At 51.6% G+C, this 64,923-nt stretch overlaps 8 protein-coding genes across 32 annotated transcripts; 5 read left to right on the top strand and 3 right to left on the bottom strand.

Annotated features, from left to right (window-relative positions):
* Nucleotides 1-5,734: 5,734 nt before the first annotated feature.
* On the top strand, nucleotides 5,735-7,623 carry AIF1 (allograft inflammatory factor 1; the record flags this gene model as incomplete). Its single annotated transcript, XM_084228450.1, has 6 exons — nucleotides 5,735-5,817; nucleotides 6,000-6,061; nucleotides 6,145-6,211; nucleotides 6,584-6,625; nucleotides 6,830-6,992; nucleotides 7,539-7,623. Exons 1-6 carry the CDS (start codon nucleotides 5,793-5,795, stop codon nucleotides 7,621-7,623), a joined length of 444 nt encoding a protein of 147 aa, XP_084084576.1. The 5' UTR covers nucleotides 5,735-5,792.
* Nucleotides 7,624-18,050: 10,427 nt separating this feature from the next.
* Nucleotides 18,051-31,486, top strand: PRRC2A (proline rich coiled-coil 2A; the record flags this gene model as incomplete). The annotated part of the gene is made up of 30 exons (XM_084257649.1): nucleotides 18,051-18,162; nucleotides 18,635-18,812; nucleotides 19,173-19,272; nucleotides 19,637-19,709; nucleotides 20,032-20,175; nucleotides 20,329-20,480; nucleotides 20,659-20,738; nucleotides 20,893-21,035; nucleotides 21,346-21,436; nucleotides 21,543-21,759; nucleotides 22,158-22,635; nucleotides 23,092-23,279; nucleotides 23,518-23,815; nucleotides 24,448-24,658; nucleotides 24,860-26,716; nucleotides 27,023-27,294; nucleotides 27,494-27,624; nucleotides 27,830-27,959; nucleotides 28,056-28,141; nucleotides 28,334-28,567; nucleotides 28,719-28,859; nucleotides 28,976-29,047; nucleotides 29,150-29,317; nucleotides 29,807-29,889; nucleotides 30,061-30,271; nucleotides 30,363-30,461; nucleotides 30,606-30,818; nucleotides 30,935-31,029; nucleotides 31,137-31,227; nucleotides 31,346-31,486. The coding sequence occupies 30 exons, from the start codon at nucleotides 18,051-18,053 to the stop codon at nucleotides 31,484-31,486; spliced, it is 6,489 nt and encodes a 2,162-aa protein (XP_084113775.1).
* Nucleotides 31,487-32,642: 1,156 nt separating this feature from the next.
* Nucleotides 32,643-43,027, bottom strand: BAG6 (BAG cochaperone 6; the record flags this gene model as incomplete). 25 transcript variants are annotated; one of them, XM_084228905.1, is made up of 25 exons in its annotated part: nucleotides 32,643-32,781; nucleotides 33,062-33,208; nucleotides 33,722-33,829; nucleotides 33,911-34,054; nucleotides 34,160-34,219; nucleotides 34,310-34,456; nucleotides 34,627-34,751; nucleotides 34,841-34,943; nucleotides 35,071-35,124; nucleotides 35,299-35,468; nucleotides 35,623-35,914; nucleotides 36,590-36,873; nucleotides 37,075-37,162; nucleotides 37,252-37,364; nucleotides 37,486-37,593; nucleotides 37,705-37,782; nucleotides 38,133-38,385; nucleotides 38,526-38,723; nucleotides 39,168-39,297; nucleotides 40,080-40,318; nucleotides 40,904-40,978; nucleotides 41,133-41,186; nucleotides 41,421-41,617; nucleotides 41,731-41,848; nucleotides 42,907-43,027. In XM_084228905.1, the coding sequence occupies 25 exons, from the start codon at nucleotides 43,012-43,014 to the stop codon at nucleotides 32,686-32,688; spliced, it is 3,489 nt and encodes a 1,162-aa protein (XP_084085031.1). The 25 variants fall into 25 exon arrangements, with proteins under 25 accessions (XP_084085031.1, XP_084085033.1, XP_084085016.1 ...); XM_084228907.1 differs by having other exon boundaries at nucleotides 37,075-37,159; XM_084228890.1 differs by having other exon boundaries at nucleotides 37,705-37,809; nucleotides 42,907-43,014.
* A 3,797-nt stretch (nucleotides 43,028-46,824) lies between these two features.
* APOM (apolipoprotein M) lies at nucleotides 46,825-48,470 on the top strand (the record flags this gene model as incomplete). The annotated part of the gene is made up of 6 exons (XM_084259366.1): nucleotides 46,825-46,938; nucleotides 47,313-47,467; nucleotides 47,784-47,857; nucleotides 47,952-48,050; nucleotides 48,220-48,318; nucleotides 48,445-48,470. The coding sequence occupies 6 exons, from the start codon at nucleotides 46,825-46,827 to the stop codon at nucleotides 48,468-48,470; spliced, it is 567 nt and encodes a 188-aa protein (XP_084115492.1).
* Nucleotides 48,471-49,707: 1,237 nt separating this feature from the next.
* On the bottom strand, nucleotides 49,708-50,586 carry LOC311167938 (uncharacterized protein C6orf47; the record flags this gene model as incomplete). Its single annotated transcript, XM_084229118.1, has 1 exon — nucleotides 49,708-50,586. The coding sequence occupies one exon, from the start codon at nucleotides 50,584-50,586 to the stop codon at nucleotides 49,708-49,710; it is 879 nt and encodes a 292-aa protein (XP_084085244.1).
* Nucleotides 50,587-53,108: 2,522 nt separating this feature from the next.
* Nucleotides 53,109-54,811, bottom strand: GPANK1 (G-patch domain and ankyrin repeats 1; the record flags this gene model as incomplete). The annotated part of the gene is made up of 2 exons (XM_084228449.1): nucleotides 53,109-53,669; nucleotides 54,186-54,811. 2 exons carry the CDS (start codon nucleotides 54,809-54,811, stop codon nucleotides 53,225-53,227), a joined length of 1,071 nt encoding a protein of 356 aa, XP_084084575.1. The 3' UTR covers nucleotides 53,109-53,224.
* A 2,139-nt stretch (nucleotides 54,812-56,950) lies between these two features.
* Nucleotides 56,951-61,189, top strand: CSNK2B (casein kinase 2 beta). Its single transcript, XM_084228257.1, has 7 exons — nucleotides 56,951-57,037; nucleotides 57,635-57,717; nucleotides 58,426-58,528; nucleotides 59,112-59,227; nucleotides 59,658-59,733; nucleotides 59,879-60,068; nucleotides 60,978-61,189. The coding sequence occupies exons 2-7, from the start codon at nucleotides 57,646-57,648 to the stop codon at nucleotides 61,066-61,068; spliced, it is 648 nt and encodes a 215-aa protein (XP_084084383.1). The 5' UTR covers nucleotides 56,951-57,037; nucleotides 57,635-57,645; the 3' UTR covers nucleotides 61,069-61,189.
* Nucleotides 61,190-62,028: 839 nt separating this feature from the next.
* Nucleotides 62,029-63,168, top strand: LY6G5B (lymphocyte antigen 6 family member G5B). Its single transcript, XM_084228080.1, has 3 exons — nucleotides 62,029-62,101; nucleotides 62,203-62,331; nucleotides 62,578-63,168. Exons 1-3 carry the CDS (start codon nucleotides 62,041-62,043, stop codon nucleotides 62,976-62,978), a joined length of 591 nt encoding a protein of 196 aa, XP_084084206.1. The 5' UTR covers nucleotides 62,029-62,040; the 3' UTR covers nucleotides 62,979-63,168.
* The last annotated feature ends 1,755 nt before the right edge of the window (nucleotides 63,169-64,923 follow it).

The raw sequence follows: 64,923 nt of genomic DNA, 5'->3' as shown, positions 1-64,923 counted from the left end.
TATGGGATTTATAGTCCTTGGTGTCCTGGCTCTCTTTGGTCTGTGGTGAGGGTGGAGTCGATAAAACCTGTGTTCGTGCAGTTGTTCAGGACAACCTTTTCTCCAACAGAACCTGGAACTTCCCCTTTCCCCAGGGACCACATTGTTATAAACACACTGCTAATAGCGCTTGAAGAGGTTGGTGCAAGGGTCCCTGTGTTGGCTCCTCAAGGCATTTCTCCAACAATTGAAGTACTGGTCATACCAGGACGCCTCCCCTGCACACTTCGTGGCCACAGTGGTGGCAGTGGCGTTTTAGGTGTTCATTGGTATGATTTCATGGATTATTTTGGGGGTCTGGGAATGCTCAAAAATGTTTCCATTTAGGGCCTCCCCGGTGGCACAGCGGTTGAGCACTGGGTTGCGAAGCTGCCCGCAGCCTCTGCAGTGCCGCTTCAATCCCTGGCTGCTCCCCCGGCCACGGGAGGAGCCTCCCACATGGCGCGCAGACCTCTCCTGCCGCCCGCTGCTCCCCTCAGCAGTGTACTTCGGTCCTTCTGCCTGCTCTGCTCCTTGCTCTGACTCTGGTGAATTCTCTCACCCTCCCACTGTTCTGACTGTACCCAGTGCTTGTATAAATAAATAAATAAATAAATCTTTAAAAAAAATGTTTCCATTTAAATTAATGTTAATTGGGCCTCCCTGGTGGTGCAAGGGGTTAAGTCTCAGCACTATGAAGCTGTCCACAGCCACTGCAGCACAAGTTCAATCCCCAGCCAGCGAGCCACCCACATGGCGTGACAGACCCCTCCTGTCTCACCTGCTGCTCCCCTCAGCAGTAGGAAGGCTCTACGTTTAGATAGTTGGGGAAACCTGTATTCTATCTGGTCAGTCAGTCCTGCCCGCAGCTTTCCTCTCTCCAAGGAGGTCTTTCCTTTCCTCCAGAATATCTGCTTTTTGCGCTGTCACAGGAATCCCCTCCCTCCCTGCCTTTCCCAGGGGCACTGCTGGGGGCTGCCTGCTCACCTTGGAATTTGAGTTGCACTTACATATAAATTGGAATTCATAGGTATTCCTTGTCTCCTTAGCTTCCCTAAAAATATGCTAAATGTGTGTGTGTGTGTGTGTGTGTGTGTTTCCAAGCTCTTTATTGCTTTACATGGTTACATGGTTTCCAGGAAACAAGAGGGAAATTTTAGAAATAAACTGCTCACCCAAAAGGCTTTCAAGGATGCTTTTTAGAACAGAAAATGCTATTTGCAAGGGCAAGGTAACTGAGTCAGTTACGGTTCTACAGGGCTGCACCCCAGAAGCTCCAAATCTTGACTTATTTCCCCACCTTGCCTCAGGGAGAACCTCTGGTTAATGCAGCCCCAGTGCCTGGTGCATACATCTGAATGCCCTTATGTTCATTTACAATAAGAAGTAAAACTGATACAGAGCAGCAAGGAGAACTAAAACTGGCCAAGGACAGTACCCAAATAGTTTACTGGTCACCATCTAAGTTCTTCTCCTACACACACAATTGCAGGACTACTCAGGTTCAGAGAACAACAATAATGGGATTTATTTAACAAACCAGGGAAAAACTAAGAGTTAGTGAGGCCAAAAATGGCTGTTTACCTCACCCGAAGCAATGTCCAGTGTTTTAAAATTCTAAACACAAACACTGCCAAGATGGCATCTTCCCACCACAAGGGCCTGGAGCACATAACAGCCAGACTATAGGCTGGGATCCAACTCACGAAGACAACAGAAAACACAAGAGGTGATGCTCCCCAGAGCTGATGAGACACCCCAGCACAGCACCAGACAAGCGACAATCAAAGTAACAACTACAGAAGCCGAACAACCAAACAAAGAGCCACACTCACGCAGCTCAGCAAGGCTCCTGGCTCCAGGTCCTCACCTTCCCTGCCAGACTGCAGCAGCAGCAAGACCAGAAACAGTTTCAGTCGCTCAGTTACCTGCAAAGCCTCCGAACTTTTTCTTAGGTTGGCTGCTAGAAGCCTCTCCACATCTTTCAGACGCCGCAACAGCCTTCTGGAAGATCAGCACGGTGGGGCCAGAAATACCTGACCCTGAATCGCTGAAGATGGAAAAACGGTGAAATCCTGAACACTCAAGCTCAAACGCTCAATCCTGAACACTGAATCTTGAAGACTGAATCCTGGGGGCTGCTTCTGCAGTCCCTTATATTTCTTACTGTAATTTCCAGCCCAAATGTGATATTTGTTTGAATTTTCCCTGGGGCTATCTGTCCTTACCAGCAACCCCCTCCAGGGGGTGCTCTAACAGCCTTTGGCTTCAGTCACTGGTTACAGATCTACAGATACCCATTTCTTCCTAGCCCCCCATTCTCCCTACATACACACATATGCACACTGTATCCACCAGGGTCCCAACAGGAAACAGAACCCTCAAATTAGGATAGCTTGAGAGATCATTTTTTGTAAAAGTGTGAGTGGGGTGTAGGGGAGCTGCAAGGGATATAGCCACTCCAGGCCCTATGGAATGAAGGGGGAGAGTCCTACTCATTTTGAGCCATGAATCTCTTTGGCATTCTAGTGAAGCATAATATAAATATAAATATATATATATAACAAAGTTATATTGAATGCCAGTGAGCAAAATATTAATAAATGTTGCAGTAGAATAAAGCATATACTTCTTTATTGTATTTATTATTTATTAAATAAAAGATGGGACATTTAAAATGCAGGAAAGCTGAAGCTAGATTGTAATAAATAAAAACATAGTGCAAACAATTCTGTAGCTTGACTTGAATAATTTTAACCCATGAACTGGTCTTTGACAATGCAACACAAATGTTGGGTGTAACAAAAGGAGATATATTTCCTCCTTTCCAGGTTCATAGGCCAACTGAAATCTATCCCCTGGAAGACTGTAGAGCAGGTGGCTCAGCAAGGAGTGCTGCCTGTCAGTGGGCGGAGGCTTGGCCAGCTGAGGTGACTTTGTGGGAAGGTAGCCAGAGGAATGAATACCCTCCACTTTGTCCTCTCTCCTGCCATTTTCCTGCCAGGCCTCCACCAGCCAAAACCAGCAGGAAGCCAGAGCTGCCCTTGATGTGGTCTGCACAGGGCAGGCTCCTGGGGCAGAGAGCAAAGTGGAAGAGGGCAAACAGAGGGACAAACAGAAGACACCCAGGCACACACAGGAGCTTTCTGGCCAGTGTCTTATCTTCCCATAGGAACACATCACGGGGCCTAATTCTAACAAGCAGTTCCCCTGGGAGCATAAAATCATAACAAGGGCCCTTAGCAACACGGTGCCCATTCCATAAGGGACTCCAATCTCATGGGGTTTGAGCAGGACATTTCTTGAGCCAGCTTAGCATTCTCTCCTTGACTGCTTGGCTCTCCCTGACTATGGCCTTGATCACTCCTTTTTTTCTGCCTTCCAGCTTGAGCCACCTCACTACTCTGCTTAAACTGTTGACACCTTCAGCCTGCAGGCTCAGGAGAGCCGCTCTATTTTTTCAGGCAGCGGCTGTCAAATTTGAGTGTGTATCAGCAGCATCTGAGACACTTGTTCAAAAATAATTGTTGGGTCCCACCCTCATGGTTTCTAACTCTGGGCTGAGGCCCAACCTTGTGCATTTCTAGCCTGTTTCCAGGTGATGCTGGTGGAAGGACCACTGGCCGCAGCTGCGAACTTTAAGGAGTTTCTGCATATCTTTACTCAGATCTAGATTTTGCAGCCTTACCGGAAGTTTACTATTTCCCTTATTTCCAAGTTCTCAGTGGATTCCTTGCTGTGGCCCCCTAGTGCACCCTAGAACTTCTCTGTTGAGAGGTCCCACCTCCCTTCAGTTGACTACTGTGGACAAGCCCTTTCTGTGGCCTAGGAGGCCAGGCCTTGAGCTTGAGTGCGAGAAGTCTTTTGTGAGTCTGTTCCCATAAGCTTTCCTGACCTCTCTGCTTAGGTGGAGTTTCTTTCTCCACTCACTTTCCCATCTGCTCATTCATCATTCATCTTCACTCTGGTCCCATGGTCAGAGCAACTGGCACTTTATCCCAGGAAGTTTCTCTGAGTATCTAAGTTCTATCTCACCATGGTAGTCTTCCAAGTTATCCTGATGGGAAGACCGCCTGGAAGGCAATCACATTTCCATAGAAGCTACAGTCTCCCAGTCGCCTAGCGACCCTCCCCTTCTCTTGCCTTGCTTCCCCTTACACACCCAGCTCCAGCTGTACAGGCTTTGCTGCCACTTCACAAATACTCCGTGTCCTCACCTTAGACCTTTGCACTGGTGTACCCCATGCCTGAAAAGCTCTGCTCCCGTATAACCACATGGCTTGGTCCCTCACCTCCTTGAAATATTTGCTCAACTACCACTTCCTCAGAGAAGCCTCCCTAATCATGCTATTTAAAACTGCAGTCTACGCACAGCACTTAATAAACTCTTCCCCTACTTTGCTTTTCTCCATAGACACCCCCCTACCTCTAATACACTTATTTCTTTTTACTGTCTGTTTTCCCAATGAGGCTGTCCCATGAGAAGAATTTACATTTGTTTGGTTCACTTGGGGTAGAAACATGCCTGGCATACAGCAAGTGCTCAATAAATATTTGCTGAATGAATGTTTGAATAAAGGAATGAATTCTCCCTGGAGGCACTGAGCACATTGGGAGTGTAGGGTTGCAGCTGTTGCTGCAGAAGAGGGAGCAGCAATAATAGGAAGTCAAGAAGTCAGGGTCCCTTTCAGTATCTCGCCCCACTTGCCTGGGTCAAGGAGAGGGCAGTGAGAAGTGAAAATTCTCAGTTGCAGAAGGGGAAATCGGTGGGGAGGGAGAGAAGAAAGGTGTCTACATCTTTTCGGAGGCCAGGGTGGATGGAGGTCTGGTCAGGGAGTCTGGATACGCGTGTGTCAGTGAGGGGTTATGCTGGCCTCACCTCCCCTAGAAGCAACTAGCCAAACAGAGCAGCAAAGAGAATAAAGACTATACTGAGGGATGTGGGGGGGTTCTATCAGAGGCTACTCACCCACCTACTCCACTATGCATGGGGGTGCACACACATACACACACATACTCATGTGAACTATAGGCCTCACTCCTGGCTTTTGTGTCTACCAGGCCTGTCTCTCTCAGGCACCACAAAGAATCCACTTAAATTCTCAAGTTCCTCAGCTCTGTGGATTTTACTAAAGATTTCAAAGGAGATAAGGTGGGAGTAACATGGCATAGGCAAAGCAAACAAATTCATAAGGTCCTTAGACATTTCCATATTTTCAAGTGCCTCTCTGGAACCACTGTAGGGTCGGGGTGAAGTTTCTCTCCTTTGCATACCCGGCGCCCATCCTACCACCCTCCCAGAGATGCCAGCAGACTTCAGATTCTTCTCCCATCCTCAGCACAGAAAAATTCAGCCAGCCCTTTCTCAGCTCCTTGCCCAAACCTGCAGGCCCAGACTCATGAACTACAGTGCACCTCTGAACCTGTTTGAAGACCATTTGTGCCTAAGAAGAGATGCCACTGTGATCTTTCTGCCTTTCCCCCACACATCCAGTGACTTCTCCAAACATTTCTTTCATGCACACATTGGGCTCTCTTTGAAAGGAATTTGGGAGAACGTTATTTTCCCATTTGCATTCTCTGGCCTCCCCTTTCTTCCTGGGGTGCTAGTGTCAGCAGAAGTTGATGGGGAAGTGGAGCCTGAGACGGAGAGGAGGGGGAATGAGAGGAAAAGGAAGTTTGTTGAGACGGGCCTCTAAAGAGTCTGGTGGGAAAGGAGTCGCCAGACAGAGAGACCTCCAGCTTGGCCAGTGTCCACCAGCGTCTGCTGAGCTATGAGCCAAACCAGGGATTTACAGGGTAGGGAAGGTGGAATAGGCAGAATTTTAAAATGGGAACAAGGAAATGGACAGCTGGGAGCTGGGAGTCCACTGTCAGTTGGCCTAGAAAGGCAGAACTATGGATGGCCCTGGGCTGGGTGTGGGGTGAGAAGGAAGGGGAGCAGGGGTGAGGAGGATACATTAACCTTTGTGCCCCCTCAGGAGGAAAAGCTTTTGGACTCCTGAAGGCCCAGCAGGAGGAGAGACTAGATGAAATCAACAAGGTAAAAGGAAGAAGGGAGAGGGACCTGGGGAAACGGAACCTTGGACCCCAGAGCCTACCCTGACTCTTACTTTCCCCCCACAGCAATTTCTGGATGATCCCAAATATAGCAGTGATGAGGATCTGCCTTCCAAACTGGAAGCCTCCAAGAGTGAGGGAAAACTGTGACTGAGACCCAGGGTGGGGTGGGGTGGGCTGGGGTTGGGAGGATTGGAGGGCTGTGGAGGGTTGGACTTTCCTAAAAACAGGAGACAGCAGACACAAAGTCCACTATTGTGGGAAGAAGAGAGGCTGTCTCTATTGCCCCCCACCCCCAGGTTGTAGTCCCCTTCTCTGGCCTGCCCCTCCCAGGTTTCCCTCTGGTTCCCCATCCCTTATCAGGACCCCTTAACTTCCCAACCCCCACTTCTTCTGCCTACCCCATCTTCCTCCTTCCACACCCTCCTCCTCCACTTAGCACTGGTCTACAACCTTCTCTCTGCCTGTGACCTCAGCCAGCAGTTACCTTCTCTTTCTCTCACAGAGAAATACATGGAATTTGACCTGGATGGAAACGGAGATATTGGTGAGAAAAGGGGTGTTTGGGAAAACCTGAGGAGCTAGCAAGAGGGAGCTCTCTCTTACAGTGCTCAGTTCCCCTATGGCTTGGCAATGGGCCTAATGGGCCCACCTACCAGCAGGAGGAATAGGGATAGGAATGTGGAGTTGGGAAGAGAAAGAATTGGGGAGAGGGGTGCCCTTTCTTCTCACTTCCATTTGTTGCCTCCAGATATCATGTCCCTGAAGCAAATGCTGGAGAAACTTGGGGTGCCCAAGACCCACCTGGAGTTAAAGAAATTAATCAGTGAGGTGTCCAGTGGCTCTGGAGACACTTTCAGCTACTCTGACTTTCTCAGGATGATGTTGGGCAAGAGATCAGCCATCCTGAAAATGTGAGGGTCCAGTTTTTTCCCTATCTCCATCCCCATCCCTGGGCTCACCTTCTCACATTACTTAGCATCCCTGTCCACCATCCTTTGAGTGACCCTTCCAAGGTCCTATACCCATCCATGATTCTGGTCCCCACAACCCTGCCCCTTCCTGTTCTTCCTCCCACCCTCCCAAACCCCATTCTCTCCTGGACATTAGTCCAAGATTTATTCTCTCTCTCTCTTTTTTTAAAGATTTATTTATTTATGCATACAAGAACTGGGTACAGGCCAGAGGTGTGGGGGGTGAGAGAATTCACCAGAGAGAGCGGGGAACAGAACAGGTGGATCAACTGAAATACACTGCTGAGGGGAGCAGAGGGCAAGTCAGGAGAGGTCTGCTGCACCATGTGGGCTGCTCCCTGGCCGGGGATCGAACTTGTGCCGCAGTGGCTGTGAACCGCCTCATAGGTTGAGTCTTAACCCCTTGTGCCACCAGGGAGGCCCCAAGATTTATTCCCTTGAGAGAACTAGCCCCCTGATCCTTGTGTCTTTTGCCATCTCAACCAGGATCCTGATGTATGAGGAGAAATCAAGAGAACAAGAGAAGCCCACAGGTCCTCCAGCCAAGAAAGCTATCTCTGAGTTGCCCTGATTTGTCAGGAGGAGGTGTGGTGGGAATGACGGGCTTTTAATGACCCCAACTTACACAGGGAAGAAACTGTTGTAAGCCAGAGTCAAACTAAATTAAATAAAGTATACTTCTCTTTGAGAAAGTCAGCTTGGTTTCTGTTGTTGACAATTTTTTTCCCCTGGGTTTAGGGGAAAATGAAGCATTTTTGAAGAAAGGGAAGCAAAGATTTGCCAGTATGAGCAATCCACCAACAATTTGATAGCGTGTCCGTTACAGCAAATGATATTGTATATAAAGAAGGATTCCAGATTCCAGAGAATAAATCTTGGACTAATGTCCAGGAGAGAATGGGGTTTGGGAGGGTGGGAGGAAGAACAAGAAGGGGCAGGGTTGTGGGGACCAGAATCATTGATGGGTATAGTACCTTGGAAGTGTCATTCAAAGGATGGTGGACATGGATGCTAAGTAATGTGAGAAGGAGAGCCTTAACTTCAAGGAATTAAAGTGGGGTGAAAGACCTGTAGAGACAAAAAAAAAAAATGTCACTCAGTTTCACGGTGAAGAGCAAGGATTACTTTGAACCAACATTCACCATCACTGTAAACCCACAACCTTAGCAAATCACTCAGCATCTCTGAGTCTTTCACTGGAAAATGGAGATAATAGGGCCTGACTTATCATAAGTCCTCATCAATGTCTAAAACTTGAACGAGTGGATATGTTGATAGTTGTATGGATAAAAGAACTGCTGTTGTTGGGTAAAGGCTTCACAAAACTGTGAAACCTGATAATCTCAGTGTTAAAAGAATCACCAAGGCCTTTTGGGGACAGCTACAGAAACTGAGTCTATCTAATGAAGGAAAATGTTCGTTCTAGGAAGATACCACTAAAATTCCTTGAGGGCAGATACAAAGATACAAGACAGTCTTTTTTTTTTTTATCTTTTTTTTTTTTAAGAGAGAGGCTTTATTTTTTTAAGATTTATTTTATTTATGCATTCAAAAGCTGAGGTATAGGGCAGAGGTGCAGGGGTGTGGGGTGAGAGGAGTCACCAGAGACAGAGTGGGGAGCAGAACAGGCAGATCTACTGAAATACACTGCTGAGAGGAGCAGCGGGCTAGGCAGAAGAGGTCTGCTGCGCCATGTGGGTTAGCTCCCTGGCCAGGGATTGAACTCGTGCTGCAGAGGCTGCAGATAGCTTCACAGTGCTGTGCTTAACCCCTTGCACCACCAGGGAGGCCCACAAGGTGGTTTCGGATCCCAGGAGACAGAAAGGGTTAAGCAGCCAAGCCCGGGAAGGCAAGAGCCTAAGAGCTCCCAGACCTTCACTGAGGCTATTCCTGGACTTTTCCACTGTGTGGCCCAGATGAGTGAACTTCAACTCCTCCCAGTTACCGGCCACTATTTCAGATTTCTACCTCCCTGGAAAGAGATAATCAAACTGGCCCTACTTGATACATGTACTAAGACAGACAAGGCCATGTTGGCCCTTCCCAAGGGTGATGCCAGGGAGGCACCCTGGTTAGCACCCTGTAGAGTACTACAGCAGCTGTATAGGACTTCAGAAGAGAGAAAAGTCACTGAGAGTTGAACAAAACATCTGAAAATAACAAAATTAATAACTAACCTTTATTGAGTACCCACTATATATTAGATGCCATTCTATTTTTTTTTTAATAGAGGCATGTTTTATTTATTTATTTGTTTGTTTGTTTGTTTTGTTTATACATGCACTGGGTACAGTCAGAAGTGCGGGAGGGTGAGAGAATTCACCAGAGCCAGAGTGGGGAGCAGAACAGGCAGAAGGACCGAAGCACACTGCTGAGGGGAGCAGCGGGCAGCAGGAGAGGTCTGCGCGCCATGTGGGACCCTCCTCCAGTGGCCGGGGAGCAGCCGGGGATCGAACCAGCGCTGCAGAGGCTGCGGGCAGCTTCGCAACCCAGCGCTCAATCGCTGCGCCACCGGGGAGGCCCAGATGCCATTCTAAATGCTTTCTGTATATTCATTTAATTTTTCACAACAATCCTGGTGACACCAAGGAGGATAGGATCTCGGGTTTAAATAATTGATTCATTCAGGATAAGTAAATTAGCTTACAGTTACACAATGAACTATTATATACTATTATATATAAACAGCAATGAGAATGAACAAACTGCAATTATGTGCAACAATGTAGTGATTTCATTAACATAACGTTGAGCAAAAGAAAGACACAAATGAACTCTTACTGTATGCTTCTATTTATACAAGGTACAGAATGGGTAAAATGAATATATGTTGTTCAATGGACTTCAGGATAAGTTAGCCTTGAGAGGGGTCAGTGACTAGAAGAGGGTCTGAGGGCCGCTTCTAGGGTGTCATTTTTAATTGTATGTTCAGTTCTCTTCAGTTCTTTAATTGTATGTTCTCTTCAGTTCATTTTTAATTGTATGTTCTCTTCAGTTCAGTTTTAAAAAAATTTAAAAAAAAGGGTTCACGTGAAAGAAACTGTCATGTCAAAGTTGCAAGTCTTTTTTTTTATTTAAGATTTATCTTATTTATTTACGCATACAAGAGCTGGAGTGTACATCAGAGGTGGGGGGCGGGTGAGAGGATTCACCAGAGACAGAGAGGGGAACAGAACAGGTGGATCTACTGAAAAACACTACTGAGGGGAGCAGTGGGTGAGATAGGAGAGATCTGCTGCGCCATGTGGGTATCTCTGGCCGGGGATTGAACTTGTGCTGCACTGCTATTGATAGCTTGATAGTGCTGAGACTTAACCCCTTGCACCACAAGAAAGGCCTGCAAGTCTTTTTGAAAACTCTTAGTAAATAAAAAGTACAAGTGAGAAAGAATTTTTCCTATGATAGATAAGACTTACATGGAATTTTTCTGGTTATAAAAACTAGCACATGAAAAATTACATAGAATGTAAAATACAGGGCCTCCCTGGTGGTGCAAGGGGTTAAGACACAACTATGAAGCTATCCACAGCCACTGCAGCACAAGTTTGATCCCTGCCCAGAGAGCTACCCACATGGCCAGGAGACCTCTCCTGTCTTGCCCTCTGCTCCCCTCAGCAGTGTATTTCAGTGGATCTGCCTGTCCTGCTCCCCACTCTGTCTCTGGTGAATCCTCTTACTCCCCACACCTCTGGCTGTACCCCAGTTCTTGTATGCATAAATAAATAAATCTTTAAAAAAATAATTTGTATCAGGGCCTCCCTGGTGGCACAATGGGTTAAGCACAGCACTGTGAAGCTATTGTAGCCTCTGCAGCATGAGTTCGATCCCCGGCCCACCATGGAGTAACCCACATGGCGAAGCAGACCTCTCTTGACTCGCTCGCTGCTCCCTTCAGCAGTGTATTTCAGTCAGTCTGCCTGATCTGTTCCCCACTCTGTCTCTGGTGAATCCTCTCACCCCCCACACCTCTGGCCTGTACCCCAGCTCTTGTATGCATAAATACATAAATCTTTAAAAAAAAAAGGATTCTTTAAAAAAAAAAAAACGCCGCTATTAAAAGATACATTATCACAAGCCATACAGAACTTTAAAATTCAGTTAAAAATGGGAAAAACCTGGAATTCCTTAACATAGCATTGGAGAGCATTGTAAACCCTAAGGTAAAAAGCATTTCAGCATTCAGGCATCATTGAGAGTTTCTAGTCTATAGAATCTCGCTAATATCCACAGTGCATTTCAGAAGACGGTGATGGCCAGAAAACTTCCAGAGGTGGGTTCTGTCATCACATTCAATCACACAGGCAGGTCAGTCTCTCTGGTAATTCATCCTGCTCAGCTGAGGCCACCATTCATGCCAATGGTTCAGCTCAGTGGCAGCTCCACATTATTCCTTACTATGTCTTAGTTAGTATATCATCATTTGTTAAGTGGGCAAAATTGTCTTCTTCACTTCCCTCAACTGCTAATCAGTGTTCAGTCAGAGGCCAGTCTCATTCGTCTTCCAGAGTGGCATTCGCATATCCACTTGGTTTGAGGAGTAGGGAGCAGCTGCTCATCATAGTCCCCTTGTTGTGTCCAGATGTCCAGCATCTCAACTGGTGCCCGAATTTGTCCATCAAGGCAGAGATCCTCTCCAGGTTCATGGCCTTCAGTGTCACATTCATTTACTTAGCCACAACAGCCATCAACTTGATCACTTTGCCCCATGTCACCAACATCTGAACTCACAGCCACCGAGTCAACCCTTATACACCACCACCTGGTGCTTCTCGCAGATGACATTTTTGGTGTGTGTCCTGGCAACTTCCATGTTGCCCTTCTGAATGGCATTTTGAAGTTTGACCTTTTCCCTTGTTGCATTTTTTGGCACTCCTGCTCAGTTCTTTGACTGCGAACTTCAGGTTGAACAGGTGTTTCTCCATGCTAGCCAGAGTTGGACACCTCCTTGGAGTTGGGTGTCAGGGTGCAATCAAATGATTTTTTTTTAAAGATTTATTTATTTATTTATATAAGCAGTGGGTACAGTCAGAAGCACGGGAGAATGAGAGAATTCACCAGAGCCAGAGCGGGGAGCAGAACAGGCAGACCAACGAAATACACTGCTGAGGGGAGCAGCTGGCGCAGCAGGAGAGGTCTGTGAGCCATGTGGGACCCTGCTGGGGGCCAAGGATGGAACCAGCGCTGCAGAGGCTGCGGGCAGCTTCGCAGCCCAGCGCTCAACTGCTGCGCCACCAGGGGAAGCCCGCAATCAAATAATTTTTAAAATCACTAATTGGGCAGCAATAATATGCCATTCCTGAGTCTATGTGCTTGGGTTGTAAGAGTGAAAAAAAAAAAATCCCTGCCTTTGTGAAGGTGACACTGCATTGTGGGAATTGGTGTGGGAGGACAGACAGTAGACAGTAAACATAATTTAAAATGGTGCCTCCCTGGTGGTGCAAAGGGTTAAGATGCAACCTATGAAGCAATCCACAGCTACTGCAGCATGAGTTTGATCTCTGGCCAGGGAGCTACCCACATGGTGCAGCAGACCTCTCCTGACTTACCTGCTGCTCCCCTCAGCAGTGTATTTCAGTCAATCCACCTGTTCTGTTTCCTACTCTGTCTCTGGTGAATCCTCTCTCCCCCACACCTCTGGCCTATTCCCCAGTTCTTTTATGCATAAATAAATAAATCTTTAAAAAAAAAACCCATAATTGGGTCTCCCCGGTGGCGCAGCGGTTGAGCACTGGGTTGTGGGGCTGCCCTCAGCCTCCGCAGCACCGGTTCGATCCCCGGCTGCTCCCCGGCCACGGGGGGAGGGTCCCACATGGCGCACAGACCTCTCCTGCCGCCCGCTGCTCCCCTCAGCAGTGTACTTCGGTCCTTCTGCCTGCTCTGCTCCCCACTCTGGCTCTGGTGAATTCTCTCACCCTCCCGCGCTTCTGACTGTACCCAGTGCTTGTATAAATAAATAAATAAATAAATAAATCTTTAAAAAAAAAAAAAACCCATAATTTAAAATGTATATGATCCCTTAGAAGAAGACAAGTATTATGAACAAAAAAAAAGTAGATTAGGGTAAAGGGTTAGTGATGCCAGGGTGTGCCAGGATGTGCTCGGATGCGGATGGGGAGGGAGTGAAGGAAGATTAAATTTTGAATGGGTAATCAGGTTAGGGCTCATTGAGATCAACATTGGGCAAAAACTTCGAGGAAGTAAAGGAATGAGTCATGTGGGTTTCTGGGAGAAGAGTCAACTCGGCAGAGGGAAAAGGACCCCAAGGTGAAACATGCCTGATGCAGGTAAGGGCAGTAATATAATCAGAGGGATAACTAAAGCCAGGTCATCTAGGGTCTTGCAGGCCACCATAAAGATGTGACTTTTACTTTGAGAAAAATGAAGAGGCATTATAGGTCTTGAGCAGAGTTGTCCTTGAGGCCTCCTTTGAGAAACAGTCCACTCTGGCTGCTGTATGGAGATAGACTGGGGGAACAGGAGTAAACTCAGGAAGACATTTTAGGAGGCTGTTGCTGTAACACAGGTAAGAGATGAAGGTGAGGACCTCCCCTGGTGGCGCAGTGGTTGCGAAGCTGCCTGCAGCCTTTGCAGCACCAGTTCGATCCCCGGCCACCAGCGAGGGTCCCACATGGCGCACTGACCCCTCCTGCCGCCTGCTGCGCCCCTCAGCAGTGTATTTCATCAGTCTGCCTGTTCTGCTCCCCGCTCTGGCTCTGGTGAATTCTCTCACCCTCCTGCACTTCTGACTGTACCCAGTGCTTGTATAAATAAAAAAATCTTAAAAAAAAAAAAAAAAGATGAAGGTGATTCATTTTAAGGTAGAAGCACTGGAAGTGAAGAGGTTGGATTCTGGACATTTTCTCCCAATAGATGCTACGTCTAGGTAGAGAGTGAGATAAAGAAAGGGTCAATGAGGATTCCAAAGTGTTTGGCTCAACTGGAATTTTTAAATTGCCACCAGCTGAGACAAGGTTTATGGACAGAGCAGGTTTTGAAAGGCTGGTGATCAAATGTTCAATTTTAGACATGTATTCACATGTAACAATCTGTTAAAAACCCAAGTGGAAATATCAAGTATATACTGTCTAAAAGTCTGGACTTTGGTGATGATGATATATTTCTGGGACTCATCAGCATATAAGTGCTATTTCAAGCCATGAAACTGATGTCCTTGATACACCCAGTTTTGGTAGAAAGCAGGGGTAGAGTGCCTTTAAGAAAGAAGTACCAGAGGAGAAAAACTGTAGGAACAAGGTTCAAGGCCAGAGTCAGGTTAAGCATAAGCCTAGGCCCAGGGCAAAGAGGTGCTCCCTGGAGGGTACCCACCTCTTCCTCCAAAAACCCAACAACTGGAGACAGTGAATACGGATAGTTCTTCCAAGAAGTTTTGCTCTGGTTATTGACCAGGAAGAGGGGACAAGAGAATCAGCTTGAAAACTTGAGAACTGAAGTCACTTTAACCAACTTAATGAGTCTCAGGATAAAACTCCTTTTCTGATTCTTCTTAAAATTTATGATCTCATTTTCCATGATGAATAAGTAGTCCCTTCACAGCCACACAAGCCTAGACATCCTGATGCCTTTGCTCTTCAGTTCGCTGGGACTGAGATGAGGACTAAACCCTAACTAGTTCTTTACGTCTCTTGATAAGTCACCTATTTCTAGAAGTATTTCTGAATCCCAGGCACAATCTGACTTTACTCTTCTACTTCTACAATATCCTATACATACCTCTGGTACCTTCAAAATGTTGAATGATTTGCTGACAGGGTACTAGGTCATTTTGGTATAGAGTAATTAGGAGAGTAACAGGAGACAAAGGGAGGGAAAGTGTTGCATTTCGTAGAATGAAGCCATTGAGAAGAGAATATAGACTGCCAATATCAGATATACAAATATATTCATAAAAAGTATAGGTATAAAATTAAATTCCGCCTCAGTCATTGGTCGCCTATCTTTTGACGAATAAGTAATTCCTACCCTATCTTTGTTCAAATACGTTGCATATATTATGCAAATAAATAGGATTACCCAAAGAATGCTAACGCTACCCAGAACCCACGATACTCCCCCTTAGGCCTTTGGATTGGCCTGTTGTATTCAGCTCATTTGCATGACGTGATTTAATAAATGGAAGGCCCCGCCCCTCTGGAGGCTTTCACCTCTCGCGGAGAGACGCGTGAGTTGGGACTCTTTCCTGGTTACGTAAGCTCCGCCCTCCGCAGCTAATCCCTTCCGCCCCGTCTTTTCGCTGTCTCCGCTGAAAGCACTACAGGCTCGCATCGTTTCCTTCCACTCTCGGCGTCCCTACGTCTCTCCGCTCCCATCTTTCCACAGGCGATTGACGCACGCTCCGCCTCTTTCTCGCCCCATTCGTCGTACAAATCCTGCGCCCCAACCGCCCGGCCGACCGGCGCCGCATTCCCGCCCCCTCTACACGTCTTAACGGCCGACGTCGGGGGCCCGCCTCTTCAGCCAACCGGCGTCTTAGCGCCAGTAAGTCCCTCCTCTTTATGCAAATAATCTATCCTTGCTCCGCACGCCTTGTCTTTTTTTTTTTTTTAAAATAAGTCCCTGGAAGTATAGAGGAATAGGGCAGGAAGCGCCCCGCCCTTTATGTAAATTAGGGGGCGTGCCTAGGCGCGGAGGGAGGCGGGAGTGGGGGGGGCGCTCCCGGGGGCGGCGGTTGCCCGGATGGGCCGTTAGTCGGAGCCCAGCCGCGGAGTGAGCGAGGGAGACGGGAGGAGCCGAACCCGGCGCCATCCGCCGCCATCCGCCCCCGCCCCACCGCCATCCCACCCCGGGGAGCCCCTAAGCCCCGGTCCCGGACCCCCGCGCACCCGGCCAGGTGAGTCTGGGCGAGCCGAGCGCTAATGCTCTTTTCCGGCGCGGGAGCGGTAGTGGCGGCGGCAGCGGCGGCAGCGGCGGGCCGGGCAGACGGGCGGGCGGGGGGGGGGAGGAGAAGCTGCCATTAGCCGCCGCCATTTTGTCCTCCTGCTGCCGGGGCCTACCTGCCCCTCCCCCTCTGGTACCCCCACCCTGGGACCGGCACCTCCTGCCCCACTCTGAGTCTAAGGCCTGCCCTTACCCACCCACCTTCCTGGCTTCATGGGACGACCCTGAGCCCGTAACTCCACCCGCCGCTGTGCTCCTGGCCTCTCCTAATCTATGGGCCCCCTTCCCCGCCGTCGCTGTGGGATGGGGCGCGCCCGACGGTTCTTTCGGACTGTCTCTTTTTTCCTCCTCCTGGACCCCCTCCCATCACCCAGCGCTAGATGGGGTTCCCTCTTCTTGACGCCCCTCTTCGCGTCGAGTCACTCCCACTCTGGAACCCTGCTTTTATCCCGCATCTTTGCTTTCTGCATTCCTCGGTCTCCCTTGTGGGTTTTTTCCCCCCGTTTTTCCTATTCCCTCCTTTTTGCCCCAAGCCCCCCCCCCCTTTTCTTCCTTGGGTTTTTTGACAGGGTCCCTTACTTTGCTCTACCATTCCAGCTTACCTGTGTTATTTTCCACCTGCTTTGGTATTCTCTTTTATTGGTGTTAGTTGCTTCGCCCTTTGATTTTTCCTCTTTTCCTTCGTATGTATTTTTTTCAGATTGACCTTAAACATCTACAAAGCACACCCCCCCCCCCAGTCCCCTCATCTAACCTGTTTTAAGTGTCCAGCTTTTACTTTTCATCCTGGTCCTGTATGGATTTCTCTGCTCTCTTCTACCACCTCTCATGTCTTCCTTTTCACCGCTCCCCCTTAATTCTTGAATACCTGGTCAGTCTGAACCAATTGATGATGGCACATTTGGCCTGCTTGGGGAACAGGGGGCATTAAGAGGAAGGAAAGACTGCTGAAGGGCATTTTTATTGAGGGTAGGAAAATGAAATTGGTTCTTGCCTTAGTCCCATGGTTACAGGGTGCTCTTCCTGTGGCTCCATAATGCTTTGTTTTTCTTACGTCTACATAGGGTAAACCAGAGCCCACCAGTATTTCATCTGGAGACAAGATTTTTTATCCAGGAGCTGAGATGGGGTATTCCAAATACTTGGGGTTCTATAGTTTGGGAATATGTTGAGCCCCAATTGTTCCATGAAGAATTCTCTGGCACCAGCCCCCAGTCTGGCTGAGCAAGCTCATAAAATCCGTAAACTCCCAGCATACCTTCTTCCAAACCTCCCCAAACGGGAGTGAGGTTGCTGGGAATGGAACCTGGGGCATAGGGCCCTGGGGCACAGTTAGCTGGTGTCTAATAAGTAGGGAGTCTAAAACATTGTTTCTTGCATGTTGGAGTTGAATGCCTCTGTCTGGTTTTCTCTGGGGCTTGGCAGTTGCCCTATTTTATTGTGGGTCTCTGAAAGGATTTTGGTAGAGGGAGAAGAGATTATTACTTTGTGGGGATGAAGAGGCTTCCATCCATTATAGATTTGCACAATGGGGACAGTGTTTATACTGGGAGGTTACTTGGTTTTTATTTGAATTTCCTCGGCAAGAGGTGTCTGGTGGAGAGAACATGGCATTTGGACTCTGGGACCCCTTCTGGTGAAGGGGACTGGGGAGTTTGACTAGGCTGGAGGAAAACATCAGAGGGTACATATCTTGGCCCCTCACCTGCGAACTGAAATAAGTGGTGGGGCAGGAGGATGGTGGGGCAGGGGCGGATGGATGCTAGAATGCCCTTCTGCCTGGGGTCTAGACAAGAGAGCCACCAAAAGCCAAAACTAAGGGCTATAGCAATACAATACCTATACAGTAGGGGGGCTATAGCTGATTAAAGGAAGTGCCCAATAGAGGACAGGTAGTCTGTGGGTTCTCACCCGTGCACACAGTTGCAAAGTAATTCAGGCTCTAGGAACAACAACCATGAGGTTGAAAGGGAGCTTCTAGGCTTCTCTTGGAGTCTGTAAAGGCAGCAGAGACTGAGATGCTTGGTATCTGGCCCACAGGCTCCGGCACGTTTTGGGGGAGGTGCCTGCAGGACCCAACATACTCAATGAGCTTCCAGCGCAATGTCCGATCGCTCGGGGCCGACTGCCAAGGGGAAGGATGGAAAGAAGTATTCCTCGCTCAACCTGTTTGATACCTATAAGGGCAAGTCCTTAGAGATCCAGAAACCCGCTGGTGAGGGTCCTGCAAAGGTGCTCCTAATTATTGGAGATGGGCATGAATGTTTTAGAACTCTTTGAAGGGTAACAGCTATAGTACAGATATAAAAAAAAATTAGAGGCTTCCCAGCTGTAACTTGGGTCCTGTAGAGGACACTGGCTTTGGGTGAACACCAGTTACCCTCCTACAAAGGCGTGTCTATGGTTCCCTGTCTTTGGACACGTAAGAATTGGAGGTAAAGAAATGTGGACTTGGAGAAGTCTGGGGCCAGCTTGCTCCTTGCAGGCTCAAGATCAACCATCCCACATAAGTATATGGAATATAGGGAACTTCAGTCTTCTTGATAAGCTACCAGAGATTATGAGGGCACAGAAAGGGCTGGTTTTAAGAGAGTTTTGGTGCAAAGGATGTCTAAGTGGACTCTAGGGTAGGAGGCTGTCATCTCTCTCGTGTGAGGCATTTTTCACCCTCTCCACCTTTTCTCTAGTTGCCCCTCGACATGGCCTGCAGAGTCTCGGGAAAGTTGCCATTGCCCGGCGTATGCCACCCCCAGCCAACCTTCCAAGCCTGAAAGCCGAGAACAAAGGCAATGATCCCAACGTCTCACTAGTGCCGAAAGACGGAACAGGATGGGCAAGCAAACAGGAGCAGTCCGACCCCAAGAGGTAGACAGACACTTCAGACATCTGGAGCAATGAGTATTTTAACTTTGACCTTAAGGATGAATTGAAACTTGGTCTAGCCCAGCCACATAAGAACCAGGGATAAAGAGGGAAGCCTCTCCTACCTATTCCAAGACTTCTGTTAGATGGCTGAGAAACAGTATCTTTAGTGTTCTGTCCAGTGGGGAGAGAAAGAACATGGAGAAACAGATGATACTCCGTGCTGGGTCACATGGTTACAGTATTTTGTTTTAATACATGTAGACAGTGAATAGGTCTGGGTTCAGTTCCTGTCCTCCACCAATTGAAGTAGGGAAAGCATCTCAGGCTCTCAATAACCTTCCTGTCCTACCATCCCCTTAGTTCCGATGCCTCAACCGCTCAGCCGCCGGAATCGCAGCCACTGCCGGCTTCACAGACGCCTGCCTCCAACCAACCGAAACGACCCCCAGCAGCCCCCGAGGTACCTAAAGGAGCTGAATGTTTTAAGTTTTATTTATGCATAGAAGAGCTGGGGCGTAGGCCAGAGGCCGGGGGCGGGGGTCTGAGAAGATTCACCAGAGACAGTGGGGAGCAGAACAGGCGGATTGACTGAAACATACTGCTGAGGGGAGCAGCAGGTGAGACAGGAGAGGTCTGCTGCACCATGTTGGTCAGCTCCCTGTCTGGGGCTCAAACTCGCACTGTAGTGGCTGCTGATAGCTTCATAGTGCTGAGACTTAACCCCTTGCACCACCAGGGAGGCCCCAAGAAACTGAATGCTAATGAAAAGGTGCGGTTCCTAGCTCCCCCACTCACACTACCTTTTATTATCTTTCCTTTCCCAGAACACTCCTTCGGTTCCAAGCGGGGTAAAGTCCTGGGCACAAGCCAGCGTCACCCATGGAGCACATGGAGATGGTGAGTGCAAGGCTATTTGGGCACCATGGTGGACAGGAGCACTGCCTTGTGCCTCTGGTGACATGTTTTCAGTCCTTCTGACTAAATTTTGGACCCCATAGTCACTTTCATTGAGCACTTGAGCGAGTTGGGATTACTCTTTAGTGAGGGTGAGGAGAATATCAGAACTCGCTTACTCTTTGGGGAAAGAGAATCTGAGATACAGGGTTGTGAGTTTGAAGGCAGAAACCTGGTAGTCTGATAACCTGTGAAAGCCTTCAGCTTTCATGTGATTTCTCAGTAAATGTATTCTGTCTCCTCTTTTGCATCCCAACCCCAACAGGTGGAAGGGCATCAAGCCTACTGTCACGATTCTCTCGAGAGGAATTTCCGACCCTTCAGGCGGCTGGCGACCAGGACAAGGCTGCCAAGGAAAGGGAGTCTGCCGAACAGTCGTCTGGGCCCGGACCAAGCCTCCGCCCCCAAAGTGAGTGGCCACCATTTGTGAGTGAGTGAGTGGGTGAGTGGTTACCTTTTGGCCAGGACATTATATTAGTCCAACTTCAAGCTTAAGTGCCAGCTTATTCACTTTTCTTTTTGTCTTTCTCAGCTGTAATACTCTGCTTTTTCCAAAATACAGATTCTACAACTTGGAGGGACGGAGGTGGGCGTGGCCCTGATGAGCTGGAGGGCCCGGACTCCAAACTTCATCATGGCCATGATCCCCGGGGCGGGCTGCAACCTTCAGGCCCACCCCAGTTCCCTCCCTACCGCGGAATGATGCCGCCCTTTGTAAGTTTGGATATCTTGTTTGGGAGTGGTAACCGGAAGCTCTGGAGTTATGAATTAGGGATTAATCTTTGGTGGAGACAGCTGCAAAGAAGTAATCTATAACATAGTGGGAGGGTGAGGAGGATGATACGTTTAGGGAGATGATTATCTGAGCAGCTACTGTTGGGGGTTTTTGCAGATGTACCCCCCATATCTCCCATTCCCTCCGCCCTATGGACCCCAGGGACCTTACCGATATCCCACTCCAGATGGGCCCAGGTGAGTCATTCAGACCTGGGTTGGTTGTAGTTGGGGGGTGAGGGGGGTTATTGTGGGAGGAGATGCTTTTGTAGCCAAGGAGGCTCAGTCTTGTATGTGGTTATACAGCATACCGTGTTTAATCATCTCTCCCATTTGCCATTTTCATACCCAGCCGTTTCCCTCGTGTGGCAGGCCCCCGGGGCTCAGGGCCACCAATGCGCCTTGTAGAGCCTGTGGGTCGCCCTTCTATTCTTAAAGAGGATAATCTCAAAGAATTTGACCAGTTGGACCAGGAAAATGATGATGGCTGGGCAGGTAAGTGGATATCAAGGATCAAGTATTTTGTTCTCAAAAGCAAAACTTAATGAGGAAAAACCTTGGGGGTGTTGTGTGGAGGAAAAGCAGAGGTTGAAGGGTTACACGGGGGGTTTGTGGAGGAAAACAAAGTCCTGGTAAAGAACTAAGAAGAGTGAGAATGGCAATGGTGGATCTGGACTTCAGAGGGACCGGTGTTGGCATGGGTAGTGCATCCTATTATGTTGTTCCAGACCACTTCCTGATTCCGGTAAAACACCAGTGTGGAGAACAGAGGGCTTGGGTTACTTCCCTTCCCTTTTCCCCTCAGGGGCCCATGAGGAGGTTGACTACACTGAAAAACTCAAATTCAGCGATGAAGAAGACGGGCGAGACTCTGATGAGGAGGGAGCTGAGGGCCAGTGAGTTTGGGGCCCTTTGGGGAGAGTTAGGAGGCTTAGTTTCTTTCATGATCTTTAAAAAGCTGGGTTGCAACTGATTTTAATTGTACTTTTGGTTTGCTTGCAGCAAGGAATCCCAATCAGCTGCTGGTGAGGAACGGCCCCCTGAAGCAGATGGCAAAAAGGGCAACTCCCCCGGCAGCGAACCGCCCCCTCCCAAGACGGCCTGGGCAGAGACCTCTCGGCCTCCAGAGACAGAGCCGGGGCCTCCTGCCCCAAAGCCTCCCCCACCCCCACCTCACCGGGGCCCCGCCGGGAACTGGGGCCCCCCTGGGGACTATCCAGTGAGTGTCTAAAATGAGGGTTGAGAGGGTCATTTGTGGGAGATTAGTGTCAACTGAATAGTTGAAGCAGTAGTAGAAAAAGCTGGAGGGAGGACCAGAAATGGGCTGCGGGAAGTGTAAATCTTTGAAGCATCTCTGGACATGCGAGGACATCCCTAGTGTTGGGGAGTCTGGGAGAAGAAAAAATTTAGGACGCTGAAGAGGACAAACAAGGAGGCCTTGGGTATTTGGTCTTGGAGAGGGAAAAAATCAAGAAATAAAAAGACAAGGATGATGAATTTATTCTTGCCTGGAGATTCCAAGGCCTGGTCTTTGCACCCACAGCTAGAATCAGTTGATCGATCTGAAAAAGAAACGTAACTGACACCCCTGGTCTTGCCGGGTCTGCTCATTGACAGGATCGTGTGGGCCCTCCCTGCAAACCCCCAGCACCTGAAGACGAGGATGAGGCATGGCGGCAGCGGCGGAAGCAGTCTTCATCAGAGATCTCCCTCGCTGTGGAGCGGGCCCGGCGACGTAGAGAAGAGGAGGAGCGACGCATGCAGGAGGAGCGCCGGGCAGCTTGTGCTGAGAAGCTCAAGCGACTTGATGAGAAGTTCGGGGCACCTGACAAGAGGCTCAAGGCAGAGCCTGCTGCCCCACCTGCTGCCCCACCTGCGCCAGCTCCTCCACCTGTAGTTCCCAAAGAACTCCCTGCACCTCCAGGTCCTCCACCAGTACCAACCCCAACACCAGAGAAAGAACCAGAAGAGCCAACACAGGCACCTCCTGCCCAGTCCACCCCCACTCCAGGTGTGGCTCCAGCTCCCACCCTGGTGAGTGGTGGTGGCGGCAGTACCAGTAGCACCAGCAGTGGCAGCTTCGAAGCCAGCCCAGGTATGGAGATGGAGATAAGTACTACCAGGTGTCAGCTCTCTTCTCTGCTTGGGTCTGGGGTGCCAGGTGGTAAGGATGGGAATCATTCAAGTAGAAGGTGGTAGTTTTGGTTTACTGAGTTATCCATGGCAGGGGTAGAAAGATGGCTTGGCGTGTTTTATATCGGAGTTGGGGAATGTTTTATTAGTTGAATTCCTGAATGGTGTCCTAAAATTACCTTTGCATTTGCATAGGCCTAAAGCGGAGTAAGGCTGAAGAAAGTGGCTTATTTTGGTGGTTTCATAGATGTTAACACCACCACAATCGACTCGAGAGGCCACAAATTATTCTCCTGGGTTTTGAATGGGAAGGAAGCGTTTTTATCTTCAGAGAGGGAGCTAGAGTGGAGGTAGAATTATGGGACTGTTTGTGAAATATCTGTCAGTGGGCACTCTGATTGTTTTGTCTTTAATGCAGTGGAACCTCAGCCCTCAAAGGAGGGTCCTGAACCACCAGAAGAGGTTCCTTCTCCTGCCACACCTCCAGCCCCAAAGGTGGAACCTAAGGGTGATGGGGTTGGTCCCGCTCGGCAGCCTCCCAACCAGGGCTTGGGCTACCCTAAGTATCAGAAGTCATTGCCCCCTCGGTTTCAGCGGCAGCAACAGGTGAGATGGAGTTACTTCTTGTGTTAAGGGCTGCAATTCTCCCTGGCTTCAATATTTACCGTAGTAGTTAGTAAGTTACTTTTTGGATATCTCAACTGGTTCTATCCTGTTAATTCATCCTAGGGTCCATCTAGTGGGGGGGCGGGGGGGGTGTGTACACACTTCACTTTGCTGGGTTTCCCCCCCACCCCCCCTTGGGATGGGGCTCTGATGCTTCTGCCATCCCCTTCTTCCCCAGGAGCAGCTCCTAAAGCAGCAGCAACAGCAGCAGTGGCAGCAGCATCAACAGGGCTCAGCCCCACCTGCTCCAGTGCCCCCATCACCACCACAACCTGTGACCATGGGGGCTGTGCCAGCTCCACAGGCTCCACCGCCGCCCCCCAAGGCTCTGTACCCAGGTGCTCTGGGCCGGCCGCCACCCATGCCTCCAATGAACTTTGATCCTCGTTGGATGATGATTCCTCCTTATGTGGATCCCCGGCTTCTCCAGGGACGGCCCCCTCTGGACTTCTACCCTCCTGGAGTGCACCCTTCTGGTAAGGGGACCATAGCAGGGATGGGACCATAGCAGGGATGGACGATCCCTCAGTACTGGGAAGTGGGTATTGGCATCTTATTGGGACTGAAGGGCCATAAATGAAGGCAGGAAGGGCATGTGCTTAACGCTGATTCTCTGGGGGCCTCCCTGGTGTGGCCTAGGGCTTAAGTTTCAGTGCTATCGCTTCTATGGCCTGAGTTCAGTCCCCGGCCAGGGAGCAGTCCTTTCCTTGTCTGCTGCTCCCCTTAGCAGTACATTTTAGTAAATCCACTGTTCTGCTCCCCACTTTGTCTCTGATGAATCGTCTACCCCCACCCCAAACTTTTGGCCTACACCCCAGTTCTACTCAGAAACACACATACACTGATTCTTCGTTGTAAGACTGAGCTTGGGGAAGAAATAGTCATTGGTCTAGGTTTGCTAGTGCAGGGCGGGGGTTTGGGGGATGGTTGCTTCATTTGTAGGGAAGCTGAGTAGATAACTTTGAGGAGAGCATGCGCAGTCCAGTCTCGGAATAAGAGAGCGAGAAGCTGTTGTTGAGCTAATAGGGAGGATTAGATTGCGGAGATTCTTTTTCGGTTGGAAGGTTTGTCACATAGAAAGGTTTTTTTTGTCATTTTGTTTTTGTAGGTTTAGTTTCCCGGGAGCGCTCCGACAGTGGGGGCTCAAGCTCAGAGCCATTTGAGCGCCATGCACCCCCACTCTTAAGGGATCGGGGCACCCCACCAGTAGATCCAAAGTTGGCCTGGGTAGGAGATGTCTTTACCACCACACCCACTGACCCCCGTCCGCTTACCTCACCCTTGCGCCAGGCTGCTGAAGAGGATGACAAGGGAATGAGGTGAGTCTGGGTTGTGAAAAGAGAACGAGCGCTGGTGAAAGGATCTTGATTAGGAGAGGAGGTACTTTTGGTCACTGGTGATGTAGTAGGGGTAAGCATGAGAACAGTGTCTGGGTCACAGTAAAATGTTCTCATCCCACTTCCTGCTTTCTTCACTCTGAGATACTTATTTCCATTCTTTTTTTTTGTTTTCCTCTTCAGGAGTGAGACCCCTCCAGTACCTCCCCCACCACCCTATCTGGCCAGTTATCCAGGCTTTCCAGAGAATGGAGCCCCTGGGCCCCCAATCCCTCGCTTCCCTTTGGAGGAGCCAGCTCCCCCAGGGCCCCGACCACTTCCCTGGCCCCCCGGCAATGATGAGGTGGCCAAGATACAAGCCCCACCTTCCAAGAAGGAAACTCCCAAAGAGGAGGCTCCACAGTTAACTGGGCAAGAAGCAGGCCGAAAGCCTGCCCGTGGAGTTGGTGGCCAAGGTCCCCCACCACCTCGCAGAGAGAGCCGCACTGAGACCCGCTGGGGTCCTCGCCCAGGCAGCAGTCGTCGTAGCATCCCTCCAGAGGAGCCCGGGGCCCCTCCCCGCCGGGCTGGACCTATAAAGAAACCACCGCCACCTACAAAAGTCGAGGAGCTGCCTCCTAAGCCCCTCGAACAGGGGGATGAAACCCCCAAGGTCCCAAAGCCAGACCCCCTCAAGACAACGAAGGGAAAGATAGGGGGCCCCAAGGAGACCCCACCCAGCGGGAATCTTTCCCCTGCCCCAAGGCTTCGGAGGGACTATTCCTACGAAAGAGTGGGTCCTACCTCTTGCCGGGGTCGAGGCCGAGGGGAATATTTTGCCAGAGGTAGAGGTTTTCGGGGGACTTACGGGGGGCGGGGAAGGGGAGCCCGAAGCCGAGAGTTCCGCAGTTACCGAGAGTTCCGAGGAGATGATGGGCGTGGGGGTGGTACTGGGGGACCAAACCATCCCCCTGCACCGCGAGGCCGCACTGCCAGTGAGACAAGAAGTGAGGGTTCAGAATATGAAGAAATTCCCAAGCGACGCCGTCAGCGAGGCTCGGAAACAGGCAGTGAGACCCATGAGAGTGATCTGGCTCCCTCGGACAAGGAGGCTCCTCCACCCAAGGAAGGAGTACTCACCCAGGTTCCTCTTGCTCCCCCGTCATCAGGAGCCCCACCTTCACCAGCCCCAGCCCGTTTTTCCACTGCCAGAGGTGGACGAGTCTTCACTCCCAGAGGGGTGCCATCACGTCGGGGCCGAGGTGGGGGGCGACCCCCTCCATCCATTTGCCCAGGCTGGAGCCCTCCAACCAAGTCTTTGGCTCCTAAAAAGCCTCCTACAGGTCCTTTGCCAACAAGTAAGGAGCCTTTGAAAGATAAGCTCATCACAGGGCCTCTGTCCCCCATGGCCCGGGGAGGCAGCAACATGGGCATGGGTGTGGAAGATGGGGAGCGCCCCCGAAGGAGGCGACATGGGAGGGCTCAGCAGCAGGACAAACCGCCTCGTTTTCGGAGGCTGAAACAAGAGCGGGAGAACGCTGCCAGAGGGGCAGAGGGCAAGCCCTCATCCCTAGCCCTGACGGTCTCTACTTCTGGACCCGAGGAAGCTGTCAACACGGTGACAGTGCCTCCACCACCTCGCCGTGCGGCCGCCAAGTCTCCTGATCTTTCAAATCAGAACTCAGACCAAGCCAATGAGGAATGGGAGACTGCATCAGAGAGCAGTGACTTTGCCAGTGAGCGTCGAGGGGATAAGGAGGCTCCCCCACCAGCACTGCTAACCCCCAAAGCTGTGGGAACTCCTGGGGGCAGTGGGGGTGGAGCTGGACCAGGCATTTCAACTATGTCACGTGGAGAGCTGAGCCAGAGAGCCAAGGATTTGAGCAAGCGGAGCTTCTCAAGTCAGCGGCCCGGCATGGAAAGGCAGAATCGGCGCCCAGGCCCAGGGGGCAAGGCTGGAAGCGGTGGTGGCGGCAGTGGAGGTGGCGGCGGGGGTCCTGGAGGGAGAACCGGCCCAGGCCGAGGGGACAAGAGGAGCTGGCCCTCTCCCAAGAACCGAAGGTGGGTTGGGACAGGCTGTTAAGTATGTTCTTAAGGTTGAATTGGGGGAGGGCGGGAACATGGGGTCAGACTGGATGCTGTGACGGACAGCTGAAGGCGCGTGGGCTTTAAAGGAAAGCACCAGGCTATCTGAGTCTAGAATGACAGAGAGGGATTCCTTTCCTCGCTTTGCTTTCTGCTGTACACACACAATTCCTTAGAAGGGTTCACAGAGATCTGGATTTCGGTGGGGAAGAGGACAGGTTAGAAGATAACTGACTTGTAGAGAAAAATAAGTTTAGTGAGCTGATGCGTTGTTCTCTTTAGCCGACCTCCGGAGGAACGTGCCCCAGGACTTCCTCTACCTCCCCCTCCCCCCAGCAGTTCAGCTGTCTTCCGCCTGGACCAAGTGATCCACAGCAACCCTGCTGGCATCCAACAGGCTCTGGCCCAGCTCAGCAGCCGCCAGGGGAGTGCAGCTGCACCAGGGGGCCATCCAAGGCCCAAGCCTGGGCCTCCCCAAACCCCTCAAGGCCCCTCCCCTCGGCCCCCAACCCGATATGACCCCCAGAGGGCCAACAGCAATGGAGTCAATTCTGGTAAGCTGGAGGGGCTAAGGGTGGGAATGTCTCCATGCCCAGAGAAATTCAGGTGCTAAGGGAGGAGAGCGGTTTGGGGGCCCTGATGCTGGTTGTCTACACCGAGCAAGGGAGGAAGGATTGGGTGTGAACAAAGGAGGGAAAGCTAGGGTCAGTGATAGAGCAAGGCAGATGCTGACAGATTGCCCCTTTTCCCCAGACCACCACTTCGAGGAGCCAGGGTCGATGGTGAGGGGGCTGGGCGGGGCTCCCCAGGACTCTGCTGGGGTTAATTCCTTCCCCCCCAAACGACGGGAGCGGCCTCCCAGAAAATCAGAGCTGCTACAGGAGGTGAGGGTGAGGGATGGGTCTGGGAATTGTGCTGCATAATAAAAGAGTCTGTGATTTTTACCAACTGTCCTGTCACCGTGTCCTCCACATCACCGGCATTAGTCACTGTTTCATATGTCTTTATTGTTCCCTCTTCAGTTTCCCACCATCTTACATTCTCCAGTTTCCACTTCGTTCATGGTTTCCTTCTCTTTCTCACCTTCAGGAACCCTTGCCACCTCCTCATAGTTCTGGATTCTTGGGCCCCAAACCTGAGGGCCCAGGCCCTCAGGGGGAGTCCAGAGATGCTGGACCAGAAGCCCTGACCCCTCACATCTGGAACCGTTTACATACTGGTGAGTAGACCTGAGGAAAAGACCTCCAGGGTTCTCTGCTAAGGGACTCAGAACTGACATTTACTTCCTGCCTGGTGGGTCCCCTGCCCTTCTCAGCCACTAGCCGAAAGAGTTACCGGCCTGGATCTATGGAGCCTTGGATGGAACCCCTGAGTCCCTTTGAGGATGTGGCTGGCACAGAGGTGAGTGAGGGTGAGAGGGACATGGTTGTCTGGGCCTGGATTTCATCAAGCACTGGTCATACTTCCCTGCCTGTTAGGGATTGCATTTTGGGCTGTTCCCGCATGTAGTCGTTTGTTTTTTCATGTACATCAGTCAGATATGGGGGTAGTTTCTACCTTGACTTAACTGAACTCCTTCTCCACTCCTCTCAGATGAGTCAGTCTGACAGTGGGGTGGACCTGAGTGGGGATTCTCAGGTGTCATCAGGTCCCTGCAGCCAACGAAGTTCCCCTGATGGAGGACTCAAGGGGGCAGCAGAGGGCCCCCCCAAGCGGCCTGGAGGCCCCTCACCCCTGAATGCTGTTCCTGGTGAGGGTCCACCTGGCTCTGAACCCTCTGAACCTCCTAGGAGACGACCACCTGTCCCTCATGATGGGGACAGAAAGGTAAAAGGCCAAGAAAGGATAAGAGGTGTGTTTTGGGGACTCTGACTTTGGCCCTAATTTTGTCTCCTCTTTCCTGCTTGTTGTTTTTTGGGGATTTCCTGATCGGTGTTTCCCATCCCCCGACCCCACTTTACTATGTTCTGTAATATAGGAGCTGCCCCAGGAGCAGCCTCTGCCCCCTGGTCCCATTGGCACAGAACGATTGCAGCGCACAGAGAGAGGCCCAGAGCCTGGCTCCCTCCGTCCATCCAATCGGCCTGGTCCTCCAGTCCAGTTTGGCACCAGTGACAAGGTCTGCATGGACTGGGTCTGGGTATCCTGGGTAGGGTAGAAAGAAGGGAAATACTGCAGGTGGGATATTGAAGGACACTGAATCATGGGACAATCTCCTCTACTTCGTGATCACAGGATTCAGATTTGCGGCTAGTGGTAGGAGACGGTTTGAAAACAGAGAAGGAGCTCACAGCGTCAGTCACTGAGGTAAGTGGAGGAGTGAAAGTTTGGTAGTGGAAGATGGGTGGGAATGATCCTGGGCATCCAGGATGCCATGAGATTCCTCTTGACTAGGTTTCTATTTGTTAGGCCATTCCCATATCCCGAGATTGGGAGCTGCTTCCCAGTGCTGCTTCCTCAGCTGAGCCACAATCCAAGAACCTGGGTTCTGTGCACTGTGGCCCAGAACCCAGCTCCTCAGGCCAGCGCTTGTACCCTGAGGTCTTTTATGGCAGCCCTGGGCCTCCCACTTCTCAGGTAGGTCGTACTTCCTATCCCATGGCCCCTTAGGTGAATGGGTAGTAGTCGTTCTTTTCTGCTAGTAGAACCTTAGAATCAAGAGTTTTCCAATTTGTGTATTTTGAAAACTTTTGTCATTTTTTTTTCCTCATTGTTAGTACACGGTGGGTAGGGTGGGTGGTTGGGTAGGCGTTTCTTTGTAGAAAAATGCCTCCGTGGTGGCGCTGGGGTCGTCTGAGCGCTGTCAAGCTTTCGGCAGCCACTGCTGCACTATGTATTCAATCCCCAGCAGACCTCTCCTGTCTTGCCCGCTGCTCCCCTCAGCAGTGTATCTCAATAGATCCGCCTGTTCCGCTCCCCACTCTGTCTCTGGTGAATCCTCTCACCCCTTCCCACCACACTTCTGGCCTTTCCCCTAGTTCTTGTATGCATAAATAAATAAAATAAAATCTTTAAAAAAAAAAAAAAACCAACATCTGGAGCTGTTCCAACCTTGCTTTGCTACAGGTCTCAGGGGCATCCATAGACTCTCAGTTACATCCCAGCAGTGGAGGCTTCCGCCCTGGGACACCCTCTCTGCACCCTTACCGGTAAGATCTTGCCTGTGGCTCTCAGAAGATGGAGCAGCAGTGTTGCAGGGGAGAGACTAGGGGAAGACTTACTGGGAGGGCACCAAAGGCTGGTGGGCTTGGAGCATCTCTCAGATGAGAGTCAATGACGTTGGCTTCCTGATACCTCTCCTCCCCCCAATTTCTTTTCAGATCACAGCCCCTATACCTCCCCCCGGGTCCAGCTCCCCCCTCTGCACTGCTCTCTGGGGTAGCGGTCAAGGGCCAGTTTCTGGATTTCTCTGCACTGCAAGCAACAGAACTGGGGAAGTTGCCAGCTGGAGGAGTTCTCTACCCTCCACCTTCCTTTCTCTACTCTCCAGCTTTTTGCCCCAGCCCTTTGCCTGACCCACCCTTGCTTCAGGTAAGAGGTGGGTGGCTGCTGGGCTTTGGGAGCTGGGGGTGGGGAAAAATGCTTTTGGGTAATAGACACAAATTCTTTTGATCATCATCAGGTGCGCCAGGATCTGCCATCCCCCTCGGATTTTTATTCTACTCCTCTGCAGCCTGGTGGCCAAAGTGGCTTCCTCCCCTCAGGGGCTCCTGCCCAGCAGGTATCTTTTTTACCTTTGCACTTCCCCTTCATTCTATTTCTCTCTCCAACCTCTAAGGGCTTTTTATTTTGTTTGTTTTGACCATCCTTGGCTTTCTGACATTCTAATCTGTCCCCAAACCCTACGCCTATATTTGTGTTACAGATGCTTCTTCCTATGGTGGATTCACAGCTGCCTGTGGTGAACTTTGGCTCCCTGCCGCCTGCACCGCCTCCTGCCCCACCCCCTCTTTCTCTGTTACCTGTGGGCCCTGCTCTGCAGCCCCCCAGCCTGGCTGTGCGGCCCCCACCTGCTCCTGCGACTCGGGTGCTGCCTTCACCTGCCAGGCCCTTTCCCCCGAGCTTGGGGCGAGCAGAGGTAAGTTACAGGAACTGAAACGTTAGGAAACCACCCCCAGAGTTAGGGGTAGGAGTTCAGTATCTCAAGATGAGAGGGCTTAGAGGCAGGAGGCTCATGCATTTTTTTTCCTTCAGCTGCACCCAGTGGAATTAAAGCCGTTCCAGGATTATCGAAAACTGAGCAGCAACCTTGGGGGACCCGGGTCGTCACGTACTCCCCCATCTGGAAGGCAAGAAGGAAATAGGGGTGCAGAGTCCCCATTCCCAATGACTGACTTATCTGGGAGACCCAGGGAATGGGTTTTATGTTTGTCTTAAAACACCTTTCTTCCTTTAGGTCTTTCTCTGGCCTCAATTCCCGTCTCAAGGCCCCGCCTTCCACCTATAGCGGAGTCTTCCGCACCCAGCGCATCGACCTCTACCAGCAGGTGAAGGAGAAACCCCTGTGGCCCCAAGTCTGATTTCAGCAGTTAACTTCCAAAGTTCTTGTCCTTCATTCCCGACCTCCCAGTATGACTTACTCTTCAACATGTACCTGTCTACCAGGCCTCTCCACCAGATGCTCTGCGCTGGATGCCGAAGCCTTGGGAGCGGACAGGGCAACCTTCTCGAGAAGGATCTTCGCGGCGGGCAGAGGAGCCTGGTTCCCGAGGGGACAAGGAGCCTGGGTTGCCCCCGCCCCGCTGAGGGAGTTCCCTTTGCCCCCCACCCCCCGGGGCTTGTATATAGATTATAAATATATAAGGGGGAAAGGGGTGGGTGGGGATGGGTTGTGGGGCTGGGGCCTCGCTTCCCCTCCTCCCCCTTCCCCTGATCCCCTATCCCTGGGGCCGTTTGTTAAAAAATAATAATAAAAGAATGAAAAAAATATTTCCAAAATGAATTGGGGGTGGGTTAGTGGTTTGCAATCTCTAGTAGTATAATGGTATGTAAGTGCAAAGTGGGGTCTTAAAACGGCCTCCTCATTGTATCTTCAAGATTTTATGAGCCAGGGATAGGAGCTGGGTTCCCCCCTGAGCAAATCTTGTACTAGAGGTGGGGATGGTTAGTAGTCTAACAGCTGACAGCTGGGCTGCTGCTGTAAGCTTTCTCGCAAATGAGTGGGACTCCTAGAACTCCAGGTCAGTCGGCATCTTGACATGGCAAGGTGTTCTCACGTCGTTGGGTGGGCCTCTCGTCCCGGATCCAGTGTTCCAAGAAATTTCAGTGAAGCTTATGACCTGCTCTTAGGCCTCAGAAATCTGCCACATTGTTGGTCCAGAACTAAGCTAAAGCAGACAGGAGGCACAGCTGCGTATCTCAATGAATGGCAAAGAATTCAGTCATGCTGGCCTTCAGTCCCACTGAGAAGTGCACTTCACAGCTGTCAGGTATTTAGTGGTGGGCTGACACCACTAACCTGGCAAACCAGTTCCACTCTTGTCAGACTTGGTTGAGTGGCACGTGGTACCACTGCATCATGCTAGTCTGTTGAGACTATATTTAGGCTTGCAGCTGCTGCTGCAGTCCAAATGGCGCTTTACTGTAACAGGCTTGAGAGCATTACCCTAACATGTGCTGGAACAATTCTCACTCTCTCTCTTCAGGTCACTCACTCATGCGCAAATTGCTTTTGCACAGAAGCGTTCCTTGAAAATGACCAAATGTCAAAGCAGGCTTATACATTCCAGCCTGTGGCTGCAGTAACAGACGTGACAATGACAATGCACATCTACGAAGGGGCAGTGTTAGAAGCTGTTCGGGAAAGTTCGCAAAGATCTACGGGTTAGACAATGAAGACAAGGTTGAGACAAAAGAGCCAGGAAAATCTGACTTTTATTTCTTAAATACTGTGAAGGAAGGGGGAAGAAATGGTCCCCAGATGAGGGAGGGCCACAGACAAAGAGCTAGGGGTCGTCAGCAAAGGCCCGGTGGGCATTAGGGAAGCGCTGGGGGCTGTAGTTGGGGTCTTCCTGCAGACGCTTTTGTATATCAGCCCGGAGCTAGAGAGAGAGAGAGAACGGAGTAGGTCGGTGGGGCACTGGCCAAGTGTGAAGGATCCCAGCAAGCACACAAAGCCACCCCTTGGGAGCTAACATGCTAACATTTCCCCACCAGCCGCACACTGTCGACAGCCCCAGGTGGCATTCCTGAGCCTTCCCAGATGCCACTACGGGGGAAAAACCAGACTGACCAGTTCATCTCTGAAGGAACTGGGGAAGAGGGGCCCTAGCCCAACCCCTCCCACTAGACCATCCCTATTCTGCTTCAAGGTGGGGGCACCTGCTGCCTGTAGCTCTCCTGAACCTCTGGTGCCTCCAGGTCCCGGCTCAGGCTCTCGGGGCTCGTCAGGGGCCTAGCTCCGGCTGCCTTAGCTGCCCGGCTCACAGCCTCTGAGAGAAGCAGCTGGGGGCCCTCACCCTGCATCGTCTGGCGGACAGGGGTTTGGGGAGGGAAAAGAGGATCAACGTCAGATCCAGTGCCACCACCCAGCTCACCCTTTCCATTAAGTCAACCACTGAGTCTCCTTGCTAGCGGAGAGAACGGAAATGGTCCACAGGTGGTTTTGACAGCAGGAATGCCTTCCTGATTCTGTTTGGCTCTGGCCAAGAACGGCATTGGAATTTCCTCTTCAAAATAACGGGCAGTGTGGCTCAAGCCACCTGGGACTCAGAGCTAGCTAGTCGGCAAGAGGAAGCCCACTGAGGAAAATGGGTGCTAATCACATGGGGATCAGGCAGCTGAAGGGTGACAGGGCTGCTGGCAAAAAGACTAACACAAAGATGTGGTTGTGCAACTGAAAACCTCAGTGAGTCCTAGAAGTTTCCTCATTAAATGAGGGGACTAAACAAGGAAGAATTTCTTCCAGCTTTAATTTGTTTGATTCTAAGCATGACAGGGGAATTTGAAAAAGAGGGATCCTCGGGGAAAAGGCACACTAACCTTGCGTCTCTTGGCAGGCATACCACTGAGGTAAGCGTCACTCAGGGGGGGCTGCGGTTTCACCTTTCGCTGGCTCTGAATGTCCTGCTGGATAATAGGAACCCACTCCTGGGGAGCAAAAGATTGGAAAGTAGTACTCCCCACAACTTCCAGCTGCCCTAACCCACTGGAACATCTCCTGACACTTACTGGGGGAACTGCTGCTGCCCAAGGTTCTGTCTCAGCTGAAGCTCCATCCTGTTCCTCTCGGGAGCCCCCCTCAGGAGCAGGAGGTGGACCTCGGGACATGGCCTCTTCTGCTGTTGTCCCAGGGGCTGGGGAAGCATTCTCCCGCTGTGATCAGGAAGATCAGAAAGGTTTTGTAATTCTCAGCCCCCAGCCTTGGTGCCCCCACCCTCCAATTCCACATTCTCTGGCCCCTCAACCTCTAGCTGGTACCTGAGGTTCAGGGGAAGTTCTCTCTGATCCCTGAACTTCCATTGGTTCCTCAGGAAGTGGCTGTGAAATTAGAGAACACCACAAAGGACAGGCTCAGATCTTTTCAGTTCCTGCAAGTTCCCTGACCCCACAGCTCGTCAGCTCCCTTACCTGAGGGGGATCACCAACCCTGCGAACGTATCTGAGGATGGCATCGGGGCCCACAGGCATGTGCTCCAGTACCACCTGAAGCCTCAGTCCCATTATAGTGGTCAGCCAGCTCACCAAGGACGGATTCACTCCACGAGACATGCGACGCTGAAGAGCAAAAAGTAGACTTGGAACACAATACCCTCAAATAGCGTTTGAGAGGAAGCAAATGGTAAAGGATGGCAATTCAGAGAAGAAAAAGGAAAACTGCCAAATACACAGAAAATGGGAACCTGAGAAAACAAAAGCCTAGGAATCGGGGGCTGGGAGGTGCTTACAATTCGGCCATTGATGACAGCAGCAAGCTCCATCTGCTGCCCCCCCAAGCAGTGCAGGTTCAGTGCCAGGCATTCAAATAGGCCCTGGTTACACAGCTCCAGCAAACGGGCCCCAAATCCACTGTCTATGGGGGCAAGACATAAGAAGGGAGTGCTGGCACCCAGCACTCCTGCGCATACGACAGCCCCCTCCCCTGGCCCTGCCGGCTCCTACCTGTGCAGTGAAGCACGTGAGCAGCAATGCTATTGAACTGCTCTTGGAGAAACTCCAGGTTTGTTCGGATGATGTCCACCCCAGGCTGAACCTGTACCAAAGACTGAGAGACAAGACACACAAAGACCCCAAAATCAGGACTCCCGAGGGACTGGGAGTGGAGGAGGCAGCGGAACAGCAGCTCTCCTGACCCAAGGAAGAAGGGAAAGGGGGAAGGAAGGGTTACTCACAAAACTCTCCCGCACGTATTCTTCTAGCCCCGTGATCAGTGTGTGGGTTGCCGTCTACAGGGGAAGCAGCACAGGTTTAGATCCAAGCCCTGGCCTTCAGGAGACCTGCCCCTCTACCCCCAACGAGTGCAGGGCTTGGGCTAGGGCAGTTGGAGCTTTAGGTGACAGGCAGTCAGGAGTAAGGAATGGATGGTGTGGAGAGCTCTGGGGCCTGGGGTCTTCATTTACCCGGATGTTACCAGGTGTGGGTTCCTGGCCACCCAGGTAGTGCTGGTGGAAGAAAGATCGCAGCTGGGGCTGGAGCCGCTGCAGCGGCTGGAAATGCCCATGGAGAAGCATCACCACATCCACCATGGAAAAGTTCTGGCACAGAAGAGAGAGCAGGGCCCCAAAGAATCCTGGGGACAGGAACACAAGTCAGCAGTGGCATGCCCACCCTCCACCACCCCATCAACCTAGCTTCCCCTTGGCAACACCCCTAACAAAGACCATCCCCTGGCTGCCCACTGCTGGAGTAGAATAAAGCACCACCCCTGCCATGTATTTGCTCACCAAGGGCCCCGTCAGCCCCAGGCTCAAAGATGTTGCTGGATCCACTGAGGCGCTGTATGAAAGCAGCAATACTTTCACTGCTGCCAGCCCGAGCCCCAAGGGAGCCCAGCAGGGAGCTCAGCACGCCCTGCACCACCGAGGTATAAAACTCCAGTGGCAGGCTCTCAGGACCCAGGCCTCCAGGACTCCCTGCGCCACCAGAAGGGGATCCTGGTGTGGGCATGGTCTGCTGCTCTGGGGCAGGGGGTGGGGGTGGGGGTGGTGGAGGGGGTGGAGGGGCCGTCTGTGTTGCCTGGCAAACAGAGAAAGAATAAAGAGCAAAAGATGATGTGAGAATGGGGACAAAGAGGATGCACACCAACAGCGGTCTAAAAGATGGGGCGCTCTAGGCTGGTCTTCACTCCCTTCAAGCAGAATAAGCTGGACTGTTACTCAATAGCAGTGTTAAGCCTCACCTCTGTCCCTCTGAATGGGTGAGGCCAGAAAACAGTGATACTCATTACGCACACTTTTTCTGAGCCTCATTTCCCACATCTCTAAAATGGTGGGGTCAGGCTTCCCTGGTGGCGCAAAGGGTTAAGTCTCAGCACTCTCAAGCTATCTGCAGCCACTGCAGCACAAGTTCAATCCCCAGCCAGGGAGCTGGCCCACATGGCACAGACCTCTGTTGTCTTTCCCGCTGCTCCTCTCAGCAATGTATTCCAGTCGATCCACCTGTTCTGCTCCCCACTGTCTCTGGTAAATGCTCTCACCACCCCATACCTCTGGGCTACAACCCAGCTCTCTCTCATATGCAAAAATAAATCTTTAAAAAAATAAATATAATAAAATGGAACTCCTAGGATTCTTTCTCACAGACATGCCACCAGGGACTGTAGCCCAGCGACAAATAATGGCCACAAGGCACTACTGCCTGACTGGGCAGCGGGAGAGGAAAGCTGAGGTGAAGAACAAGTCAGCCACTCACCTGCAAGAAGTCAGTCATGCCCTGGAGAAAGGCAGGGACACCAGGCATCGCCACAGTGATGGTGGGAGAAGCCATACCAGGCCCTCCAGCCCCTGGCCCTGCAGGCCCCAGCAGGTTCCCCAGAAGCTGAGAAAACTGAAGATCAGCGGCGGAGGGTTGAGGGGGTGGAGGCTGGGCAGGGCCCCCAGGGGCAGGGCCAGCTGTGGTAGCTGTGTTGGTGGTGCCAGCACTGGCTGAAGCAGTGGCAGGGGCTGGAGGTGGAACCATTCCTGGAGCCCCCTGAGCTGTAGGGACCAAGTGAAAAGTTGAAATCTGAAGACAAAACAGACATCACGGCATCTCCACTCCATCTCTCCAATAAGAGCAGAAACAAAGTAAATATGGGCATTACTGGGAAGCACTAGGGAGGAACCAGGAAGGGAGTGTGGGCCTTTCCGGTCATGAGAAATCTCTCACATTTCAGTGGTGAAAGAACAAGGACTCACCCACAAGGACAGGCTGCATAAGGAGCTGCCCCACAAGGCCGCTCACCATCTGGGCCAGAGAGGCGTTGGTACCTATCCCAGCACCCTGCTGGGGAGAAGAGGCGGCTTTCAGTTCTACTTATTCCATGCCTCTCTCCGCAGATTCTTCCCTGCTCTAACTACCCCACCCTTACTCACCAGTGTCCCCGAGACTGGGGGTCCCCCAGGATGGGAAGGCCGAGCCTGTGGAGGGGTGGGCCGGGCAATTACCACCCGGGTAGGAGCTGTTGGGAAGCCTGGCACCTGCTGTCCTGTGGGTGGCAGAGGGAGAGACCGAAGAGGGCTGAGGGCTGCGCCCCTGCCTGCCAACCAGCAGCACCCACCATCATGGACCATAGCCCACCTCCCAGGCCTCCCCTTCCACGTCATTACCTGCGGCCGCGGAGGCAACAGCTGCCACCATGGCCTGATGAGTGATCTGGTGGGCGACGGCGTGCATGAACTCAGGGGGCAGGGAGGGCAGCTGGATGAGGGTGGAGCCTGGGGGGCGGGTCTGATGTAACCTTGAACCTGGACCCCTTCAACCCACCCACTCGGCCCTACCCCTTTCTCTACCCAGAGCTCAGCCTGCTCTGATGCCCTCACTCTTACCCAGGGTCTGGCCATGACCAGGGGGTCCTAGGGGGCCAGTGGGAGCACTCGGAACTCCACCGGGCTGTGTGCCAGAATCTGGGCAGGGAGACAGAGAGAGTGGCCCTGAGACAGGTGGGGCCAAGGCCTAACTGTATCCTTCTGAGATCGGCGTCCTTCGGGCTCCACCCCTCCCCCCCAGCAGAAAGCGTGCCTTTCCCTCCGCTTAAACAGGGAGAAGATGCTCCCTTCACCACACAGACAAAGCTCCAAGGACAAAACAGTCCTTTCTGTTCTTCCCCACATACGCCGACTAAAACTTTTGCTCTGGTCCCTCTGCTGCCGTCGTCAGTCATGGCCTCCCTTCCCCACCCTCTCACACAAACAGCTCAGCATTGACCCTCCCTCATCGCGCTGCTCACCTCTGCCACCAGCTGATCACAACTCACCTTGGATGTTCATATGCATCATGACTACAGGTTCCACACTCTGGTGGGAAATCCGGATGACCCTGGGGTGGCTGGCGGTTGGCGGGGGAGCTGGCCCCGGGGGAGGAGCCCCCTCAGTTGAGGACTCAACAGTGGTAGAAGAGGGAGCCAAGGATGAGGCCTGCCCAGGACCAGAGGGAGATGCCTCTGCACTAGGAGTTGGGGGGGGCCGTGTCCCATTCCCTGTCATGGTCACAGTGGTCCCCACATTGATCTGGAGGAGACAGACAGGAGGAGGCAGAGGTGAAAAAAACACAAGGTGCCCAACCACCTCCTTCAAGCCCGACAGCTATCTGGGGTCATTCCACCAAGAGCACTCCATTTTCCCTCCGGCCAGGGTCCCTCTTCACCCACCTGGATGGGAATGGCTGCCTGCTGGAGCACCATGGGGGTGGTGTAGTGAGACATGGGCCGGACCACATGCAGGTGTCGTGGGGGTGCACAGGCCAGATTGCAGCGCAGGTCAGACAGCGCCACAAAGGTGTTGCCCAGCAGCCGCAGGCTCTCCCCCACCAAGTTGATCAAGCGCTGATCCTCTTCACGGCTCTCTTGCTATACCCCCAGGCCAAATACAGAAAGGCAAAAACATGAGGCTGCAATCCACCCTGCCAGCAAAGACAACGCCTCCTGAGAACACGGCATCCTCTAAACCTTTACATATGTGCTGGAAAGTTCCTGCACAGGCCAAGTATCTTTGTTGTGAGTTCCACTTTATACACATAAAGAGTTTCCCATTAAGACAAGTTCTGCAGAGAATCTAAAGCCACCACCCAAGAAAGTCCTTTATATTATAAACTTCCTAACTCAGGGGACTGTGGGGCCCAAAGACAGTGGGAATCACAAAGACTATCATCTTCCCTGTAAGGAAGAGAGAGATGACTTACAAGTCTAGAGGATTTTGTTGGAGACAATGCAGATGCGGGCGGGGAGAAGGAAAGGGTTATTTCAACCTATTCCAATGCTGTTTTGGGGGGTGAAGGGTGGGGCAGGGCTCACATTGTTGTTGTAATCTGTCGTAGCAGCAGCACCTAGAACCTCATAATAGCGCTGCAGGAAGGGCTGGAGGCGGCTCTCAAGCCGCTGTAGCTCCTGAAGTACCTCCACGTACTCTGCAGGCGAAGGATGGCTGTGGGAAAGCCCAACAGGCAGTGAGCTAAGGCTTTCCTCAAATTCCCTACCGGACATCTGCCCTGCCTCTCCCTGGCTGCCCAAACCTGTGGCCCAATCCCTTCCAGGACTAGCAGAGCTTCTGTTTGTTTCCCCACTCACAAGATGACAAGAGAAAAACAAATCGCTTCCACCTCCCCCACCAAACAGCTTAGTAACTACAGTGGCAAGAAAGAAAATCTAAAAAGTCAAAGTTAGGGCCTCCCTGGTGGCGCAGGTGGTTGAGTGCAGCTCTGTGAAGCTGACTGCAGCCTCTGCAGTGCCGGTTCGATCCCCGCTGGCCACAGATACTCCCACATGGCGTGACAGACCTCTCCTGTCTCACCCGCTGCTCCCCTCAGCAGTGTGTTTCCGTCTGTCTGCCTGTTTTGTTCCCCGCTCTTTCTCTGATGAATCCTCTCACCCTCCCGCACATCTGGCTTGTACCCCAGCTCTTGTATAAAAATAAATCATTTTAAAAATAAATAAATAAAAATTCAGTGTCTGTGTAAACTCAGGGGAGAGGATCTTGACCAGGCCAAGGAAGCACCAGTCAGATTTCCCTGTGCCAGAGAACACAGTGCCTCTGGATCAGCTGCCAGTCCTACCCTCAGTTCCCTACTTATAGCCTCTGCCTGCCTCTCAACACTGACCCTACAAGACCTTGAGACAATCCTTCCACTCCTAGTGTATTTTTCCTGGAGCCTCATACTCCACTCAAGATTCCTGAACCCCTTCCCACAAGTCCCCGCCAGCTCTCACTTGGGCGCATTTGTCTCTGGTACAGGTGTTGGGCCCACTGGGGCTGGGCCAGAAGGTGTGAGTTCTGGGCTCTGGGCTGGGGCACGCTCCTCTACTTCTTCCGCCTCCATGGGCTCCCGAGGAGGCACTTCACTTTCCACTGGTTCTGATGTTCGAGAGCTCAAGGCTACTGGCTCTGGAGCCACAGCTGGCGTCTGTGGGGGTGGCTGACTGTGCTGTGCTTGGGTCCCCCCTCGACACTGAAGGTGGAGGAGAATCAGGACACCAAAGGCAAGAGGCAGAGGATTACATGGGTTAAAGAAGAGTAAATGAAGACTACTGTCCTAACTAGGTTCCCTGAAGGCAGGAACGTGTACCTTTGACTCCCTTAGCAAGCAACGTAAGATTAACACCAGTTATGTGTGCAAGTAACATCTGTAATACTTGTGAAGAGACTACTAACCAAGCGCAGGGATTAGTTTCTTAGTCTCCACAGGGAGAAAAAAAAGAGCCATAGATTGCAGCTCCAATACCAACCAATGAAATAAAAAAATGCTAGTATCAAATGTAACAATGAAGTTAAAAAGCACAGAATTCTTTAATTCAGAAGACATGTCATGAGTTATACAACTAGTATGAAACAAACTTCCCAGACACCAGGCACCAAGAGGACTGGCAAGGACAAGATAACCTCACAGAGATACTTTTTCTGCCCAGAAGAATAAAGATTAGAAAGAAGAGACCAGATTAGGAAGGCAAAATCCAGGGGATGTAGCCAGTCATGCTCTCACCCCCAGGCTGAAGGAACAGGGGCAGGGAGGATAGAGAGAAAAATAAAGACTCACCTCCATCCGGGACAATAAGGTCTGTATATCCCTGATCATGTGCTGAGCCATCACCAGACGTACTCGGGGCTCACTCTAAAATAAGAGAGGGAAGATCAGAGTGGGTTTAAGATGAAGCCATAAACTCCACCATCTACTAAACCAGTCATCTCCTCAGTCAAGTCCACCCCCACCTCATGGCCTCCTTCTCCCAGATCCCCTTCCCTGACCCTCCCAGGCCCCGTGATACCTGAATTGGGGCCTGTTCCATGTTGATGTGAACATCCACAGCAGAGCCGTCACTCTGGGGAAAGGGTAAGGGAAGTTGCTCTGGGAGAAGTCAAATGCTAAGGTCCCCACGCTTCCAACTTATTCTCTAGAGCCCCAGCCCTTTTCTCCTCAAAGACTGCGGCCATTATCAGTCCACAGGGTACTCCAAACCCAATCTAAAGACTGAGACACCTATTTTGTGAGCTCTCTCAACCAAACCTAGCATTCCCCCAGAAAGACCCTCCCATAACGTGGAACACAAGCTTACAGGAAGATTGAAGGTTCCAACCATGACATAGCTGTTGGCATTCCGGTCATGAACAGAGGGCCCAGGTCCCCGAGTACCAGGTGAGGGTCCCCCACCATGAGTGGCCGAAGCAGACCCTGTCCCAGAAGATGCCCCAGAAGGGAGTTGAGTCTGAGGAGGAGCCCGTTCCACCAGGTGGATGACCTTTCCTCCAACATCTGCAGGAAAAAGAAGATACATACCAAAACATTTTATCTGGTAAACCCATAGCCTCAGCGCATCCCTCCTGAGAACAGCCTCAACCTCTGAACTGCCTCCCACACTCCCTTACTGTATTCCTGGAGCTTCTTATCATCCTGCAGAACTCGTCCCTGGTAGATGAGCCGTTGTTTCTCAGAGGGAATGCTGACAGAGGCAGCAATGTGTTCCTTAAACTCCTTTACATTCATCTGCAAGAAGGAAAAATAACAGAACCAATCAATACCTCAAACTTATATAATGTCATAACGCAATGTTACTACAGTAAAAATCGGGAAATGGAGAAAAGACGAAGAACAGAAGATAAACAAATGGCTTGCCAGAGTGAGAGGGTAAAAAGCACACCGTCATAAAAGCACTACTCATTTATCTTGGTTGTGAGGTAATTATCAGGCAAAACCCTGAACTAAAACAATACCTGCCAAAATACAGACAACAGTCATAATAAAGTTCAGTCTATCAGCCTACAAAAAAATTACATGACTGGAAAAAAAAGGAAACCTACCGATATTCCCTCTTTCCTTCTCTGCCTGGCTCCCAAGAGAGTGTGTCTAAAGATATCAGTGGCACCTCCCCAAACTCAAAATGACCCAAATCTATAATCTCAAAGATAAAGGTAATGGCAAAGAAGATTGGGTCAAAATTCCATTAAGAAAAGACTCAACCAAGAAAAGAGCAAAAAGGATTGTTCCTAAGGAGACAACTGTTTACATACATCTAGTCACAAAAGCCCAACTGGTTTTCTTAAACACATGGTTTAAAGACCAAAGACCAACCCCCTCAGGATGACATAGATAGCTGTGTCTATGGCATTAAACTAAAAAAAAACAATCAAATAATGCCACAAACAGTAATGCCACTCAACAATCTTTATTAGGGCTCTACCTGAACTATGGGGCTTTGACTTCTAGTCTTGAAATTGTGGCAAAGATCTGGCCAATTTTGGGGTCAGTGTGTTCGGTTTCCCTTTTGAAAGGCAGCAGCCAAGCCTGTCCTTTTAGGCTGGAGTTCACTCATAATGATGGCATACAGAGTGGTCCTTCCTCCCTGAGGTTGAGGAGGCAAAATAAAACCTCAATAGGAACCATACTTTTCACTCAACAAGAAACTCCAGAAAATGCTCGCTAAAAAACACTAACAAAGAAGTTAATAAAAGGAAATCTGAAACAAAAAAATAAAGATCTTTCAGATGAAAGGACCTATAAGAAGAAGAGTTCAGGGATGTGTTCCAGAAGTACTGGAGTCTCACCTGGGCTCCCACAATAAAGGTCCGAGTCTGTGAATCCAGGGTCTTCACCAACACTTCCAAGCTGTCAGGCTCCTCCATAGTGGTACTGGTACTATCACTGGGCTCCATGGTTGACGGCTCTCTAAGGAAGAATGGAGGGAGGCCCGCTGTCGCCCAGAGCAGACTTTATACACCCGGAAGCCTCCCGGCCTCAGTCTCCGCCCCAATACCTAAAGAGCTGCTCCCACTCAAGCACACACACTCACGCCCGCCCCCATCCCCCTTCTGATTCCGGGGCACAGGGAGAGAAACACAAAGGGCAGGAGATCGACGGCTTAGGGAGCTGGAGGGCGGGGAGGTGGGAGGAGCTCCACGATGCCAATCACAAACAAGGGAGGGCCAGTAGGGCTAGGAAGCAGGGAGAGACGCTCGAGACCAGGATCATCACCGGTCGCGATAGGACAAGGGCCCCAGAGGTCGGCAAACCCTGGAACAACGCGAGAGTTGGGGCAGCGCCAGACTCTGCGGAGAAAGGGGTTTCGCGCACGCGCGCCATGCCACACCTATCGAGCCCTCTAAATCACGGCCGACCTAAGATGACGGACACTCACAGGGGGCCAGACCGGCTAGCTGACTGCCCCCCTCTTCCGTCTTCCCTCGCTGCTCCAGCACAGCGGCGCAACCCACACACACCAAACACAAGACACACCGCCACCCCGCAGCTCCGCCCCCTTCTTCCCCACGGTACCGTCACTTCCGGTCTCCCCCAACCTACAACCGATGGCCACTTCCGTTTCCCCGATAGTATTTGGGGATTCCGAGGCGGTACTTCCGGCTCCCCCCAGGTTCCTAAGCTTTACTTTTGCGGGACACGACGAGAAAGTCCGAAGCCCCAAACAATGCGTTGCTGGGGCCTAGACGGGCCGGGGCCGGCCTAGGTGGGATGGAGCCGAGCACCCCGAAGAGCCGCCGCCGCCGTCGCCCGGGGGACCGTACTGCGCCTGCGTGCGTCGCACCACGCATGCGTACGCATTCAAGCCCCGCCCCACCCCCCGCTGGAGCTGTTCGTTTCTCCTGAGCGCGCGCTTGAGCAATTGAAGATTGAGGTGGCCCTTGTAAACGCCTGATTAAAAATTACCAGATGGGACGCTCCAACTCCTTCCAGAGAGGCTTTGGATGGTTGTTTGGATGTTAGAGTCTATCGATTGGGGGAAGAGTCTCGTTGGTCTATGTTAAAGTCTTGGAATCCGGAGATTTTGCGGGAGGCGCTGTCCTGGCCACCTAAAATTCTGTCCTCTCTAGCGCCCTCGCCGCTCCATCCTTTCGGTGCCTCGGGAGTCAGCCTTTCCGCAGGCGGTTGGAGGTGGTTCGCGAGCTGTGTTGTGTGCGGTCGCGTCGTTTGGGCCTGATCTCGGTCCAGCTTTAGGGTTTTCGGTACTGCGGAGCGTGGGCGCCATGTTCCTGGCCAGCTGTGCGCGGCCGAGGGGACACACCAGGTTTTGGAGGCGCTAAGGATTCACTACCTTTCAGGGCTTTCTGTCCCTAAGAAAAAGTGCCTCAGGGTTTGGGAATTAGGGGCAAATAAAGCAAGTTGGACCAAATCACAAGATTCTGACCCTGGGAAATTGAAGGGGCCACCAGGGTGCTTTCCTAGGCCGAGGGGGGGGGGTTACCCCTATCTGCCCTACTCCCTCGGGCGGCGCTGCAACTTCAACTAGACGCTGGTGCCCAGCTTTTCTAGGATTCCTAGATTATAACCAGGTCGTGCTACGTTTTAGTTTAGCGTTCTGATAAGCAAATCGAGAGCTTAATTTGCACCAACCAGTTTGCTAAGGGTTTTAGGTACCGTCACATTCAGAAGTCTTCGGACGTCTGAGATAGTTACTTACATCTTATAGGTGAGTACACCGAGGCTAAGTTAGGGCAGAACTGACAGAACCACGTCTGCCAGACTCTGCCTCAAGCACTTGTATTTTAAGTGCCCCAATTAATATTGTATTTTAGTTTATTATAAAAAAAAATGTCAACCAGGGCGTCCCTGGTGGCGCAAGGGGTTAAATGTCAGCACTTGTGAAGCTATCTACAACTGCGGCAGCACAAGTTCGATCCCCGGCCAGGTAGGAGACCCACATGGTACTGCAGACCTCTCCTGTCTCACCCGCTGCCCCCCTCAGCAGTGAATTTCAGTCAGTCTGCCTGTCCTGCTCCCCACTCTGTCTCTTCTGAATCCTCTCGCCCCCTGCACCTCTGGCCTGTACCCCAGCTCTTATATGCATAAGTAAATAAATCTTAAAAAAAAAAAAGTGTCAGGGCCTCCCTGGTGGCGCAAGGGGTTAAGCACGGCACTATGAAGCAATCCGAAGCCTCTGCAGCATGAGTTCCATCCTGGGCCAGCCAGAGAGAAATCCACATGGCAAAGCAGACCTCCTGTCTCATCCGTTGCTCCCCTCAGCAGTATATTTCGGTTAGTCTGCCTGTTCTGTTCCCCACTCTCTGGTGAATCCTCTCACCCCCCACACCTCTGGCCTGTACCCCAGCTCTTATATGCATAAATAAATAAATCTTTAAAAAGAAAGTGTCAAACATTACCCAAAGATAGATTAGTACGATGAGCCTTCATATAACCACCACCCAAATTTTGTTCTTTTAACTAAATTGTAAGACAAATTGGGGCGGGGGGAGTGTGTGGGTTATAGGCAATCTATTAAAGAGGCCCCACCTTTCATTACATTAATTGCACCACCCATTTGGCATTATTCCAGTGACTGCCTCTTGATACTTCATTCCTTACATTTTGAGAACTTTTACCCACCAGAAATTGAGTAAGTGCTTTAGGAACATTACTATTAATTACAAAGAATGTTTACTTTGTACTTACCACATGCAGACCTTTGCCAAGATCTTTGTGTGCATTATCTCACTTAATCCTATGAGATTAATGATTTGCTCATTTTACAGATGAGAAAACAGTTATAGAGAGCAATACAGCTGTCCAAGATCTAATAAGTAATAGAATTAGGATTTGGACTTATTCTGCCTAATACCAATGTCTAGCCTATTTAACCAGTAGATCCTGTAGCCTCTTGTAGTGATAAATGTTGAGTAAATGAACTCACCTATGTGTCAATGAACTTCTGGGGTATACATACTGTTTCCTCAATTATACACTTTGGAGAGGAAGCCTTCCACCCACCATGCCCCGGCATCTGGTTCAGACCTGTTCTAAAGCACATAATCAGGTTGCACTGCAATTATTTGTTTACACAGATTTCCTTATATTAACTTCTTCAAGGCCGTGGACTATATCTTACTCATTTTTATGTCCTCAGAGCTTAGCCAGTTCCTAGGAGACAGCTGGGACTACAGTTTGCTAAGTGAATGAATGAAAAAAATCAATCCACCTCTCTTCAGTGCTGCACAGCACATTTACCCAGCTCAGAAATGGGTTGAAATGGGCCTCCCTGTCTCTCCTGCTGCTCCCCTCGGCAGTGTATTTCAGTGGATCTGCCTGTTCTGCTCCCCACTCTGGTGAATCCTCTCACTGCCCCCCCTCCCCACACACACACACACAAACACTTCTGGCCTGTACTCCAGTTCGTTTATGTATAAAGAAAATTTTTTTTTTTTAAAAAAAGGAAATGGGTTGAAAGACCACAGGCTTCTATCCAGAGAGATTAGCTCTCCTGAGAACTCTGGACAGGCCAGGGTGTATTGTGGAGTGGCTGCATCTATAAGAGGGGGAGGAAGGCCCAAACACTAAGTAATCCAGGTTTGAGTTGGAAAACAAGGTTGAAGTTACTCATTAGCAGGTGAAAGGGTCAAGGGTCAAGGGTCAAGGCAAGGGGGCTGGAAGCAGAGTGGACTGAGCAGCCAGCAGGGGAGAAAGCAGTTAAGGCATCAGCCACTCCACACAGAGCACCAGCTCCCTCTTCCATAAAGATGTTCCACCAGATTTGGGCAGCTCTACTCTACGTTTATGGCATTCTCTTTAATTTCATCTACCAGTGCCCTGAGCACAGTCAGCTGACAATTCAGGGAGCAGATGGGAAAGAGGTATGGACGGAGAATGGGGGAAATCTGTGGTGGGGGCTCTGAGGGACTTGGGTGAGTGGTCTAGGATGTCCAGAAGCCACCTTGGGAAAGGGAGTAGGAGGGCGTGTGTTGTGATGATAAAAGCAAGAAAACATAAAAAAGTACTAGTGTTCTGAGAATCAATGGGGAGACATGACAGAATTGGGCCCTGGGGGAGGTATTATTCAGGTTGATTGAGGGGCAAAGAGGAAATATTGATTAGTGATTTCCTGTCTTAGATCCAACACCTAGTTGGAAAGAGGCAGCCCAAATCTCGGTTATCTTAACTGATGAAGAGGCTGGTTGAATCCTGTAGCGGGACCCACCCTCTTCTGCTCCCTTCACTGTCTCTCCAGTTCCCAGAGCCCCACCTAGGCCGGTGGTACTTTATCGCAGGGGCAGCTCCCACCAAGGAAGAGTTGGCGACTTTTGACCCTGTGGACAGCATTGTCTTCAACATGGCCGCGGGCTCTGCTCCCATGCAGCTGCAGCTTCGCGCTACCATACGCTTGTAAGTAACGAGGAGGCAGAGACATCAGTAAGTGCAGTCTTGGTCCAGAATGCGAGTACTCCCCCACTGGGCTGGGTTCCTCTCTGGTATATCTAACCCACTGGGCTGGGTTCCTCCCTGGTATATCTACATTTCAATGAGCAGAGTTGAATAGTTCTATTAGTTGCTCTCTGAGAGACATGGACCTAACCATCCCGCGGTAGCTTAACACCCAAAGGCCCCTTGGCTTCAAGAAGGAATCAGATGGAATAAATAGAGATTGGTACGGTGTAGGTGGGGTGTCAGTCTTTCCTCCCTGCCACCATCACCCCTGCAGGAAAAATGGACTCTGTGTGCCCCGGAAATGGACCTACCTCCTGACTGAAGAGAGCACAGATCTTAGAACTGAAGGTTGGTTTTCTCCAACCCCCACAAGCCCGCATGCTCCCCAGGCTCACTTAGTTTTGTATCTCTGCCTTCAAACTTCCTCCATCCACCCTGACAGGCCGCCCTGACATGAAGACCAAACTCTTCAGTAGCTCATGCCCAGATGGAATCATGCTGCAAGAGACAGGCCAGGGTTACCAGCGTTTCCTCTTGTACAGTGAGTGGGGATGCCAGGCAGGAAGGGGTGGAGGAAAGTGGGAGGGCAAGAAATACTCTCTGGGCCCTGTGACATCATCCCAAGAAGGGCTGGGTGTTTTAAGGTCCTCATCATGGGCGGTGCTGAGGTGCAGGGGCTTTGATGGGCTTGGCCCCGCCCTACCTTCCAGATCGCTCGCCACACCCTCCAGAGAAGTGTGTGGAGGAATTCCAGTCTCTGGCGTCCTGCCTGAACTCTAAGGCCTTCTTACTGACTCCCAGGAATGAAGGTGAGGGGGTAAAGTCCCACAGAAGAAGCTGAGGACTCACCAGGGGACTCAAGTGATATCACTAGAGAGCCTGGCCAAAGGCTGACCTTATCAGTGGCTGTGTTGATACTGCCGTTTGTGTCACAGGCTACGAGGGCACCAGAGGGATGTAGCCAAGAGCTGTCACCTGAGGGAACCAGGATGGGCTCTGGGCTACTCAGAGACATTTCTGAGTTTGCAATGGATGAAGGGGGCAGAGGGGCAGCTACGAAGGGAAGAGCTCAGAGACCCCTTGTTTGAAGGAGGGAATGTGCTTTCTCCACCCCATTGCAGCCAACTTTGTTTCTCTCCCTGAATTGCCTTCTTTTCCATTCTCTTTTCTCCCTCCTCCCACTACAGAGGCTTGTGAGCTGACCAGTAACTGACCTGTAACTTCATCTGTGCCTCCAGATGGATACAGTGGGAGCTGAGATTATGGTGGGGGGAAGAGAAGTTGGAGACTCCCAACCCCCTTTCAAGGTTAATAAAGATGGGTTTTCAATTTTCACCTCATTTTGAAGTTTCTCTCCAGACATCGATCCTCCCCCCCACTTCAGTATTTCCCCTGGACCTTCTACCACATCAACCCCTGGCTGGACGGCGTCAGGAAGGACACTGAGTGCAGTAACTCTCACTTTATAATCATATATTTAGGATTTGATATGACACAGTTATTTATTGCTGAGCAAACCCCTAAGTGGGAACTGCAAGTTCCAGTGCTTCTCCACACTGTCTGAGCTGGTCCTCCTGCCAATACTGCCTGCCCTATTCCCATTCCCTCTGGCTCCCAGGAACACCCAGATCTTCCCTGTAGGCTGTCACCCGTGGGCCCCCAACTAGATCCCCTAATCTACCTTTCTAGCAACTCAACTCTTCCCTAGATGGCTCCAACCCTAGGATTCCTTGGATTCCCACTCACCCTCTTCCCCCAGCCTGTCCTGTATCTGGGCTCCTCCCCTGGGGAGTTGGAAAAGGTAGAGAGGAATCTTTTTCCACCACCACACTTTTGTGTGTGTGTGGTTTTTTTTTTTTTTTTTTTTTTTTTTTTTTGCTTTTAAAAAGTGAAGGTGCAAGAAAATACAAACAGAGGTGGGAAAAACGTAAAAGTCAAAAGTAACAACAGCTGGTGATTTCAAGGGCAATGACCCCACTATCCATAAACACGGACCCTAAACAGCTCTATTCTCACGCGTGTGTGTGTGGGGGGGTCCTGTGCCCTCATACTCTGGGGTTTCGTCCCCATCCCTGAGGTCCCTGTGCTTACAATCTGGGTCATGCCCCCCACTCTCCTCCTAAAGGCCACACTGTTTTCACCCTTGCCACCACCCCACTGAGGGTGGGGTCCTGGGTCACACCCCACCCTGCAGTCGGTCACAGCCCCTTTCCTGGGTCTCCCCTCTGCTCCTCCACCCCCAGTTTCTCGCCCTCCCAATCAGTGACTTCTTCATCCCCACTGGGCTCCCGGAGGCTGACAGCCAGCACTAGGGCCTGTAGGAGACCAAAGAGGCAGGCAAAGTGTAGGGGGTGAGCAGTAAGTAGGCTCAGCACAGCATGGAGCCCATGCAGGGCAGCCAGGAAACATAGTAGCCCATGCAGCCAGAGACCCAGAGGTCCACGCAGGCCCAGTGCATCCAAGGCTGCTCGCAGGGGCCGAGAGCACAGCCCCAGGAGGGCTGAGGCCAGTAGCTCCAGCAGGTGCAAGGTCAGGTTGGTAGAGATCTGCAGACTCTCCTCTGGGCTCCCCAGGTATTGTGAGGGAGCCCCTGCTCTCCCAGCTGGTTCCCCCCGCAGCCAGCCCAGCAGCTTCTGACGCCGGCCTGGTTTCTCTGCTGGGGCTTCAGACTCAGGGGAACTCAGTGCCCCTTCAAGTGACACTCCGGGTCTCCTGGTGTCACCTGAGTCCACAGGATCCCATCTCAGCTTGGGAATGGCTCCTTCAGCCTCTGGTCTCCCAGACTCTTGAGTGCTAGAGATGGCCTTGTCCCACTTGTGGGAATCCATTCTTTTGCTCCCCGATTGCTCAACTTGGTACTCCCTGCTTGGTTCTGAAGCTGCCCCAAAGCGCCTCTGTGCTCCTAAGTTCTTGGTCTTGGGAGGCCCCACATCTCCCATGGTCTCTGGGGCACTGTCCCAGTCACTCCCTGAATTCTCTGAGGAGCTGTCCAACCGTCTGGGTTGTGGGGTGGCCAGGTCTGTCTTCTGGCGGCCCCAGGGGCGAGGTATCCAGCCACTAAGCCTTCGCAGGAACATGGTTGGAGTACGTAGTAAGTCCCCAAATTCTGGGATTGCTTCGTGGCACTGCTTAGACTCTCAGGTTTGGGGGCTGAGGATGTCCTCAGAAACTGGAGTCTGTTTAGGCTCAGAATAGGTATCTGCTTGGTGAGTCCTACTCTCAATTCAAAGGTGGCTCCCCACTCCCCTGGCTGGTCATGCAGCCGCCTCAAGTATGGCAGGCAGTGCGTTTTCTTTTCAGTTTTGAGGTAAAGACAGGCTCATATCCAACTCCTTCCACCCCAAGCGATTCCAAGAGTCTCAGGACCGGACAAGGCCTGGGTCACCCCAGTGTCCTTCCTATGTTTCCGGGTTTCTCCCAGCAGGCAGCACCCCAAGTTTCACTCACCGAGGCCACTCCCCAAGATGCCCCAGAAACTGGGGAGGTGGTGCTCCATCCAAGAAGGCAGGAAGGTGGCCGGGGTTCTAGGTACTCCAGATCTAGGATGTCCTCAAGTGTTGCCCTAAGGGAGCTCAGAAATGGGGAGTCTCCTCTGTTTGTGTGTGAGAAGGGAGGAGAGTCGGTGTCCAGCTCTCCCCAGCACTCCAGCTAGCAGCGACGGTCCCTTAATTTAGAGGGCTGTGGATTCTACAAAGCGGCCCTACCGGCCGGGAGCAGGCAGCTGAGAGGTGGCCGCCGCAAGGTCAGCCTGGGCATGTCCTCGGAGATTTCGGTTCTGAAGCAAAGAAGGGACCTGCCTGGAGATGCTGGCGTCAGGGGCTAAGCGCTGCGGCCCCTCCTGGGCCCGGCGTCGGGGCCGCAGCCTCACCGAGCCGCAGCGCCCGGAAGTTGCGGTGAGCAGACGGGAGGGACCTGCGGGGGCGGCGCCCGCAGCTCGCGGGGCGGACCCAGAGGCTCGGCCGCCCCCGCGCTGTTCGTGCGCACCAGCAGCGCGCACAGGGGCGTAGCGCAGCGCGCGGCGAAGCTCCGAAGGCCGGGCTGGAATATAAATCCTGCCCTCCGTTTGCGTCATCCAGACGCTCGGCCGCCAGCGCTCGCGCTAACTTCACTCCCTCTGCCTCCTGCCTTTGGGTTCTTGCCCGCACCCCCCGCCCCTCCCACCATTCCGCCTTATGTCCATGGCTCCATAAAAGGTTTTCCCGGAAAGCAAAGCTGGGAGAAAAATCTGGAGACTTAGAAGTGACTAGTCGTTCCCTGCCTCTCTAAGACCAGATTTTACTTGCTGGATTTGAGAAGTGGGCTCTTCACATGGCTATTTTGAAACAGCACGGGGGGTGGGAGTGCAGGAAAGGCAAGGGTAATCAAATAGAATATGCTTCCTGCCCGCAAGTTTTCAGACTGAAATGAACTATTTCAAAAGTTAGTTTCGGAAGGCCGGAATTCTTGTCTCGTTCGCCTGACTCTGGCACCAACCACCTTGGCCTCTGGTGAGATCTTCCCTACCATCATCTCTCTGAGCTTTCTGTGACTTCCCCTACTACTATGCATTATATTGGTGTAGTGGGCAGGAATAGGCACAGGGCAGGTTTTCTGTGATCCAGCAGACCCAGTAAAGGAGGAGAGAGTCCTGGAGACCTCAGTGGCTTTTGTATGTCTTTTATTGGGATCTACCAGGCATACGGCAGGCAGGGGTGCTGGGGGTGCAGGCCTCCCAGCCCCCAGCAAGTCTTCACTTTCTGGACTCTCCGGCGTTCTCTCTGCTTCTGCTGGAGTCCCCGTGACGCCGCCCTTAAAAGCCCAGGTGAATCCCATCTACCTATGCCCACACCCTATTCCAGGTGCCCGCCATCAGGCATGCATTCAGGACCGCAAGGATCCATCATCTATCCTGATGGCGGGAGGGCAGAAAAATCTGGCATTTTTCCTTACCCTACAATTGGGTATTACTTTTTTAAGATTTATCTTATTTATACATACATATAAGAGCTGATGTGTAGGCCAGAGGTGTGGGGTGGGTTGAGAAGATTCACCAGACAGTGGGGAGCAGAACTGGCAAATCTACTGAAATACACTGCTGAGGGGAGCAGCCAGCAAGAGGGGAGAGGTCTGCTACACCATGTGGGTCAGCTCCCTGGCCAGGGATCAAACTAGTGCTGCAGTGGCTGCCCATAGCTTGATAGTGCTAGGACTTAACCCTTTGAGCCACCAGAGGCCCACCACTATGCATTATATTTGGTGACAGGGCTGTCTCCTCCAGGAATATCTTAGTTCTACTTTTAGCACATAATAAATAGTTCCAGAAAATGACAGGGGACATGGAAGAAAACTTGTATTGAATTAAGCCTGGTGGTGGCATGGGAATAAAATGGGACATTTCAGGCAAGGACTAGGACCTGGAAGTGACCCAGATTGGCAGGGAGCTGACCCTACCACCTCCCAGAAGGGGCTTCCCCCTCTGGCTCCAGCAGGACTTGCATGTGGCTCCCAGACTTGGCGTTCCTGAAACAGTGTCCAGAAAAGTGAATAAAACACAAAAGAGAGAGATGGTTGGTTTATTTCTCAACTCTCAGTCCCTCCTTCCCAAAGGCAGTGTCCGCTGACCTAAGCCTGAGGGTCTGGGATTTGCACAGAACCCAGGAAGAAGCGGCCCAAGCGCCCAGGTCAGAGACCTAAGTTCAGACTTCCCCAGCTGACCAGAATCAGATCTTGCTAAAGTCAGAACTCAAGGTTCATATATGTCCTCAGATCCCGCTCCCAGGCCCTGTCTTTTTCCTCTTTCCTTCTCTCCTCCCTCCGGCTTAGTGTGGCTACCCGAAGGGATCTCTCCTTCCCAGCCACAGCCCGAGTGTCCCGAGCTGGGAAGTGCGTGACTCGGGGCTGGAGCACTGATCTGTAGCCTAGCCCTTCCTGGTCCCTCTTGAGGATAGTTGGGATGGGGTTGGCTCGGCCCTCACCCCGGGGTCCCAGCCCCATTCCAGGCTCCCAGCCCCCCCGCAGCAGCAGCCTGAAGCCTGGGCTGGAAGTGGGCACCCCAAGAGGCAGATTGGAGGGCCGGTGACCGCGGGACAGTGACAGCAGGTGAGCAGTAGATGTCCGGTGGTTGGAATCTTGGAAGTGGGCATCACAGGTCTCACAATATTGGGGAGAGGGGGAGTGGAACCTGCAGAGGAAGAGGAGAAAGGGTTGAGAACACAAGTGTTGAAGCCATAGAGAGGGGGTGGCAGGAGCCTTTCAGTCTTTTTGCTAAGGGGGGAGGAAGACAGTTTTTTTCTTTAGCAATGAGGGACTGAGAGGGGAATCGTTCGGAGAAAAGATGGCAACCAGACCTCACAAAGATCTCAGGCAGGGGGAGAACAATGACTGTAGCTAATTCAGGCCTTACCATGTGGTGAGCACTTTTCTAGCACTTTACAAACATTAACCCGTTTTGAGAAAAATGCTCTTACTACTCCCATCTCACAGAAGAGGAAAATGAAACACATAAGACATTAGGTTTCCTGTCCAAGCAAGCAGTCAGGAGGTAAACCCAGGGAGCTCATGATCTCTCTATTATGCTGCCTTATCATTGACTGACATTAGGGGATGGGGAGAGAATGTTCTGGGGCCTGTAGTGTGGAGTGGCTGGGAAGGACAGAACACACTGAAAGATGGGTATAGACTAGGACTTTTTGCTCACCGGTTCTCTGTACTCCTTGTCTCTCCATGGCTCTCTCTGACGATGCGGGCCACCTCAGGGAAGCCTGCTTCTTCAGCTAGCTGAGCAGCATCCTTGCCACCCAGCTCGCATACCCCTACCCAGGCAGCTCCACGGCCAAGGAGATAGTTTACAGCTGCCCCCTGGCCTGCTCTGGCAGCACACATCAGAGGGGTCCACCAGAAAGCATCCCGAGCATTGATATTCCCCCCAGCTCCCCCTGCTTCAAGGGGATCCAACAGCCTTCGAAGTTCTACCAGGTTCCCCTCCTGGGCTGCCATCAGTATCCTCTGGGTCATTCTGTCCTCTGCCTCAAGGGATCGCCTTTGTCTCTGTCCTTCTGATGTTCCTGATGCCGCTGCTTCCGTAGCTGTCGCCCTCGTAGTTCTTCTCTTTTTCCTCTTTCTCGCACTGGGAAGCTCAGGCTGAGATCCCTGAGGTTCAGAGGCACTGCTCTCATCCCTTATCAAGGCCTCGTAGAAAGCCCGGGTTGCAGCCCCATCCAGGGTAGGTTCCAGTTCTTCAGGCTGTGACTGCTGCTGCCCATCTTTCCAGAGGTCACTGGGGTTGGTGGCCCGGGTGAAGGTGATGAGGGAGGGCTTAGACATGGTTTTTGGGAGAGCTATGAAAAGGCAAAAGGAAAATGAGAAGAAAGTCACCCCCCTGTCCTGTGGCCCTACAGTGACCAAAGCCACCTCCAGATGCCTGCTGGAATGAGGGAAAATAGTCTCAGAGTCAAAAATGACCTCCCCTGGCCTCCCCGGTGGTGCAGCAGGTTGAGTGCTGCGCTATGAAGCTGTCCGCAGCCTCTGAAGCGCAGGCTCAATTTCCGGCTGGCCAGGGAGAAACCCACATGGCACGGCAGACCTCTCCTGCCTCACCCGCTGCTCCCCTCATAGTGTCTTCGGTCTGTCTGCCTGTTCCCCGTTCTGTTTCTGGAGGATTCTCTCACCTTCCTGCACCTCTGACTGTACCCCAGTTCTTGTATAAATAAATTGTTTTAAAAATGACCTCCCACTCTGAAAGTGAACCCACAAACTAGGACCCTGAAGACCTAATGACCACAGATCATGTGAAAAAACAGGGAACCCTACAACATCCCCCCTTACAAAGACTCCAGATCAAGTTACCCAGGGGTTCCACTCTACCTCACCAACTCTCCATAAGACATACCATTAAAGGGGCCTCCCTGGTGGCACAAGTGGTTAAGCACAGCACTATGAAGCAATCCATAGCCTCTGCAGAACAAGTTCGATCCCAGGCCGGCCAGGGAGCAACCCACATGGCACAGCAGACCTCTCCTGTCTCGCCTGCTGCTCCCCTCAGCAGTGTATGTCAGTCAGTCTGCCTGTTCTGTTCCCCACTCTGTCTCTGGTGAATCCTCTCACCCCTCAACCCCCCCAGCATCTCTGGCCTGTATCCCAGCTCTTGTATGCACAAATAAAATTGTAAAAAAAAAAACAAAAACATACCATTAAGAAAAATGATCAGCTTAACCCTTTAAATGTTCCTTGATCCTATGTTGGGAAGTCATCTTCCAAAACAAAGACAGACTTGGTGCTTCTCTGGGAGCAGGATTTGGGAGAGGCTCTGGTCGGCTTGGCTTGTATGGCAAGATGGAGCTACTCTAAGCAAAAGAGTTGACACAATTAGCCACATGACTCAAAGACGCATGTGTGGCCACAAAAAATAAACATATATTTACACTGTGCAGAACGCAGAGTTCAGCTTCTCGCCCTGGAAGCTTTCCAACACTACATACCCAAATGCCATGTGCCTCGGAGGCGCGAGGACCCGGGAAGATGCTAGATGGGGTCCTTCTGCTTTTACACAACGTCCCTCAATGCCCTTCCCCTCCCTCAACGTGGCCCCCGATCCAAGCTCATTTTCTGGAACTGGGAAGCCACTCCGGGTTAAGAAAGGCCTTGAGGAGGCCGAAGGAAACTTGTGGAATGCCCAGAAGCTGTGAAATTAAATAACATCACGCTGCCCCTCACCATAACGCTGAGCAGGGTTCGAAGGTCGAATACAGCACCAGCAGCACAAGACCCCATTCAAGCCCTAAGAGGAAATGGAGAAGTGCAAGGGGACGAACAGCAGGGTGGCTGGCGCCACCTCAGCTTAGCGCACTGGGTCGTCCTGGTTCTCAACACCGCTCAGCTCAGCACACTCCACCCAAGTCCCTCAGCACGGAACCAGGCCTCACCTCCCGCCTCAGAAGGCCGTAGCCCAGGATGGGTGCCGTTGGGGGTCTGTAGTGGCTGCCCTGACTCAGGCGAGGCGCTCGACCAGCGACAAAGACCCGACGAGTAGGTTGGAGAGAAGATCCCTAGACAGCAGAGGTGACTGGGGTAGGAGGCTTGCTGTGAGAAGGAAGAGTCTGGAAAGGATCCAACCAGCCTTGCCCCTTTCCACGGCCCCCTATCCCCTCCGTCTGGGACTCTCACGACTCTCTTTCCCAAACTCCCTGGCCCCGAACATTGTACTGGGCTTCCGCTTCCGGTGGTTCCTCGAAGGGTCCCGCCCCCCGAAAGGGTACCTCAGGGGCCTCGCGACACCAGGGTCGGGCGCGGGTCATCCTGGGATTCGTAGTTCACCCTGCCCTCATCTCGCCGGTTTCTCCCTACTGAGGACTCCATCTCCCGGCGTCCATCGCGGCGCCCGACCCTTGGCGCGTGCGCGTTGGCCTCTTCCCCACCCTCCCCAATTTCCACTCCCCCCACCCCACTTCGCCTGCCGCGGTCGGGTCCGCGGCCTGCGCTGTAGCGGTCGACGCCGTTCCTCAGAAGCAGCAACTCCCCTCCCCCACCCTCGTCCCGGCCCCGGTCCAACCGGTGAGTCTGAGGTGGTCGCCGCGCCAAGTTCCCAGTCCTGGGCGCGGCACATGGGGTCTTCGTGCCTTGATGTGGGGGCGGGGAAGGAAGTGACCCAGTCTGGCACTGAGAGAGGGAGGGGTAGCCTGAGAGGAGGAGGCGGGATGTGGGGACTCTCGTGAAATAGACCTGACGGCCGCCCCCAGGCCGTGAAAAGAGGGACCCAGTTCTTGCTTGGAAACGATAAACTTCGGAATCTTTGGGAAAGGCGACGGGGACATGCAGAGACTTGTGGGGGTAGGGAACCCGAGCCGAGGGCTCTGGCTGAGTTGGAGGGGAGAGGGGTCCTAGCCCTCGGGAGCTAGAGTTGTGGCTAGGACTGGTGGGATCAAGACCTGTCGGTTTCTCACAAGTGGTGGGACTGCAAACTGTTTGTAATCTCAGAAAAGTGATTGAGATGTGAATAAGTGCTGCAAAGAGATGCTTCAAAGCCTGGGATCCTTTAAGAAAAGGTGGCCCCAAATTCTTATGTGGTTGGAGGGCAAAGTGTGGGAGGAGGGAGGATACCGAAGGCAAGGAGGGAGAGTTTGGGCTTTGCTTACACTTATCTTTTTCCAGCTGAGGTGAAGATGAGCAGCTCTGAGGAGGTGTCCTGGATTTCCTGGTTCTGTGGTCTCCGTGGCAATGAATTCTTCTGTGAAGTGAGTTTTCTCAACCTCCCTGCACACCACCACATACTGTCTGGCCAGATAGCCCCCCACATTCCAGCAACCACGCACTTCCCATACATGCTTCCATAGGAACTTTTTCCTGCCAAGAAAGTATCCCCCCAGTAAATTCCCACTAACCTGTGGTGAAGTGGCAAGATGGACCCAAGTCCTAACCCTCCCGCTCTCCAGCAATATAACATTGGACAAGTCAACTCGTGTCTTTTCTTTTTTATTACTGGAGGGATGCTGGAAATACCTATCTCCACTGATTGTTAGAAGAATGAAGGCATTGCATGTTAAAATGTCTTGTAATGTGGAAAGCTGTGTGTTAGTATAGGGATTGTAACTGCCTTTACAACCCAGCCGGTTTGACCTCTGCCTTCCTCAGCGAGCCTGTTGCCCTAAGGATAGTACAAACCTGGTTCCTAAAGATGGAAACTCTGTATGGGGACAGGGATCCTGAAAGGAGTGTCTCTCTACAGAAGAGACATAGCCTTACTTGCTTATCCTTAGAAAGGAAAGCCAAAGTATTTATGGGAAGACGAGCATATGTGAACTGGAGAGACTCGAGTACTTCTGTTGAGTTGGGAATGGGGAACAGAAGTTATGCTGAGGATAAGGCATGCCTTAGAGCAGTTCGCTCAGGTCAAAACCAAGGATTCTGCCATGGATTCCCTCTTGACTTACACGTCCTGACAGGTGGATGAAGACTACATCCAGGACAAATTCAATCTCACTGGACTCAATGAGCAGGTGCCTCACTATCGACAAGCTCTAGACATGATCTTGGACCTGGAGCCTGGTGAGGCACCCTCAGGGTTGTTTTGTGTTTATGGGTTCTTTTTTTTTTTTTCTCTCTCTCTCTTCAAATCCCTGTTCACCTGCTTTTTGAATTTCTAAATTTCCTTTAGCTTTCTGAGTCTTTGAATGTACAATCTCCAACTTACTTTGATTCCTCACCCAACTATTACTTAGTTTAGTGACTTACACTGCTTGTTTCTATGTGCTGATCCTGTAATTCAACTGTATCCCATAATGCCCCGAGTTTTCCCCTTGGGTGATACTTCCTGCCTCTTTCTTCTGCCTTGCAATTTCAGGTCTAGAGCTCTACCATGATGTACTGACATCATTGCTTTTGTGTGTCGATGAGGGAATTGGGAGGGAGAGAAGAAGGCAGAGACTGAAGAGGTCTTGGCGAGAAATTGCCTTGGGTTTGTGGCTCAGAGACTTAGGTTTCTGGGTCAGATAACCCAAGGTGAGGGGTGGGATGAGGCTGTAGGGTGGGTGCTGGGAAAAGTGAGTAGCCAGTAACCCCTAGGGGATAGGCAGGGCTCCTAAAAGAGTTGTAAGACAAGTAGTTGCATTTGGCTGGGGCCGTGTTTCAGATGAAGAGCTGGAAGACAACCCCAACCAGAGCGACCTGATTGAGCAGGCAGCCGAGATGCTTTATGGATTGATCCACGCCCGCTATATCCTCACCAACCGTGGCATCGCCCAGATGGTGAGGCCTCTCTACTCCCACTTGACTTCTGAGGCAATCAGGGGGACAAAGATTCCTGTAGCAAGAAGTCACATGTTTCAGTTCTATCAAGTAGTCTGAGAAGAGGGAAGAATCCCAGAATCTGGGCCTGGGCATTCAGTCCTGATTGGGAGTTGTATACTGAAGGAGAAGTTTCCAGGTAGAGAGATACAGCCTTAAACAGGAAGTGTTTATAGACTGCTCTTCCTTAGGGGACAAACATTGATGTTTTGATGGCCTAGCATCTGCCTAACTGGAGGAAGGGAAGGAGAGGTGTCTGGGGGTCAGAGATGGCACCCTTTGACAGAGAGAGGCAGGAGGAGGAAGGGACAGAGTAATGTGGGTCGGGCTGAGGAGGGGATTGCATCTTTTCACGTCTATCCACCACCTCCTTCCATTTTATTCACCTCAGCTGGAAAAGTACCAGCAGGGAGACTTTGGCTACTGTCCCCGTGTGTACTGTGAGAACCAGCCTATGCTTCCCATCGGTGAGTGTTGGAGAAGAGAAAGGAGGGCAGCGTATGTCAGCTTCTCTGGGAAGGAGTTGGGGCTCAGTAGGTTGGGCCCTGAGTCTGGGAGGGAGGTTGGGCAGGGTTGAAGGGCTCTGACCTGCTGAATCTGGCTGTCTCCCAGGCCTTTCAGACATCCCAGGTGAGGCCATGGTGAAGCTCTACTGCCCCAAGTGCATGGATGTGTACACACCCAAGTCATCAAGGCACCACCACACAGATGGTGCCTACTTCGGTACCGGTTTCCCTCACATGCTGTTCATGGTGCACCCCGAGTACCGACCCAAGCGGCCCGCCAACCAGTTTGTACCCAGGTAGGGAGTAGAGACTATCACCAACAGTCATAATGAAAGGCCTGACACCCCAGAGGAAAGAGAAGACAGGGCATAAATGGTTTTTAAGGGCTACGTCTCCCTTTGGAAAGTTCTTTAACTATTTATCTTTTTAGTTTCCTTATCTATAAACCAAGTATGATGACAACTCCTGCCTGACAGGACATTTCTAAACACATGAAGTGCTAAGAATAACATTCATCACTTGCAGCACTATCCTGTCACCATCTTGGGTGTTCAGCTTTTGCTAGGAGATTCTCTTAGCATAGTTCAGATGTGATTTGTCTTCCTGGAGCATCTTTTTTTTTTTTTTTTAATATTTTTGTTACTTTCTTTTTTTAAGATTTATTTATTTATTTATACAAGCACTGGGTACAGTCCGAGGCGCGGGAGGGTGAGAGAATTCACCAGAGCGGGAAACAGAACAGGCAGACTGACGAAATGCACTGCTGAGGGGAGCAGCGGGTGGCAGGAGAGGTCTGCGCGCCATGTGGGACCGTCGCCAGGCGGCCAGGGATCAAACCGGCGCTGCAGAGGCTGCGGGCAGCTTCGCAACTCAGCGCTCAACCGCTGCACCCCCGGGGAGGCCCTGGAGCATCATTTTTATTCTAGCATGGGGAAGAAAAGTGGGGTTCTATGTTTATCGAAACTGATAAATACGCTGATGCACACATAAGCGTGTCTATATGTATACGTGTATATTCTAGAATTTGCGTTTTAGTAGTATTAAGGTTCATTGCCAAATATTCCTGAGGTAAGGAGCTTGAGTACCACTGTCCTTAAGTACTGAGCAGGCTCATGGAGGAGCTGGGGTGGGAAGAGGGAATGCAGGCCCCTGGCAGGGCCAGAATGGGGCTCACCCTCCTTCCTCTCACCTCTGCCCTGGCCCAGGCTCTACGGTTTCAAGATTCATCCGATGGCCTACCAGCTGCAGCTCCAAGCAGCCAGCAACTTCAAGAGCCCAGTCAAGACGATTCGCTAATGCCCCTCTCCACCTTTGACACCTCCATTCCTCGGCTGCCACCCTTTCAGGAACTCTATGATTTTTAGTTTAAATTAAAGGAGTCATTGCTGTGGTGGGAATAATGAAATAAAGTGAAAGAAAAGGCAGTGATCTAGTCTGCTGTGCTTGGGCTTGGCAAAGGGAGGGTAGTGGTGTGTTGGATGGACCCCAGGGACTCCTGCAACCTAGTCACACACACCCCCAAGTTAAAAATCAGCATGAATTTGTGTCCAGTGAATTTGAGTGCTGTTCTTAGTAGACAGCAGAGCAAAATTCCTAGGGCTGCAGGGGGAGGGAGGTGTGGCTGCCAGTTCGCAAGACTAAAGAAAGTCTTGTTCCTTTTGGGGCCACTTATACTGTAAGGGATGCAGTCAACACTTGTCTCAGTTTTGGTTTTACAGGGGAAAGCACTCCTAAAATGGGGCGAAGAGAGGAGAGACAAGGTCCAGAATTACTGCTCAGTGATACCTATGTGCCCTCTGCTGGGCAAACTGAGTCATGCTCATCAGAAGGGTGACAACACTTGCTTAGCCAAAGTTTCCCTGCGCAATCGCAACTGGCACTATTGTCTGGGATTCAGAGAGGCCAGCTGAGGAGGTGGTGCTGGAAACATGCAAATTCATGGGCCCTTGAAGAGACCTTTGTGGGGCATGCAGCACAAAGGTAGCTGGATCAAGGCCCACGTGGAGCCAGGTACTTGCCCTGTCTGGGCCACTGTTCCCACATTCAGATACGACCTGGACCTGGTGGGTGAGGACACAGTGTCCCCACTGTGAGGTAAATAACTTCCTCTCCGCCCCCACCCCCATTCTGCCCCAGGCCAGAATATAGCTCTGTATCTACAGCAGCTCCTGCTCAAAACCGCCCCACAGCTCAGGATCAAGGAGCATGGTTACAGAAAGGTGGGGTTTTAGGGTACTCCTCAGGGACTGTCCCTCTCCCCAGAATTCCATGATGAAGGCCCATATGCTTGTAGGTGTGCTGGCCATGGTGGGCTGCTCAGTGGGGAAGGGTAAGTGGGGCCCAGGGGCAGGGAGGAAGGGGTGACGGTCCATGGAGGGGCTGGGCCCCTGGACACACGGGCTCCACCCCTGCTATCTTCCACTTCCCCAGCTCCTGTTCCTGAAGTCCGGACCTGTCACCTCTGTCTCTTAGAAGACGCTTCCTTGGGCTGCATTTCAGGCTCGGAGAAGTGCACTATCAGCAGCCTGTCCCCGTGCATGGTGATCACCATTTACTACAGTGAGTCAGAGCCCAGGAGGGGGCCACTAGTGGGGCCACCCATGGCTTGGTCTCTCCCCTTATAGGTGAGGACTGCTTGACACCCAGGATACAAGGAAAAAAGGGATCTTGGAAGGAGGGGGCTGGGATTCTGAGGGGCCAACTAAGCTAATTTCCTTCTGAAGAAATCAGATGGAATTTGGGTCTGGGCGAGGGAGGAGAGCCAGCAGTAGAGGCAAGGGTTATTAGTTGTACCTTCCCCTCCAGATGCCAATATTCGCTTCTTCATCCGAGGCTGTGGACAGTATCATTCTTACCGCTGCCAAGAAACACACAACACCTACTTCATGCAGTACTGGTACAACGCCCAGTGCTGCCAGTATGATTATTGCAACTCTTGGTCCAGCCCCCAGCTCCAGAGCGCTCTGCCTGAGCCCCAAGGCAAGACCCTGGCCCTGCCCCTGCCTGACTCCCAGCTCCAGCGGTTCTACCAGGCCCTGAACCTCTCGCTTCCCCTCCCCAACTTCCATACTGGGAAGGAACCTGAATACCCAGACCCCCTGACCACCCTGCCCCTGAACCTGGGTTTGTCTATTGCTGACCTGCGCCACATTTACTTGTTCCTCAACAGTTCAGGACTTTTGGTTCTTCCCCGAGCTGGACCCTGACACCTTACCTTTCCCAGACTCCATTCTCTTCCAGCACCTCTCCCCTAACACCCCAGACACCTGCACCGGCCTCTCATAGCACTCGGATTCTCTGCTCTGTAATTTCTTTGGCCTCTTTTCCTTTGTACTTCCAGCTTCTGTATGTTTTGGTTTAATTTCCTTCCCAGAAACCAGTTGGCACCGTATCCACTTCTTTCTTCTAGAAAAGAACCTCAAGTGCAAATTCTGCTCAGACTGCCCTGGGAAAGACACAGACTCACCTCTTTCTCATCATTCCCCCCATCCCCAGCATCCCAGGCCCCTCTCAATCTGGTCACATGCCACCTCCATTCAGATCTGTCCCTACATTGTGTCCTATGCCTATCACTAACACCTGGCACCAGACTGAACTTGCAGCAAGAAGAATTGGGGGTAGATTTCTGTGCAGATGTCCTGACTTGGCACTCTGGTGTCCTTGCCTCACTGTCTCCACCATTCCAGAGCCCCCTTTGTTTCTTGCTGCCTTCTCTTACCTCTTGTCCCACCCAGTCTCTTGCTCTTCAGCCCTAAATCACATCACTGAGTCACCACACCTACTTCCATCGGTGCCGGGGGAGAAGAGAGGCAAGGGTAGGGCTTGTCCTGCTGTTACACATCTCCCAATTTCCCGACACAATAAATGGACTGCACTAAGACTGTGTCACATTGTTTACACACGCTGGGTTTGGCTCAGGTATAGACAGGTTAAAGAGGATTAATTGGGGGTGGGGTTCAAATATGGTTCCCCACTCCCTTGGCCTTTGTGGATTCCTCCTGACTATCCATCCCACCTGCTGCTCAGCTAGAGATCAAAGCATGAGGACTGCAGCTGCTCCCTGCCTTAAACACCGTAAAAACCTAGAAACTTAAACTTAGGTGATGCCAGATTTTTCCACTTAAGGAGGAAACATTCTCTCTTTAACCCAGGAGGACTCGGGAGCAAATTAAAGGACCAGTTCTGCATCTTAGGGTCACCTGGTGCCGAAGGACTTGGATTCTGCTGGTCCCTAGTTCTTCTCAGGATCCTGGCACCCAGGGCCCTTCTGTCGAGTTCTAGGTGAAGAGGGAAGGACAAAACACACATGTGGGGTTGCAGTGGCTGGATCTTTAATTTTTTTTTTAAAGATTAATTTATTTATACAAGCACTGGAGTACAAGCCAGAGGCACGGGAGGGTGAGAGGATTCACCAGAGATAGAGCAGGGAGCAGAACAGGCAGGAGGACCGAGATACACTGCTGAGGGGAGCAGCGGGTGAGACAGGAGAGGTCTGCTGCTCCATGTGGGAATCTCCCTGGCCGGCCTGGAATCGAACTGGCACTGCAGAGGCTGCAGACAGCTTCACAGGGCTGGGCTCAACCCGCTGCACCACCAGGAATGCCCTGGATCTTTAATTTTTATGTTTGAAAAGTTGCACACATACAGAAAGCAATAATGAATATTCATAACTTGGCATTCCCTGTATGTTCACCAAGCACTGGACACTGCTCAGAGCCAGGCCTGGTGTTAAGCACAGGACTCAGAGTACAGACAGGTGTCCAGCTTCCTGGATCTCACAACACAGTGCTGGCATTACCAACACAGCACTGCAGCTTCGTGGCCGGGGACCTCAATGCCAGCTCTTCTGCCACTTGGGTGGCTTGGTCTCCCAGCCTCACTTGGTCCCCTGTCAACTGGGGATAGTGCCTAGTGAGATTGAGAAAATGCATGTAAATCTGTGCGCACGTAGGACGTAGAGCCTCAGAAATAGACACACGCCTTAGAAACAAATGCACACACAGCTGTGTCCTCTTTATTTTTAAACCCCTTTGGCAAAACACAGAGGCTCACACATACCATAAAATGGGTAACCTGTGTTAAGAGTCCCTAAGTCAGCATGAATGACCTTTATCAGCACCCAGAACTGCCTTCATACCCACTCCCAGGCAC

The sequence above is a fragment of the Talpa europaea genome (genome assembly GCF_964194135.1).
Source record: "Talpa europaea genome assembly, chromosome: 2".
NCBI classification, from domain to species: Eukaryota; Metazoa; Chordata; class Mammalia; order Eulipotyphla; family Talpidae; genus Talpa; species Talpa europaea.
This window is presented reverse-complemented; position numbering and strand designations above follow the sequence as displayed.

Bases quoted from the DNA above. Each gene is read 5' to 3' on its own strand.
- CSNK2B (XM_084228257.1), top strand. From the start codon at position 57,646: ATGAGCAGCTCTGAGGAGGTGTCCTGGATTTCCTGGTTCTGTGGTCTC. The intron at 57,718-58,425 runs GTGAGTTTTCTC...ACGTCCTGACAG, and splicing joins GCAATGAATTCTTCTGTGAA to GTGGATGAAGACTACATCCA. The intron at 59,734-59,878 runs GTGAGTGTTGGA...GCTGTCTCCCAG, and splicing joins CCAGCCTATGCTTCCCATCG to GCCTTTCAGACATCCCAGGT.
- LY6G5B (XM_084228080.1), top strand. From the start codon at position 62,041: ATGATGAAGGCCCATATGCTTGTAGGTGTGCTGGCCATGGTGGGCTGC. The intron at 62,102-62,202 runs GTAAGTGGGGCC...CCACTTCCCCAG, and splicing joins GGGCTGCTCAGTGGGGAAGG to CTCCTGTTCCTGAAGTCCGG. The intron at 62,332-62,577 runs GTGAGTCAGAGC...CTTCCCCTCCAG, and splicing joins GGTGATCACCATTTACTACA to ATGCCAATATTCGCTTCTTC.